The sequence below is a fragment of the Salvelinus alpinus genome, chromosome 37, assembly GCF_045679555.1.
Source record: "Salvelinus alpinus chromosome 37, SLU_Salpinus.1, whole genome shotgun sequence".
Classification (NCBI taxonomy): Eukaryota; Metazoa; Chordata; class Actinopteri; order Salmoniformes; family Salmonidae; genus Salvelinus; species Salvelinus alpinus.
The window spans coordinates 281,030-341,977 of record NC_092122.1 but is presented as its reverse complement, the minus strand read 5'-3'; the positions used below and the strand labels follow the sequence as shown (position 1 = coordinate 341,977).

At 43.1% G+C, this 60,948-nt stretch overlaps 1 long non-coding RNA gene across 2 annotated transcripts; it reads left to right on the top strand.

The window, feature by feature from the left end:
- The first annotated feature begins 11,004 nt into the window (after positions 1 to 11,004).
- LOC139565775 (uncharacterized) lies at positions 11,005 to 56,079 on the top strand. Of its 2 annotated transcripts, none has more exons than XR_011672975.1 (5): positions 11,005 to 11,690; positions 12,685 to 12,783; positions 39,202 to 39,329; positions 43,587 to 49,549; positions 54,954 to 56,079. It is a non-coding gene; the product is annotated as an uncharacterized lncRNA (long non-coding RNA). The 2 variants fall into 2 exon arrangements; XR_011672974.1 differs by having other exon boundaries at positions 11,006 to 11,584.
- The last annotated feature ends 4,869 nt before the right edge of the window (positions 56,080 to 60,948 follow it).

Genomic DNA, 60,948 nt, shown 5'->3' with positions numbered 1-60,948 from the left:
CACGGTCAAACGACCACCCCCCATCACTGTCAAACGCTCCCTAAAACACTTCTGCGAGCAGGCCTTTCTAATCAAACTGGCCCGGGTATCCTGGAAGGATATTGACCTCATCCCGTCAGTCGAGGATGCCTGGTCATTCTTTAAAAGTAATTTCTTCACCATCTTAAATAAGCATGCCCCTTTCAAAAAATGTAGAAAATGTAGAACTAAGAACAGATATAGCCCTTGTTTCACTCCAGACCTGACTGCCCTCGACCAGCACAAAAACATCCTGTGGCAGACTGCAATAGCATCGAATAATCCCCGCGATATGCAACTTTTCAGGGAAGTCAGAAACCAATACACGCAGTCAGTCAGGAAAGCAAAAGCTAGCTTTTTCAAACAGAAATGTTCATCCTGAAACTCTAACTCCAAAAACTTTTGGGACACTGTGAAGTCCATGGAGAAGAAGAGCACCTCCTCCCAGCTGCCCACTGCATTGAGGCTAGGTAAAACTGTCACCACTGATAAATCCACGAAAATCGAGAATTTCGATAAGCATTTCTCTACGGCTGGCCATGCTTTCCTCCTGGCTCCCCCAACCCCGGCCAACAGCTCAGCACCTCCCGCAGCTACTTGCCCAAGAGTCCCCAGTTTCTCCTTCACCCAAATCCAGATAGCAGATTTTCTGAAAGAGCTGCAAAACCTGGACCCGTGCAAATCAGCTGGGTTAGACAATCTGGACCCTCTCTTTCTAAAATGATTTGCCGCCATTGTTGCAACCCCTATTACCAGTCTGTTCAACCTCTCTTTCGTATCGTCCGAGATCCCTAAAGATTGGAAAGCTGCCGCGGTCATCCCCCTCTTCAAAGGGGGTGACACTCTAGACCCAAACTGTTATAGACCTATATCCATCCTGCCCTGCCTTTCTAAAGTCTTTGAAAGCCAAGTTAATAAACAGATCACTGACCATTTCGAATCCCACCGTACCTTCTCCGCTGTGCAATCCGGTTTCCAAGCTGGTCACGGGTGCACCTCAGTCACGCTCAAGGTACTAAATGATATCATAACCGCCATCGATAAAAGATTGTACTGTGCAGCCGTCTTCATCGACCTGGCCAAGGCTTTCGACTCTGTCAATCACCGTATTCTTATCGGCAGACTCAACAGCCTTGGTATCTCAAATGACTGCCTCACCTGGTCCACCAACTACTTCTCAGACAGAGTTCAGTGTGTCAAATCGGAGGGCCTGGTGTCCGGACCTCTGGCAGTCTCTATGGGGGTACCACAGGGTTCAATTCTCAGGCCGACTCTTTTCTCTGTATATATCAACGATGTCGCTCTTGCTGCTGGTGATTCCCTGATCCTCCTCTACGCAGACGACACCCTTCTGTATACATCTGGCCCTTCTTTGGACACTGTGCTAACAAACCTCCAAACGAGCTTCAATGCCATACAACACTCCTTATGTGGCCTCCAACTGCTCTTAAACGCTAGTAAAACTAAATGCATGCTCCTCAACCGTTCGCTGCACGCACCTGCCCGCCCGACTAGCATCACTACTCTGGACGGTTTTGATTTAGAATATGTGGACAACTACAAATACCTAGGTATCTGGCTAGACTGTAAACTCTCCTTCCAGACTCATATTTAACATCTCCAATCCAAAATTAAATCTACAATCGGATTTCTATTTCGCAACAAAGCCTCCTTCACTCACGCTGCCAAACATACCCTAGTAAAACTGACTATCCTACCGATCCTCGACTTTGGCGATGTAATTTACAAAATAGCTTCCAACACTCTACTCAGCAAACTGGATGCAGTATATCACAGTGCCTTCCGTTTTGTTACCAAAGCCCCTTATACCACCCACCACTGCAACCTGTACGCTCTAGTCGGCTGGCCCTCGCTACATATTCGTCGCCAGACCCACTGGCTCAAGGTCATCTATAAGTCTTTGCTAGGTAAAGCCCCGCCTTATCTCAGCTCACTGGTCACCATAGCAGCACCCACCCATAGCACGCGTTCCAGCAGGTATATCTCACTGGTCATCCCCAAAGCCAACACCTCTTTGGCCGCCTTTCCTTCCAGTTCTCTGCTGCCAATGACTGGAACGAATTGCAAAAATCACTGAAGCTGTAGACTTATATTTCCCTCACTAACTTTAAACATCAGCTATCCGAGCAGCTAACCGATCACTGCAGCTGTACATAGCCCATCTGTAAATAGCCCATCCAATCTAACTACCTCATCCCCATATTGTTTCATTTACTTTTCTGCTCTTTTGCACCCCAGTATTTCTACTTGCACATCATCATCTGCACATCTAGTTGTAATTACTTGCTACTATGGCCTATTTATTGACTTACCTCTTCACGCCATTTGGCTACACACTGTATATAGACTTTATTTTTTCTATTGTGTTATTGACTGTATGCTTGTTTATTCCATGTATAACTCTGTTTTGTTGTTTGTGTCACACTGCTTTGCTTTATCTTGGCCAGGTTGCAGTTGTAAATGAGAACTTGTTCTCAACTAGCTTACCTGGTTAAATAAAGGTTAAATAAAAAAAATATTACTTTTTTTTTCAAGTAACAGACACATCTCAACATCAACTGTTCAGTGGAGATTGCATGAATCAGGCCTTCATGGTTGAATTGCTGCAAAGAAACCACTACCAAAGAACACCAATAAGAAGAAGAGACTTGCTTTGGCCAAGAAACACAAGCAATGGACATTAGACCGGTGGAAATCTGTCCTGTGGTCTGATGAGTCCAAATTTGAGATTTTTGGTTCCAAGTGCTGTGTCTTTGTGAGACGCATAGTAGGTGAACGGCTGATCTCCACATCTGTGGTTCTCACCGTGAAGGATGGAGGAGGATGTGTGATGGTGTGGGGGTGCTTTGCTGGTGCCACTGTCTGCGATTTCTTTTAAATTCAATGCGCACTTAACCAGCATGGCTACCACAGCATTCTGCAGTGATACGCCATTCCATCAGCACAGCACAGGCTGTGTAAGGGCTATTTGACTTAGGAGAGTGATGGAGTGCTGCATCAGATGACCTGGCCTCCGCAATCACCTGACCTCAACCCAAATGAGATGGTTTGGTATCACGTTTTAGGGAAGACCCAGATGCAGACAGTGTTGAAGTAAAAAAAGTGTATTACTACAGTAGAACAGGGAGTGGGCAAAATGACAGGTCAAGGCCAGGCAGAGGTTAGTAATCCAGATCAGATTCCAAAGGTACAGAACGACAGGTAGTCTCAGGGTCAGGGCAGGCAGAGGTCAATAATCCAGTGTTGTGGGGCAAGGTACAGTACGGCAGGCAGGCTCAGGGTCAGGGCAGGCCGAATGGAAACAGGAGACAAAGGGCTGTTAGACATGGGTTTGATTTCAGACACACATTTATTTTTTTATTTTTTTATTTTACCTTTATTTAACCAGGTAGGCAAGTTGAGAACAAGTTCTCATTTACAATTGCGACCTGGCCAAGAAAAAGCAAAGCAGTTCGACACATACAACAACACAGAGTTACACATGGAGTAAAACAAGAAAAATAAGTCTATATACAATGTCAGCAAATGAGGTGAGATAAGGGTGGGAAAGGCAAAAAAAAGGCAGTGGTGGCGAAGTAAATACAATATAGCAAGTAAAACACTGGAATGGTAGATTTGCAGTGGAAGAATGTGCAAAGTAGAGATAGAAATAATGGGGTGCAAAGGAGAAAAAATAAATAAATACAGTAGGGGGAGAGGTAGTTGTTTGGGCTAAATTATAGATGGGCTATGTACAGGTGCTGTAATATGTGAGCTGCTCTGACAGCTGGTGCTTAAAGCTAGTGAGGGAGATAAGTGTTTCCAGTTTCAGAGATTTTTGTAGTTCATTCCAGTCATTGGCAGCAGAGACCTGGAAGGAGAGGCGGCCAAAGGAAGAATTGGTTTTGGGGGTGACCAGTGAGATATACCTGCTGGAGCGCGTGCTACAGGTGGGTGCTGCTATGGTGACCAGCGAGATGAGATAAGGGGGACTTTACCTAGCAGGGTCTTGTAGATGACCTGGAGCCAGTGGGTTTGGCGATGAGTATGAAGCGAGGGCCAGCCAACGAGAGCGTACAGGTCGCAGTGGTGGGTAGTATATGGGGCTTTGGTGACAAAACGGATGGCACTGTGATAGACTGCATCCAATTTATTGAGTAGGGTATTGGTGGCTATTTTGTAAATGACATCTCCGAAGTCGAGGACCGGTAGAATGGTCAGTTTTACAAGGGTATGTTTGGCAGCATGAGTGAAGGATGCTTTGTTGCGAAATAGGAAGCCAATTCTAGACTTAACTTTGGATTGGAGATGTTTGATGTGAGTCTGGAAGGAGAGTTTACAGTCTAACCAGACACCTAGGTATTTGTAGTTGTCCACATATTCTAAGTCAGAACCGTCCAGAGTAGTGATGTTGGACGGGCGGGCAGGTGCAGGCCGCGATCGGTTGAAGAGCATGTATTTAGTTTTACTTGTATTTAAGAGCAATTGGAGGCCACAGAAGGAGAGTTGTATGGCATTGAAGCTCATCTGGAGGGTTGTTAACACAGTGTCCAAAGAAGGGCCAGAAGTATACAGTAGGGTGTCGTCTGCGGAGAGGTGGATCAGAGACTCACCAGCAGCAAGAGCGACATCATTGATGTATACAGAGAAGAGAGTCGGTCCAAGAATTGAACCCTGTGGCACCCCCATAGAGACTGCCAGAGGCCCGGACAACAGGCCCTCCGATTTGACACACTGAACTCTATCAGAGAAGTAGTTGGTGAACCAGGCGAGGCAATCATTTGAGAAACCAAGGCTGTCGAGTCTGCCGATGAGGATGTGGTGATTGACAGAGTCAAAAGCCTTGGCCAGGTCAATGAATACGGCTGCACAGTATTGTTTCTTATCGATGGCGGTTAGGATATCGTTTAGGACCTTGAGCGTGGCTGAGGTGCACCCATGACCAGCTCTGAAACCAGATTGCATAGCGGAGAAGGTATGGTGGGATTCTAAATGGTCGGTAATCTGTTTGTTGACTTAGCTTTCGAAGACCTTAGAAAGGCAGGGTAGGATAGATATAGGTCTGTAGCAGTTTGGGTCAAGAGTGTCCCCCCCTTTGAAGAGGGGGATGACCGCAGCTGCTTTCCAATTTTTGGGAATCTCAGACGACACGAAAGAGAGGTTGAAAAGGCTAGTAATAGGGGTTGCAACAATTTCGGCAGATAATTTTAGAAAGAAAGGGTCCAGATTTGCAGCTCTTTCAGAACATTAGCTGACTGGATTTGGGAGAAGGAGAAATGGGGAAGGCTTGGGCGAGTTGCTGTGGGGGGTGCAGTGCTGTTGACCGGGGTAGGGGTAGCCAGGTGGAAAGCATGGCCAGCCGTAGAAAAATGCTTTTGAAATTCTCAATTATAGTGGATTTATCGGTGGTGACAGTGTTTCCTATCCTCAGTGCAGTGGGCAGCTGGGAGGAGGTGTTCTTATTCTCCATGGACTTTACAGTGTCCCAGAACTTTTTTGAGTTTGTGTTGCAGGAAGCAAATTTCTGCTTGAAAAAGCCTAGGCTTTTCTAACTGCCTGTGTATATTGGTTTCTAGCTTCCCTGAAAAGTTGCATATCACGGGGGCTGTTTGATGCTAATGCATAACGCCATAGGATGTTTTTGTGTTGGTTAAGGGCAGTCAGGTCTGGAGAGAACCAAGGGCTATATCTGTTCCTGGTTCTAAATTTCTTGAATGGGGCATGATTATTTAAGATGGTGAGGAAGGCATTTAAAAAAAATATTCAGGCATCCTCTACTGACGGGATGAGATCAATATCCTTCCAGGATACCCCGGCCAGGTTGATTAGAAAGGCCTGCTCGCTGAAGTGTTTCAGGGAGCGTTTGACAGTGATGAGTGGAGGTCGTTTGACCGCTGACCCATTACGGATGCAGGCAATGAGGCAGTGAACGCTGAGATCTTGGTTGAAAACAGCAGAGGTGTATTTAGAGGGCAAGTTGGTTAGGATAATATCTATGAGGGTGCCCGTGTTTACGGCTTTGGGGTGGTACCTGGTAGGTTCATTGATAATTTGTGTGAGATTGAGGGCATCAAGCTTAGATTGTAGGATGGCTGGGGTGTTAATCATGTTCCAGTTTAGGTCGCCTAGCAGCACGAGCTCTGAAGATAGATGGGGGGCAATCAGTTCACATATGGTGTCGAGAGCACATCTGGGGGCAGAGGGTGGTCTATAGCAGGCAGCAATGGTGAGAGACTTGTTTTTAGAGAGGTGGATTTTTAAAAGTAGAAGTTCATATTGCTTGGGTACAGACCTGGATAGTAGGACAGAACTCTGCAGGCTATCTTTGCAGTAGATATGGAGGGTACGGGGCCACAAAAGACTAACAGCAGAGGGGCTAATGATCTTGGAGATGGGGAAAGGGCCGATAAACTGGGGGGGGAAATTGTGGGACTCGACCCAGAGGGGCAGATCCCGGGTGGACAGCCATACCTTCTGCCCGAGACGGTACCGGGGAGCCGGGGTCCGGTGGCGGTCCGCTTGTCGTCGATACCTGGAGGTCTTGAGAAGGGCCGACCGTGCTCTCTTCCAGGTACGACGACAGCGGCGGACAAACATCTGGGCCAAAGGTATGCCGACCTCTTCCTCTTGCTCAGGGAAGAGCGGGAGCTGATAGCCCAGGGAACACTCAAAGGGCGAGAGACACGTGGCAGAGCAAGGAAGGGTGTTGCGGGTGTATTCAACCCACACAAGCTGCTGGCTTCAGGTGGTGGGGTTGGTGGAGACCAGGCAGCGAAAAGTTTTACAAGTCTTGGTTAGCTTGCTCCGACTGGCCGTTGGACTGGGGGTGGAACATCCGGTTATCTGGGCCCCCCCCGGGGTTTGGCTGGGAACGCTGCACCTCACGGACCTGCTTCTCTATTCCCCAGCTGAGTGCCGTCACCAGACACGAAGTGGGAAGGATGGTCTCGGGGTCTTAGGGTGTAGCCACAGGGCTATAGCGGCGTGACAGCGCATCCGGCTTGATGTTCTTGGATCCCGGTCGGTAGGAGAGGGAGAATTTGAACTGGGTGAAGAGCAGGGCCACCTACCTTGCTTGGAATTGAGACGCTTGGCTGTGCAGAGATAATATAGGTTCTTATGGTCGGTCCAGACAATGAATGGATGTTCCGCCCCCTCCAGCCAGTGCCTCCACTCCTCCAACGCCATCTTCATCACGAGAAGCTCCCGATTCCCCACATCATAAGTCCTCTTTGTGGCATTGAGGCAATGGGAGAAGAAGGCTTGTCCCCTTCCCGTATCTGCACCAGGTGGTAGGCGTTCTGTAGGTCCAGCTTGGAGAACACGGTTGCCTCCTGGAGTGGCTCGAAGGCTGAGTAGATGAGTAGTAGTGGGTAGCGGTTCTTCACCGTGATGTCGTTGATGCCCCGGTAGTCAATGCACGGGCAAAGGGTTTTGTCCTTCTTCTCCACAAAGAAGAACCCTGCGCCAGCGGGGAAGGCAGAAGGATGGATGAACCCTGCTGCTAGGGAGTCCTCAATGTAGGTCTCCATAGCCTTGGTCTCCGGACCAGACAGAGTACAGTGGTCCCCGGGGCGGAGTGGTGCCTGGGAGAAGGTCAATCTCGCAGTCATAGGGTCGTGTGGCGGAAGCGAAGTGGCCCAGGCCTTACTGAACACCTCCAGGAGGTCCTGGTACTCTGTGGGAGAGGTCCGGGGCAACTTCTGAGCCCACAGGAAGACGTCCTGGGGCAGGCTGCGTTGACTTCAGACAATAGGCATGGCAGAATGGGCTCCAGCCCATAATGGCACCAGCAGTCCAGTCTATGATGGGATTGTGTCGCTGGAGCCAAGAGAATCCCAATACCACGTGAACCTGAGGAGACTTAATTAGCATAAATTGGATTGCCTCGCTGTGGTTCCCTGACACTCGTAGGTTGATGGGAGTGGTATTGTAAGTGACCCGGCCTATAGAGCACCCGTCCAGCACTCTAACGTCCATGGGAATGGAGAGGGGCTGAGTGGGGATGCCCAGCTCGGATGTCATGGTAGCATCCAAAAAACTCTCATCGGCCCCAGAGTTAATGAGTACCCGAAGAGATTTCGACTGGTTCCCCCACAGCAGGATGGCATGGAAAGGGGTGCAAGTAAGGAGACAGGAAAAGTTCTCCATAAGGCCCACCAGAGTACTCACCACTTCTTGATGAGCCTGGTTTTTTAATGGGCAGGTAGCTACGAAATGTCCCATAGCCCCACAATATAGACAGCTCTAGCTGTAGAGTCAGCATAAGCGCTCAACCGGAGTCAATCTAGACATGCCCAGGTGCCTGGACTCCGAAGGAGGCGAGTCAGCAGCCCTCTGTGATTCCCTAGAGAACTCGGGTGACTTCGGGTTCACTCGGACATGTAGACTTCGGGTGTCTCCGGGATTCTTCAGAGGCGAGGTGGGAATCGAGGGTGAACGAGGGCGACAGGGCACAAATTCTCTCTCCCTCCTACGTTTACAAAGCTGCCCATCGATCCGGATGGTCAAGGCTATGACGGAGTCAAGGTCCATGGGCCGCTCCCGGGCTTTAAGCTCATCTTTGACCACCTCCAATAATCTGTGGATTATAAGGAACATGTCGAACAATGCTTCCGGGTTCTAGGCACTCTCAACCGCCAACATGCAAAAATCCACTGCGTAGTCTGCCACACTATGGGAGTTTTGATGTAGCTGGAGCAACTTATGAGCAGCCTTTCTCCCGGACAACGGAGAATCAAACACCTTCCGAACTTCCGCCATGAACTCCTCTAGACTGAGACAGATGGCGGACTGTTGCTCCCAAACCGCCGTAGCCTAGGCGAGTGCCCTCCCGGACATCAGCGTTATGATGTACACTATCCTCGAGCGGTCCGAGGGGAATGAAGAAGGCTGCAACTCGAAAATGAGGGAGCACTGGGAGAGAAAAGCCCGGCAGGTTCCGGAATCTCCAGCGTAGCGCTCCAGCAAGTCTTGAAATCCTGGTCATTGCGTTCTGCCAGGGTATGGAATCCCTCCATAAGACATTGCAGTAACACCTTATGTCGTCCAATGGTGGCTCCTTGCAGGGAGACAGTATTGTGGAGCTGGTCTAAGTCTGCTGGGTCTGTCAGGGCCAGTTCGTACTATCACGTTTTAGGGAAGACCCAGATGCAGACTGTGTCAAAGTAACAAAAGTTTAATACTAGAACAGGGGCAGGCAAAACGACAGGTCAAGGGCAGGCAGAGGTCAATAATCCAGTGTGGTGGGGCAAGGTACAGGATGGCAGGCAGGCAGAATGGTCAAAACTGGGAAAACTAGAAAACAGGAAATATAGAAAAGACAGGAGCATGGGGAAAAACGCTGGTAGGCTTGGCGAACAAAACGAACTGGCAACAGATAGAGAACACAGGTATAAATACACAGGGGATAATGAGGGGAGATGGGAGACACCTGGTGGGGGGTGGAGACAAGCACAAAGACAGGTGAAACAGATCAGGGTGTGACAGTTTGGGATGAGTTGGACCGCAGAGTAAAGGAAAAGCAGCCAACAACTGCTCAGCATATGTGGGAACTCCTTCAAGACTGTTGGAAAAGCATTCCAGGTGAAGCTGGTTGAGAGAATGTACATCTACTTGAAAATATATGGCAAGACCTGAAAGTGGTTGTATAGCAATGATCAACAACCAATTTTACAGACCTTGAAGAATTTTCAAAAGGATAATGGGAAAATGTTGCACAATCCAGGTGTGGAAAGCTCTTAGAGACTTACTTAGAAAGACTTAGCTGTAATCGCTGCCAACGGTGCTTTTGCAAAGTATTGACTCAGGGGTGTGAATACTTATGTAAATTAGATATTTTTGTATTTCAATTTCAATAAATTTGCAAAAAAATCTAAAAACATGTTTTCACTTCGTCATTATGGGGCACTTTGTGTAGATGGGTGAGAAAAAAATAGTTTTAATCCATTTTGAATTCAGGTTGTACCACAACAAAATGCGGAATAAGTCAAGGGGTATGGATACTTTATGAAGGCAGTGAATCTCATAATAATCACCCACTGTCTCATAAATTGTAGTCAGATTTTTTGAGGGAGTGGCTGGAACTGGCTTCCATAGAATTTGGAATAAGTATGAATGCTAATAAGTATGAATACATAAGTAGGCCCTATCATATATTTTTAGCATTCTAAAACCAAATACATTTATATAAACTTTTTTCCTGAACTGCGGGCCTATGGGAGCCCTGTTATCCAAATTAAATAACGGGAGCACTGTAGCCTATAGCCTGTAAAGTCACCCGAGTGTGTTATAGCCATAGGCTAATTATGGGGAAAAGTGTCTTCTAGTCTTGCACCATGATCCTTTACAATACCTTTAGTATACCACAAATTAGCTACCACTTATCTATAATTCCTATAAACATACAGTATAACAGAATACAATAGCTAAATCATATCTGTTGACATGGAATAATATAGCCAAATCAAATCCAGGCATGATATCACCTGACACTGAATGCATGGAGGAAGAAAAATAACTTTATTCCAGTTGACACAGGTAGGCTAAACAGGTGCATTGGGCCTAGGCCTATAGCCTACTCGTTTTTTGGGTGCCTATTTGGCTAAGCAATTTCGGGAGAATAGGCTAGGCCTACATGCCTGGAAATTATTATGAAATTGTTATGATGGCCTACATTGACAGAATGTGTTTTAGACCTAGACCTATGCCTCTCATTTGCATTGAATTGAAACTGCCTCGGTAAAAGGACCAAATATGCTGACAGTAGGCAAGGCTAGCCTATAAGAACACGAGTCTCAAGTCTATTCTCTTAAGTATACATTGACAGTTCAGGACTCAATTTAACACTTGGATAGGCCGAACGAATTCTGATTGCGTTATTGAAAGGCAATGTTTTCCATGTTTTCTTATGGAACAACTACACGTGTAATAAAAACGAGTGTAATAAATACATTAACAGGAGTAGCCTAAACGTGGTGCCTCGAGTTTTTCATAGCAATATTAATTCGGATGCGTGTGCATTGTTGTTTGTTCGCAGTAGGCTAATGCTCCACACTAACGACTATCTCTTATCTTTTGTAAATATGTAATTGTAGTAGGCCTATGCTAGGTACAGTGTGTTTCATAGCTGAGATAGTGCAGCGAATCACATTTCACCTTAGCTGAACTTCTCAAATCTATTTGAGCTATAGCAGAGGGAACACAGTGAGTCTGTCTGCTCTACTGATAGTCCGGCCCCGCCGCGGATGTGGCGAGCGAGGAAATGCTGGTAGCCTATTCTTTATGAATATTTCTAAAAGAGCCGGGGAACGTAACACAGCTCCTTTTGCTATGGATGCTTCTTTGCCGAAGTTTATATAGGCCTACTTTGCTACACTGTTACAATGTATCGCCTCAAGAGCGCGGATCACTACGTAGCCTAGTCGTCTTTTCTCACACTCGCATCATTGTTGCCGCGGTGCAGCGAGGACACGATAGTTACAGGGGGAGACAGACAAACACAGCGTGACTGCTCGGGACTTGAACTTGAACTTCATTTTGAAATTGGCGTCCATGTGTAATCGAGGTTAGTCTTCTTTTTCCCATAAGCAATACTCATTTTCTGTGATTCAATGACAAACTACGAGGAGAAATTAGGAAAATACAGATGTTTTGAAGACAATAAATTAAACGTAAGTTAATGTGCTCCATAAAAATACTAAATAAACCGCATTTATTGTAGGGAATAGCCGTTCCAAATCGTGTGTTATCTTGCCGGTGGATAGCATGTATTTTCAGTGGGGTGGATGACACGATTCAGAGACTGAGATGTTCTACAGTCGTAGGCAAGAATGAATTAAGTTTTCGCGGGTAGTTATTTCAACCGCAAACTTAAATCGCCCCCAAATTGTTTATGTTGATCATTACAATGACATAAAACAAAACAAACCAAGATCAATGTATAATGTATTTCTATTTTGATTAAAGGAGGATGATAGGCTATAGCCTTAAATTCACAATTGCAGTTAAATAAAGAAAGATGTCAGTTTTAGTGCATGGTTTATATGATACCTTTTCTCTTTGTTGTTCTTAACAGAGAGCTGAAATACAATGCTTATAGCCTTACCATCTCTACTAATCCACCATAAAGACGACACATCATTTTAAAATGTGCATTTGTGTAATTTGAACAAATGTGCATTTAATAAAACAAATGTTATTTCGCCAATTTGAGCTGTTTACTCGTAAATTATCCGACTCTGGGGTATGATTTGATTGTGTCGTTTTGTTTCCATGTGGTTTTCCCTCAAATATGTTTTAAAATGGATTATAGCCTATTATACTGTCATTGAAAAGTGATATTTGGGCATCAAGCCTCTATAGGTCTAAACCTTTTCTTTTATGAAAAAGGGAACTATTGAAAGTTGGGAGACAATTGCCTTCTTTGAGGAGTTGAAATGAGTTGGAGTTTTGGTATGATGTTGATAATAATCTCAGCAATGCTTCCTGTGTGTATGTGGAAGAAAATGGCCTACTATAGCCTAAAATGATTTAGCTGTAAGTCACCCTCAGAATATTTTTACTATTTGCCTTTTTTTGCTGGTGATCATTTGTCATTTTCAGATGCAAAGATACAAGGGTGTTCCTGTTAAAGTGCTAAAATGTGCTGTGATTTCTGTGTTTCAGTGCTGGCTGCTCCACCTCGGACACTGAAGAAGTGGACATTTCAGATCAACAGAAAGTAAAAGAATTGAAGAATGCATATTATAGATGTTGTTATAACAGGTAGGTTTTATTTTTTTATTATGTAACTATTCAGTGACACAATAACAGTTAAATCGTAATGAGAAACCTTCCAAAATATGATTTAAATGTACTGTAGTTGCTGTGTGAAACATATTGTAATATGATTCAGTGCATAATGCATTACATTTTAGATCTGCATTACAAATGAAAAACATTGAGTGAAACTTGTATTTCTTATTTATAATGATTGTCAAGTAATGGTTATTAGTTCTATAGAGAATGAATGAGCTTATCATTTCTAAATCAAATAGGCAGTGGGAAAACTTGTTCATGTGAAAAAGATCACATACTCTGTCTATATGCCCTGACCATTCTTCATCTATCTGAAAAGGCCTATGTTTAGAGACATTGATCCGAAATATCTCCTGTAAACGTGGCAGAAAATGTCGATTACTTCTTCATTTGAGCCTTGAGCCTTGAACCTTGTCAGTCACAGCACTGGGGTCGGTACTCAGCGTAGGCCCTACATGACAGGTTTACTCTCACAGCCAAAGCTGTCACCTGCACAATTCAACTGAGAGAGAGATGATGTATTTATGTATATATTTATATATACTGTATATATATTCTTTAAAGAATTATCAATATTTAGAACTATGCCCCATCTTAATTTACATTAACAGCTTCAAATCAAACATTTTCTAATTGACAGTATTAAGGGAGAGTTTTACTCTCTGACAACTCTTGGGAAATCAATCGGTCGCCCTGAGACTTTATTTCCATTTGTTTAATAGTTGTCTCTCACTGCTCTCCTGCTTCTGCCAAAGATAACATTCAATTTGCTCCTCCTGTCATTCGGTTGGCAAGCTTTTTTTTATTTTACACAATCAAAGTGTCATTATAAGTGTCATGGCCTGGGCCGGGCCGGTTGGGCCTAATAAGACAGTCGTAGGTTTTCTTTCTGCACATCTGGCTATTTTAGTGCTGCGTCTGCCACTGGAAGCTTATTTTGTTGCCTGGCCTAGTGCTCTGGTACTCTGGTGATGCCGAACCCAGCCTGTCAATCGCACTGAAGCGATGTTTCCCAAAATTCTGGGAGCCGCAGCAACGGATGACAGAAACTTGGAATTTGTCGCCGGCCACATTCTCTCCTCTCCTTGCTGCTCTCTGGAAAGAGGGGCAGACAGGGGCCAAGTATGTAACAGATCATCATGACCCTGTGGCCCCTGATGGCTCAGGGTGATAGGCATCTTTAATGTGATATATTAATAACCAGTATATTGTACGTTTATAAAACACACTTGTGGCTATAAACAGGAAAGCCATTGTGCTCTGGGGAAAACGAGGCAACGAGGCAAACACAGGTGGCTGGAGACAATGGACAAGGGCTGGTTTCTCAGATCCTAAGCAGTAAAGAAAGAGAGAGAGCCTGTGGACTTGTGATTGGCATGACTTTGTCAGTGGCATGATTTACCCTCAGTTTACTCTAGAACAGAATAACAAAAAAAGTGCAGAAGTAGTTAGTTTCGACTTGTGACAGGAGTTTTAAATGTTACAAAGCCCTCTGTAGCAGTGTGAAGCTAAAGTAGGGATAATCAAATCAAAATGTATTTGTCACATGCGCCGAATACAACAGGTGTAGACCTTACAGTAAACTGCTTACTTACAGGCTCTGACCAACAGTGCAAAAAAGGTATTAAGTGAACAATTGGTAAGTAAAGAAATAAAAACAACAGTAAAAAAGACAGTGAAAAATACAGTAGCAAGGCTATATACAGTAGCGAGGCTATATACAGGCACTGGTTAGTCGGGCTGATTGAGATAGTATGTACATGTAGATATGGTTAAAGTGACTATGCATATATGATAAACAGAGAGTAGCAGTAGCGTAAAAGAGGGGGTGGTGGGTGGCGGGACACAATGCAGATAGCCCGGTTAGCCAATGAGCGGGGGCACTGGTTGGTCGGGCCAATTGAGGTAGTATGTACATGAATGTATAGTTAAAGTGACTATGCATACAGTGGGGCAAAGAAGTATTTAGTCAGCCACCAATTGTGCAAGTTCTCCCACTTAAAAAGATGAGAGAGGCCTGTAAATTTCATCATAGGTACACTTCAACTATGACAGACAAAATGAGAAAAGAAAATCCAGAAAATCACATTGTAGAATTTTTTATGAATTTATTTGCAAATTATGGTGGAAAATAAGTATTTGGTCACCTACAAACAAGCAAGATTTCTGGCTCTCACAGACCTGTAACTTCTTCTTTAAGAGGCTCCTCTGTCCTCCACTCGTTACCTGTATTAATGGCACCTGTTTGAACTTGTTATCAGTATAAAAGACACCTGTCCACAACCTCAAACAGTCACACTCCAAACTCCACTATGGCCAAGACCAAAGAGCTGTCAAAGGACACCAGAAACAAAATTGTAGACCTGCACCAGGCTGGGAAGACTGAATCTGCAATAGGTAAGCAGCTTGGTTTGAAGAAATCAACTGTGGGAGCAATTATTAGGAAATGGAAGACATACAAGACCACTGATAATCTCCCTCGATCTGGGGCTCCACGCAAGATCTCACCCCGTGGGGTCAAAATGATCACAAGAACGGTGAGCAAAAATCCCAGAATCACACGGGGGGACCTAGTGAATGACCTGCAGAGAGCTGGGACCAAAGTAACAAAGCCTACCATCAGTAACACACTACGCCGCCAGGGACTCAAATCTTGCAGTGCCAGATGTGTCCCCCTGCTTAAGCCAGTACATGTCCAGGCCCGTCTGAAGTTTGCTAGAGAGCATTTGGATGATCCAGAAAAAGATTGGGAGAATGTCATATGGTCAGATGAAACCAAAATAGAACTTTTTGGTAAAAACTCAACTCGTCGTGTTTGGAGGACAAAGAATGCTGAGTTGCATCCAAAGAACACCATACCTACTGTGAAGCATGGGGGTGGAAACATCATGCTTTGGGGCTGTTTTTCTGCAAAGGGACCAGGACGACTGATCCGTGTAAAGGAAAGAATGAATGGGGCCATGTATCGTGAAATTTTGAGTGAAAACCTCCTTCCATCAGCAAGGGTATTGAAGATGAAACGTGGCTGGGTCTTTCAGCATGACAATGATCCCAAACACACCGCCCGGGCAACGAAGGAGTGGCTTCGTAAGAAGCATTTCAAGGTCCTGGAGTGGCCTAGCCAGTCTCCAGATCTCAACCCCATAGAAAATCTTTGGAGGGAGTTGAAAGTCCGTGTTGCCCAGCAACAGCCCCAAAACATCACTGCTCTAGAGGAGATCTGCATGGAGGAATGGGCCAAATACCAGCAACAGTGTGTGAAAACCTTGTGAAGACTTACAGAAAACATTTGACCTCTGTCATTGCCAACAAAGGGTATATAACAAAGTATTGAGATAAACTTTTGTTATTGACCAAATACTTATTTTCCACCATAATTTGCAAATAAATTCATAAAAAATCCTACAATGTGAATTTCTGGATTTTTTTTCTCATTTTGTCTGTCATAGTTGAAGTGTACCTATGATGAAAATTACAGGCCTCTCTCATCTTTTTAAGTGGGAGAACTTGCACAATTGGTGGCTGACTAAATACTTTTTTGCCCCACTGTATATGATAAACAGAGAGTAGCAGCAGCGTAAAAGAGTGGTTGGGGGGGCACACAATGAAAATAGTCTGGGTATCCATTTGATTTCTTGTTCAGGAGTCTTGTGGCTTGGGGGTAAAAACTTTTGAGAATCCTTTTTGTCCAAGACTTGGCACTCCGTACCGCTTGCCATGCGGTAGTAGAGAGAACTGTCTATGACTGGGGTGGCTGGGGTCTTTGACAATTTTTAGGGCCTTCCTCTGACACCGCCTGGTGTAGAGGTCCTGGATGGCAGGCAGCTTAGCCCCAGTGATGTACTGGGCCGTACGCACAACCATCTGTAGTGCCTTGCGGTCGGAGGCCGAGCAATTGCCGTTCAAGGCAGTAATGCAACCAGTCAAGATGCTCTCGATGTTGCAGCTGTATAACCTTTTGAGGATCTGAGGACCCATGCCAAATCTTTTTAGTTTCCTGAGGGGGAATAGGCTTTGTCGGGCCCTCTTCACGACTGTCTTGGTGTGTTTGGACCATTCTAGTTTGTTGGTGATGTGGACACCAAGGAACTTGAAGCTCTCAACCTGCTCCACTACAGCCCTGTCGATGAGAATGGGAGCGTGCTCGATCCTCCTTTTCCTGTAGTTCACAATCATCTCCTTAATCTGACCTGCTCCCTATAGGCTGTCTCGTCGTTGTCGGTGATCAGGCCTACACTGTTGTGTCGTCTGCGAACTTAATGATGGTGTTGGAGTCGTGCCTGGCCATGCAGTCGTGGTTGAACAGGAAGTAAAGGGGGGGACTGAGCACGCACCCCTGAGGGGCTCCAGTGTTGAGGATGAGTGTGGCAGATGTGTTGCAACCTACCCTCACCACATGGGGGCGGCCCGTCAGGAAGAGCAGGATCCAGTTGCAGAGGGAGGTGTTTAGTCCCAGGATCCTTAGCTTAGTGATGAGCTTTGAGGGTACTATAGTGTTGAACGCTGAGCTGTAGTCAATGAATAGCATTCTCACGTAGGTGTTCCTTTTGTCCGGGTGGGAAAGGGCAGTGTGGAGTGCAATAGAGATTCCATCATCTTTGGATCTGTTTGGGCAGTATGCAAATTGGAGTGGGTCTAGGGTTTCTGGGATAATGGTGTTGATATGAGCCATTACCAGCCTTTCAAAGCACTTCATGGCTACAGATGTGAGTGCTACGGGTCTGTAGTCATTTAGGCAGGTTGCCTTCGTGTTCTTGGGCACAGGGACTATGGTGGTCTGCTTGATATTGTTGGTATTACAGATTCAATCAGGGACATGTTGAAAATGTCAATGAAGACACCTGCCAGTTGGTCAGCACATGCCTGGAGCACACGTCCTGGTAATCTGTCTGGCCCCGCAGCCTTGTAAATGTTGACCTGTTTAAAGGTCTTACTCACGTTGGCTACGGAGAGCGTGATCACACAGTCATCCGGAACAGCTGATTCTCTCATGCATGCCTCAGTGTTGCTTACCTCGAAACGAGCACAGAAGTGATTTAGGTCGTATGGTAGGCTCGTGTCACTGGGCAGCTCGCGGCTGTGCTTCCCTTTGTAGTCTGTAATAGTTTGCAAGCCCTGACACACAAGACGAGCGTTGGAGCCGGTGTAGTACGATTCAATCTTAGCCCTGTATTGACTCTTTGCCTGTTTGATGGTTCATCGGAGGGCATAGCAGGATTTCTTATAAGCTTCCAGGTTAGAGTCCCGCACCTAGAAAGCGGCAGCTCTACCCTTTAGCTCAGTGCGAATGTTGCCTGTAATCCATGGCTTTTGGTTGGGGTATGTACGAACAGTCACTGTGGGGACGACGTCCTCGATGCACTTATTGATAAAGCCAGTGACTGATATGGTGTACTCCTCAATGCCATCCGAAGAATCTCGGAACATGTTCCAGTCTGTGATAGCAAAACAGTCCTGTAGTTTAGCATCTGCTTCACCTGACCACTTTTTTATAGACCAAGTCACTGGTGCTTCCTGCTTTAATTTTTGCTTGTAAGCAGGAATCAGGAGGATAGAATTTTGGTTGAATTTACCAAATGGAGGGCAAGGGAGAGCTTTGTACACGTCTCTGTGTGTAGAGTACAGGTGATCTAGAATTGTTTTCCCTCTGGTTGCACATTTAACATGTTGATAGAAATGAGGTAGAACTGATTTAAGTTTCCCTGCCTTAAAGTCTCCGGCCACTAGGAGCGTTGCCTCTGGGTGAGCGGTTTCCTGTTTGCTTATTTCCTTATACAGCTGACTGAGTGCAGTCTTAGTGCCAGCATCTGTCTGTGGTGTTAAATAAACAGCCACGAAAAGTATAGCTGAAAACTCTCTAGGCAAATAGTGTGGTCTGCATTTTATCACAAGATACTCTACTTCAGGCGAGCAAAATCTAGAGACTTCCTTAGATTTCGTGCACCAGCTCTTGTTTACAAATATGCACAGACCGCCCCCCCTCGTCTCGGAGTGTGCTGTTCTATCTTGCCGGTGCAGCGTATATCCCGCTAGCTGAATATCCATGTCATCATTCAGCCACAATTCCATGAAACATAAGATATTACAGTTTTTGATGTCCTGTTGGTAGGATATTCGTGATCGTACCTCGTGTAATTTATTGTCCAAATGATTGCACGTTGACGAGTAATATTGACGGTAACGGCAGCTTTCCCACTCGCCTTCTGCAAATCCTTACGATGCATCCCGCTCTGTGTCCTCTGTACCTGCGTCTCTTCCTCTTGCAAATAACTGGGATGTTGACCTTGTCGGGTGTTCGGAGAATGTCCCATGTGTCCTGCTTGTTGAAGAACAAACCTTTGTCTAATCCGAGGTGAGTGATCGCTGTCCTGATATCCAGAAGCAATTTTTTGCCGTAAGATACGGTTGCAGAAACATTATGTGCAAAATAAGTTACAAATAACGCGAAAAAAACACATAATAGCACAATTGGTTGGGCGCCCGTAAAACTGCTGCCATTTGTTCTGGCGCCATTTTACGCCCAGACGCGGTAAAATATATAATATAGCTAGTGTAGTCTATGGAGATTATATTTCACTGTTCCCCTGGTAATACGATTTCCCTGTGACACGGCTTGTATTTGTAGTTAGCTGCAGTGTGTGTGTGTGTGTGCGCATGTGTGTGTACATGTGCGTGTGCATGCTTGTGTGTGTGCATGTGTAGCACATGGGGATGTGTGAAACTTACTCCTCAGCCTGAAGTGTCCCCACTTGTGCCAGAGAGTAGCTAGCTTTTCGCGTGGTGCCGACTGGTAAGACACTTCAGTAGGGTGGTCACATGTGCTAGCAAGGCAGAGGTCCCGAGTTCGCACCAGGTATGGGCCGAATTGGTAGGAAGTGGTACTCGCAAAGCAAGCACCGTGACGTCATTTTACACATGCTTCTACTCTACAGTATGTGTGCATACTGTCTATAATGTCTTTGCATGGAACACTTAAAGATGGAATCTACAGTAAGGGGAAACAGCGCCACTGGCCGACCCCACAGTTGTTATTATTTTAGTTGCCAAGCTGTGGTTGCCTGGCTACCCCAACGCCACGCCACTCACATTAGTTTCTTCTCCGCAATGAGTCTGGAGCGTTTTGTAGAATATCAAACACATTCTAACTATTCTGATTGGTTCCAGGAACCGATGGGTTGGGCCAGAACCAGAACACCTGTGGGTAAAGCAGCACCCCTCATTTTGACGTCATAACAAACAACTTCAACGATGGCAGTCTCAGACTGAAGTATGTAGCAAACATAGAGCAGCGTGCAATTCTCTTTTATCGCACGTGCAATGCAGTGACTTCTTTGTTGTTGTAATATCGCAAACGGATTCCAGCTTTGACCTAATTTCTCAGGCGTTCGGTGAAGAGTTCAGGAAGTAGCGAGAGAGGGTAGGGAGAGAGAAAGAGATCCTTGGCATGTTAGTTTTCTTCCAGGGAGGGGGCGAGACACAGAAGGCCTGCCTCTGTCAACCAGTGTGACTGAGCTCTCTGCTCTCTCTCCGCTCTGTTCAGCTTTGGGTCGTATTTATAGTGGACACCGTAGCGAAAGGTTTTGCAACAGAAAACAAAAACAAGCGTTTCATTTTGAGTCAGTTTTCTTCTGTTTGGTGGCTAGTGAATATGACCCTGCTCTCTGCCTCTCTCTGCTCTCTCTCTGCTCTGGGTGTTTCCTCCTCCTAGCCTATAACAGGAAGCTCATGTTCAAGTTCATGTGAGGACAGGGAAAAGGGCTTTTCTTTCCACTGTGAATCATTTGGGAGAGAGAGGAGGAAGAAAAAGAAGAAAAACCCAAAGCCCTTGCTGCCTTGCACTGAATCAACCCTCTTGCAATCTGCCATGTTTTTCTCCTCTCCCCTATACTGCTTTATTGTCTATTTTGGCTGAGTTTGCTAAGTTTTTCTCACCCTATTCGTGCCAATATTTTTTTTTTATAGGATAGGACGTAGTGAGTGAGAGCAGAGTTGAGTTCCTGAGTTAAAAGCAGAGTTCATGAATCCTGTAAGCAAATTAAACAAATCTCTGTGGGGAGCTCCACAGGTTCTTCCGGTTTGGTTCTAAATTCCAGAGAGAACTTTGACCCGTAGTTACACACTCTGGAAAAAACAACACGCTCTCTGCATGACTTTATACATGTTTGTGATATCTAGACTGTGTGGTCAATGTTTAGAGAATGTCTTTGTGCATATACAAAGACCTGTAAAATAAGGAATCTGACATGGATGAAAATCTGGCATGTGATAACACTATAGTACATGGAGGCGTACATTAAATACTCTGACATTTTTCGTTTTTCTCTCCAAGCCAGAGGTGGCTCAGCTTTGGAAACAGTGGAGATGAGTGATACAGTGGTAGAAATTTGTATAGTCAATTGCAGTAGGGTTTAGATGTTTTGATATTTTCCCTGTACATGGTATTTCTCAGCACAACATAGGCCTTTTATGGAGACAGACCAGACCACAAGGAAGACATACCCACTCCAGTGCTTTGCAGGTATACCAATATACCACCATGTATGCATTGAAGGTTGGCCACCTTCAACCTTCAATGGACAAGACTGTCCATTCCCCGGTACTGAAGCAACTTTATAGCTTCAACATCAACTTCAGCTTCAGCATTTCACTTTCCCCCCCCTTTACTACTACAGAGTGTACAAAACATTAGGAACAACTGCCTAATATTGAGTTGCACCCCCTTTTGCCCTCAGAACAGCCTCATTTCGTCGGGGCATGGACTCTACAAGGTGCCGAAAGCGTTCCACGGGAAAGCTGGCCCATGTTGACGCCAATGCTTCCCACAGTTGTGCCAAGAGTGGTTTTTGACTTTCTCTGAATGTATCATTGGCATTTTGTACTTGGGAACCAAAGCTTAAGGGATTTCAGTTATGAGCTGCACACTGGAATTATATTAGAGGGAACAAAATGGGGTTTCGGTTGGACCCAGTTGAATGACATCAAGGACAAGTCAGTATATTATAACCTTTATAAATGAAAGTGAGCATGCTCCTCTTGAAGGACAGACGAAAGTCAGTCATGGCATATTTTTTTTTTGGCTTTTGAGTCCCCATGAGTTCCCATCATATCGCTCTCTCTCTCTCTCTCTCTCTCTCTTTCTCTCTCTCTCTCTCTCTCTCTCTCTCTCTCTCTCTCTCTCTCTCTCTCTCTCTCTCTCTCTCTCTCTCTCTCTCTCTCTCTCTCTCTCTCTCTCTCAATTCAATTCAATTCAATGGGGCTTTATTGGTATGGGAAACATATGTTTACATTGCCAAAGCAAGTCAAATAAACAATAAACAAAAGTGAGAAGAAACAAAACAATGTACAGTAAAATTTGCACTCATTAAGGTTTCAAAAGGATAAAGAAGTTTCAAATGTTATATTATCAGCTTTGTACAGTGTTTTTAACAATATGTTAATAGTTGTAGCATGAAAAGTAGGGGAAGATAAGTAAACAGATAAAAATGGGATGTATTTACAATGTTGTTTGTGTTCCACCGGTTGCCCTGTTTTCATGGCAACGGGTCACAAATCTTTCTGCTGTGATTTCACATTGTGTTATTTCGCTAAACACATATGGGAGTTTATCAATGTTTGATTTGTTTTCAAATTATTTTTGGGTCTGTGTGATCTGTGAGAAATACAGTGACAGCCTTATTCTAAAATGGATTAAATACTTTCCCCCCCTCAGCAATCTACACACATTACCCCATAAGGACATAGCAAAAACAGGTTTTTAGAAAAATAAAATACATAAATACCTTATTTACAGAATAAGTATTCAGACCCTTTGCTATGAGATTCAAAATTGAGCTCAGGTGCATCCTGTTTCCATTGATCATCCTTGAGATGTTTCAACAACTAGATTGGAGTCCATCTGTGGTAAATTCAATTGATTGGACATGATTTGGAAAGGCACACACCTGTCTATATAAGGTCCCACAGTTGACAGTGTTGACAGCATGTCAGAGCAAAAATCAAGCCACGAGGTCGAAGGAATTGTTCGTAGAGCTCCGAGACAAGATTGTGTCGAGGTACAAATCTGGGGAAGGGTACCAAAACATTTCTGCAGCATTGAAGAACCCCAAGAACACAGTGGTCTCTATCATTCTTAAATGGAAGAAGTTTGAAACCACCAAGACTTCCTAGAGCTGGCCGCCCGGCCAAACTGAGCAATCGGGGGGAGAAGGGCATTGGTCAGGAAGGTGACCAAGAACCCGATGGTCATTCTGACAGCGCTCTAGAGTTCCTCTGTGGAGATGGGAGAACCTTCCAGAAGGACAATCATCTCTGCAGCACTCTACCAATTAGGCCTTTATGGTAGAGTGGCCAGACAGAAGCCACTCCTCAGTGAAAGGCACATGACAGCCTGCTTGGAGTTTGCCAAAAGGCACCTAAAGACTCTCAGATTATGAGAAACAAGATTATCTGGTCTGATGAAATCAAGATTAAACTCTTTGGCCTGAATGCCAAGCGTCACATCTGGAGGAAACCTGGCACCATCCCCACGGTGAAGCATGGTGGTGGCAGCATCATGCTGTGGAGATGTTTTTCAGCAGCAGGGACTGGGAGACTACTATGAACGGAGCGAAGTACAGAGAGATCCTTGATGAAAACCTGCTCCAGAGCACTCAGGACCTCAGACTGAGGCGACGGTTCACCTCCCAACAGGACAACGACCCTAAGCACAGCCAAGACAACGCAGGAGTGTCTTCGGGACAAGTCTCTGAATGTCCTTGAGTGGCCCAGCCAGAGCCCGGATTTCAACCTGATCGAACATCTCTGGAGAGACCTGAAAATAGCTGTGCAGCAACGCTCCCCATCCAACCTGACAGAGCTTGAGAGGATCTGCAGAGAGGAATGGGAGAAACTCCCCAAATACTGGTGTGCCAAGCTTGTAGCGTCATACCCAAGAAGACTCAAAGCTGTAATCGATGCCAAAGGTGCTTCAACAAAGTACTGAGTAAAGGGTCTGAATACTTAATATAAATGTGATATTTCAGTTTCTTTTTTCTTCATTTGCAAAAAATTATACAAACCTGTTTTTGCTTTGTAATTCTTTTATGTTATTTTAATATTTTTGTAACTAGGTAAGTCAGTTAAGAACAAATTCTTATTTACAATGATGGCCTACGACGCTGGGCCAATTGATGGCCTACGACGCTAGGCCTCCGAACGACGCTGGGCCAATTGTGCGCCGCCCTACGGGACTCTCAATCAAGGCCGGTTGTGATACAGCCTGGAATCAAACCAGGGTCTGTAGTGACACCTCTATCAATGAGATGCAGTGCCTTAGACCGCTGCGCCACTTGGGAGACCATTATGGGGTATTGACGAGGGGAAAAAACAATTTAATACATTTTAGACTAAGGCTGTAAAGTAACAAAATGTGGAAAAAGTCAAGAGGTCTGAATACTTTCCGAATGCACTGTATGTCTCTTTAATATGGTCATACCTTTGGCAGGAGGTAAGGAAGTGCAGCTCAGTTTCCACCTCATTTTGTGGGCAATGGGCGCATAGCCTTTCTTCTCTCGAGAGCCAGGTCTGCCTATGGCGGCCTCTCTCAATAACAAGGCTATGCTCACTGAGTCTCTACATCTTGCTCTCTCGCTCTATCACTCTCTCTCCCCTATTTCTTGTCCCTCTCTTCTTTCTGTCTGAGACTCAGTCCTTATCGCCTCATCATCCTTTTTCTCCTTTCTCCCCTCTCTCGCCCCCCCTCCTTTTCTTTCTCTACTCCTTCCTCTCTCCCCCCTTGATGGTTCTATCAGGGTCATGTGGCTGTTTGTTGCAGGTGTTCTACAGATGTGACTGACTCAGCACTACAGATCCCTGTCCATCATTAAATCCCTACTGCTGGAAATGTACACAAATGTGTTGGAAATGAACATCATTGTATTAACATTGTATTGTATTTTATACACATTTTCATCAAGTTTATGTAGTAAATACATTTTCAGTTTTCAGTTTATTGCAAGTTTTTTGCAACTAGCAGTTTGCAAGTTTATTACAATTATATTGAACATTTATTTGAAGTTGAAAACAGTGGAAGTAAATTAATTACATTTAGAAGAATTATATCAAATTTAAACTCTGTTTGCTAACTAAGAGAGAGTTCCTTAGACAGACTTAGCTGGTCAGATGGGTGTGTGTATATATAAAGTCATGGAGGAGAATTAATGAAAGTGGATGGTCCCTCTGCTCGGTGCCAGACGGCTTGAGCTGGAGGAGTGAACCATGTGACTGTGAACCAGCTCCTGGGAGGCTAGGGGTGCGTCCCAAATAGCACTATATTCCCTATTTAGTGCACTACTTTTGACCAGAGCACTATGGGCCCTGGACAAAAGTAGTGCACTATAGGGAATAGGGTGCCATTTGGGATACAGACTGGGCCTTTGAGTCCCCAGTCTGGAGCTGCACTGCGGGCCGGGCACCAGCGTTGCTGCTGCATTGTTGGCAGGCCCTCGTTTGAATAGGCCTTTAGTGTTTCTGTGTGAGCAAGTCAGCGCCATTTGCATTTGTTCCAGTCACAAAGGTTTACAGGTCAATAGGGACTGCCTGGAAGAAAACTAACATGCCAAGGAACTCGTTGGGACTCTTTATATTCTTTTTTTTTACCCTCTGTGGTGTGTTCAGGCATGGCTCTTCTGCCCTTATTTTGTGTGTGTATTCTTTTTGTGTGTGTGTGAAAAAATTGACATATTTAGTGACATTTGCAATACGGGAATGGGAAGGGGGCCCATGGTAATCCTGAAGCAGTATTTACAAAAGTTAAATTAACATACATTTTACAGTGTTCTGTTTGTATAAGAGACATATGAGCAGAGGGAGGGGCTCTGTGCATGGACATGTATGTGTTGTGTAGATAAGCATCTTAATACGTTTACCTACCACCACCACACCCTCCGTGGTATATGCGGAACTATTGATGCTGTAAACCTCATTTCCTGAGCCTGCGATTATTGTTTTATTACAATTTATAGAATAACAGCAAACAATGGTGGGCAATTTGAGGTAACTCATTCCTCCAAAATGGATTTGCCACAACATGATGAATGTTATTATGCTTATTAAAGACTAGGAGGAACTTATTACAAAACAATTAGCTCAAATATCACCACTGACATTTAGACTTAGTATTTTATAGCAATATCCCAGCAAAGTATGTAGTGAGAACATTAGCCTACTGTTGATTTTGGAAGCACTATCTGTGAAATAGACGTATTTTTGAATATACAACCCTTTTGAGGATATTTTACTAGTATGAATTAGGGTTAGAGTCATTATATTTTAAACCAGGAATACAAAGCTTAATCCATATCCGTAAATTGTTCCTTATGTGTTTTATGTGTGGCCACAGGAAGTGTGTGTGTGTGTGTGTGTGTGTGTGTGTGTGTGTGTGTGTGTGTGTGTGTGTGTGTGTGTGTGTGTGTGTGTGTGTGTGTGTGTGTGTGTGTGTGTCTGTGTCTGTGTCTGTGTCTGTGTGTCTGTTTCTCTGTTTCTCCAGTCAGAGGGGTAGACAGACAGACGCAGACCTGGCATGCATCCCATGGCCGACCTGCGTTATGTGAAACACAGCACACAAAGGAGGCTCCTTTATCTGTATGCACCCAACATAGGGGACCTTTTGTTGCCGGTGGCGCGCACATGACTGTTAGCGTTTTAACTCCTTTGAGCCGCCCCACCTCATTGAAAAGACGGTGTAGACTGGTGTGTATTCATGGATGACAAGGGAAGAAAAGAGAAAACAGCATACTAAATAATTAATCTTTCGTCTCTCTGTTTCATACATTTTCTTCAATTTGCAAGAGGCTGCATGTCTCACCGGAGAAAGCATCGGAGTGATCGAAACAGCGCCCCTCTGTATGTGTAGCGGATCTATCTGATGCTGTCTGGTCAGAAAAAGTAAGACATTGTTGCCGCCCATAGCATTGAATGCAAGGGAAGCCAGCGAGCATTTGGCCTCCCTTGATTAAAAAAAAGTATAAAATATTAGCCAATCAGCTAAACTGAGTGAGCTCAGATGTGAATGGTTCTGGTGCACCAAAAAAAGTGTCAAGGGAAAACAGTTTGGATTTGGCTTCAGACCAATCACATCACAAGCCAAACTTGAATTGTTGCATCTCGTGGTGTTGTTGTCTTCCGGTGGCTAGCTAGCTAGCTAAAATCATCCCTTTCCTAAATTAGCCATCAATGGAGATAGGGATTTGGACTTGTGGTTTTACCTAATTCTCCATACTGGCCAATCATTTTAATGTATATTCTAATCTAACCATAAATTCATACATTGTGCCCCTGGCCTGAGGAAATAGTATGGAAATAGTATGCTAATGTTAACTAATGTTATGCTAAGGTTTACTAGCTGGCCTGGCATATCGTTGCCCATGAAAGGAAGTTAGGCTAGCGAGCAATTATTTTAGCCAGGTAGTATAGAACAACAAAAACTAAAAGCGTGTACTGTATGACATAGTTATAGAACATTTAGGCATGAAAGAGTAGGATGACGTTGGTGTTTCTCTGCAAGTAGGGTGAGTCACGCATGCACGCACACGCACACGCACACGCACACGCACACGCACACACACACACACACACACGCACACACACACACACACACACACACAAATCAGTACCATTGACAGCTACATCATATTTAGCTTACGTTGATAGGACTAAATAGTTTTTGGTATCTTTTAGTGTTCGCTGTATTAGACTAAGGTGATTAGATGATGTTGAAGTTGAAATGGTGCTGGAATAGTGGATCGAGCTCCTGTTTTCTTTGTGACTTGCGGTAACACTCTGTGGTTCTAAATAAATAGTTGTTTAATAGTTTGCTGCATGCAATATGTTTTGTGAACTTCACAGGAAAGATGTTGCTCTCCGGTTTTGTAATGAAACAAATGTGTTGTTGAATTTATTCTGCCACTGTGTCTGTCTTCTTATTGTCTCAGCCTTAGGCCTATATATCACGGTGTCAAGCCATTAACAGGTTATAGAGCAAACAGTGCAATTATCACAACACATAGGTTGTAATATGGCTTTTTCCCCCCTGGATTTTACCAACGCACCGCTAGTGGGTATAGACTACAGTTACATCATCAAAACAAATCATTTATGTAGAAAGTTCATTAGGATACTAATTTAAAGCAAAAACCAAGACCGTTTATATCTTATGTTTGTAAAAACGTGCTGAGCTACAATCAGAATCATGACTCCAACAGTATAGCGTTCTCAAAAACAAAACAAAAATGCTATATCATTATGCACCACTTCAGTAGGAAACATTTACATTTGAACATAATAGCAAGTAAACAACAAAACATACAACTATTAATTGTAGGCTATTGACTGTTTAATTTGGGGTTAAATTGGATCAGTATTAATTACATTTAATCAGAAGAAATTAAACAAAAACATTTAAATATTTGTATATATTTTAAATGCATATGTACGTTTATCCATGTGAATTGTATGTATACATTACACATATACTGTACAATAGATACAGAGGACCAGGTGGAATAAGTGAGATACTACAGAAAATAAAATAAATGAATCCTATCGTTTAATGTTTTAGTCATTCTAATTACAGTGTTAATTTGCCTCAAGCTAAAAGTATAACTATTAGAATTGCTTATTGGCAGAAATGAGATGCTTGATTCCCATAGGGTGATCTCTCACTAAAATACAATTATAGACAAATAACTAATATACTACAGAAAGACTAGATGGTGTCCACAGACACTTTGACCTATTTGCACTCTTTCATTTTTCAATTTTAGGATATGCCCTTGACTAGCTAGGTAAGTCATGAAAATATTACACACTTTTAAAGAAATGGCAATGCTATTATGAGCAACACATGCATTGTGCTTAGCTGTATTTGTCTTGACAAACAAATATCATCAACCCATTATATAGAAAGTGACATTGAATGTACGCTTTGAGTACATCAAATCTATATACTTTTGTTACAACATATTACTCTCTCAAATATGGTTTACCACAATCCCATTTATTTATAATCTATACCCTTGAAGAATACTTAGCTGGGTCTTCAAACCCACTTTAGCAACCACATATACATAGATTGACTATATCATATAATATACATAAAGGAGAGAAAAGTTTCCATTGAAATTTGAATAGGTATATGAATTAGAGCCCTACGCTTCGGATTTGGCTACCCCAGAACGTGGGTGTGGGTCGAGTTTATATCTATTGGCCTATTTGAAAAATGCTTCCTTCCTTCCTTCTTTGAGGTAATCAATGACATAACACAAGTTGGATTAAGTGGGATAAATTCAAGTTAGGATACAGTTACTAGCTTTCACCAATCCAGTCATTGCCTTAGTCATGATGTAAGATCAGTTATTACTTCAAGGAAAAGATGAAGGAAGGAAGGAAGGAAGGAAAGGAAAGGAGGGAAATAAAGATGCATTTTTTAAATTAGTCAATAAGGGCCCATGTCTCTCTCTGAGCTCCCCTGGGTAGTTCTGGTGTGTAGTACTGGTCGGGGGCGTAAGGTGTGGAGGGCTCGACTGGGTCGATTCCTCTCCTCACAGGCCTGTCCTCGCCGGAAGAGCCATGACGTGGCACCTGCCAGAACCAACGGCCGGCATGAGTCTTTAAGAGGGACAACCGAGAGAACTTCTCCCCTAGACCCGCCAGCCTGGCTTGCACACAATGTACTAAAAGAGGAAGAAATCATTGCTGTTTTTCTGGTGCTTTTTTCGAGACTCGAGGTTGACCGAGAGAAGATATAAGCCCAGTAAGAATTGCAGGTAACAAAGATATGGGTTTGTGGGTGTATGTTTTCAGATTGTACAAGACTGATTAGTTCAAATTAGTTCAATTTGATGGAAGTGGGTTAAAACAATTCCCTTGTGTGGAGTTCGTTACTGTTTCTGCTATAATTGACAATGTATTAGCTATCCCTTTCGGTTAATCACAGGTTCCAAATACTATGAGTGACAATATATAACAAATCATGAATCTCTCAAGTGTTTTACCTTGACACAAGTAATTCAGAGGTAGTTCAGATAAATTCTTGTAATTTTTGCTATCTTACAATATTATGCTTGTATCAACATGAAATGTGGACTCATGATAATGAGCAATTTCATCTTAGGTCCTCCATGAAGCATTACTAAAAAATCAAAGCTGCACATCTTTGATGTGATGGGTAAGGTTTTTCTTTTGTTCATGTCCGTGAGATAGACAATTTGCTTTCCTAATTTAAAAGTGAATACGAGTGTAAGTGTTTTGTGCTAATGAAACACTAACTGGAAAATAATGTAAAATGGTAGTCACATGGTTAAATTGAAAGTATTGGCCGAGATCTAAGAGACGATCTGCGAGGAGACCAATAGTAATGTTGTTTGGATCAGTCTGCCTGGTTAAAGTGTGGCAGTCCTGTCCTGGACACTTCCTGTATTTCCAGCTCAGAGCAGTTCAGTTCTGTCCCAGCCTCTACCGTAGCAGCTGAGTGAGCTTTTAAAGGTGAGTTGTTTAATGATTATCAAAGAGAGAGGACTGAATCCCAAAGAAGTTATACATTTCACTTTTTGTACTTACCTTTTTTAGTATGAGGTTTTAGTCTCAAGCTATTGTTTTCTTTCAAGATCATTTATTTCTTATTGCTAAAATCGCCTTTAAGTCATTCACCATAGATTTTTTTTCACCATCGTCCATTGTTTGATCTTCAAAGTACAAAAAATAAATGAAACAACAGACACAACATTATTTATTTTAACTTGTAGTGAACAAAACATAATGCAACTATTTGATATTAGAATTGTGTTGCTTAAAAGTGATAAAATAGTACAAATTATTATAGAATATACGTATATGGTATTCCGGCACCACCAAAACTCTTTTGGTCAGTGTTCACAGATTTTCAATTTACTATAGTAATGTTCAGTAAAAAACGAAGAGCAGAAGTTGACTCATAAGTTTTTGAAAGTGACATAAAAAATAAAACAGCAGTTTAGAAGATTTTGAAACCAAATAATTGAAAAGAATGTAATGAATAACTCTAGCATCTATGTAAGACGCTATATCATTTGAGTTTGAGTTTATTTTGTAAAAACTGTCAAATATACTTTTTTATTTATGTTGTTTATTCTTCTTCACTTTAAATAGTGCTAACAAATTTTATGAATTATACGTTTTATTAAACCCATTTACACACGTATGCCATTTTTTTTTTTGTCTCCACCTACTTACAACTTCTTTATATCCAGTGTGTATATCACATGTTTGTATATACCTTTTAAGTTATAAAATACATGTCTAACCTTGCATAATTAAATACATTCAAATAATAAAGATGTATAATATGGTATACATTTTTGTTCCTAAATGGTAGTTTACGTAAGCTATAGTGTTGAAAATAAGCCATTTAAGGTAATACAGTTATATTTGCCTCAAACATATTTGTATCTTTCTAATATCATGATCAGACTTAGATTTTTTTTTTCTGAAACCAATAAATGTAAGACTTTGTTTTCCCACTTAGGAAAAACAACATTAGTTAATTAAAAGTTAGCACTTCACCCCTGGTATAACACGGGTAGACATCAGATCAATTTCACTTCACATTACAGAATGTGTTAAGGAAAAACTTTTACCATTCACATTTCATGCATCATTTTCTGATCTTAGATTTTTCTATCTAAATTAAACCAAAACATCTTAGGTTGTATCAACCAACATATAGAGTAAATACTACAGCATTTTGGATATTTTTAAGTACAAAAATGCATTATTGCTAAAAGCTTTTGGCAAATGAATATATATATAAATATGATTCATATAATATCGTATTTCTTTATTTTTTATTTTCTAATAACTTGAACAAATAATGTTATTTAATTTGGTAATGTATTTCTGGAGAACAGCATATCCTCTTAGGCTATATTTAATCATATTTTTCTCTCTAATTTACCTCTAGCTTATCAGCCATCTAAATCCATAGGTGCCCATTTACCTGTCCAATCTGAATGAGTTATACAATATGTTTATCCGTGAAATACTCTTATGTTAATCATTATTCGTATTTGATATGATTCACCAACGTTAGGAGTGGAATTCTTTCAAGCCTTCCCTCTTATCACTCTTGAGACATAATAAAATGAATAATTTGACCTTTAAAACAATACATGTCTTCATTCATCCTTAGCCTCTTGAAAAAGCAATACTAAAGGCAACAAATATATATATGTTAAAATTGTCATATTCTAGTTTATTTTCTTTCATATATTGATGTAAAATATTTGCATTCTTCCCCAGACAAATATTTTACATTGATTGCAAATAATATAATTATTAATATGTTAGTTAGAACTATTTGCCTTTTCAATTGGAATGGACAGAGTTAACCTTAACCCTACTCAAACACGAGGAAACTGTAGAAAACTGATGTTCAGAAAATACTTAACTTCGTCTTTGGTATATTTGGTATATTTATAAAAAAAGATATCAGGATATACTTCTTTAGATCTCTTATCTGAATTTGTTTAGGTGAATCAGCAATCTGTATTGCTACTTCACTAGTATCCATGTTGTCTCTGTCCTCCATTTTGATTTTTCAGTTCTGTGTTCCACCTGTTGATAACGAGACTGTTTGTATCGATGCCTGAACACTTCATAATTATAACATTTTGGTTTTTAATTCTGTTTAATCTAATGCATTTACTTTATAACATAACATTTTCAATAAGAATACCATTTAATTGGTTGTATACCTGCCAATATCGAGGCTGTATTCTCTGATGGCTTTCTGTTCTCTGAGGTATAACATTTGGCATCTAATAATTTAAACTGTCAATCTGTTTTTGAACTTCAGAGGTTTTCTATAGAAATACAAATCTTGAATTTGTAAACAGTTCAATCAATCAATCAAATGTGTTTATAAAGCCCTTTTTACATCAGCCAATGTCACAAAGTGCTATACAGAAACAGTTGAAAATATCAGCCATATAGGATCAGCAGTCACACCGGCAAAGCCCTCTCTAGCCTCTTGTAAGTGACCTGTCGCCCCTAAATGGCTGCCGGAGGTCAGGGAGGTTAACAGAGACTGATGTTACTAGTCCCCTGAGTGACATCCCTGAGGAGATGGGCCCCTTACGGCCCCTTAATCCCTATTAGTCCCCTGTGTTAGTGATCTTAACCTTCTCTGAGCCAACACCATGCTACCTTGTCAATGGGGCCTGGCCGGCTCCCGGCTTAACACTTCTGACCTCAGGGGTCTCGCCCTTTGTTCCCGTAGCAACATCGGGTCACCCCAGGGGTCAGGGGTGTAATCGAGAAGTTGTATGGACACGTGTGCTTGAGGGGCCCCACCATAGACCACCAAGTAGAGGTGGTGGTTGGCGGGCAGTACTTCTGTCTGGTCAGTACTTCTGTCTGGGTAGCAGAGAGAAAGTATCTCTACATTGTATGAGGTAAATAGAAAGGGAGAGCACTCCAATAAATACTCTTCAATAATTTCTTTATTCATTCATTGCACTGCATATATGCGATTCACAGCCCATTCTCTTATGGAATACGCCAGGAGATGCCCATTCTCAAGTCCCCCGATTACCTTTGGACCTGGCGAATTGTGGAAGCTATACTGTCCACTAGGTGCAACGTGAGCGCCTATTACATCTAGTAGACTTGCTTCTTGCTAGGGCGCTGTGGATGGGGATGGTGGATGGTGGATGGGCTCCGAGGGTTGTGTGCGGGAATTTATGCATAAACTTATGTTTAACCTTATCCATAACCATTTGGAATGAATGCCTAAACGTACGTTTTAGTTTCACTTTTGAGGCGTTTGAATGACAGTTAAGATACGGCACCAAATGGCGAAATTAAAACGTCAAGCCATGGTGTAATTCTGTTACTGCAGTTACGCCACAGGTTGGCGTTTTATTTGGAGATTGGGTTGGCGATTCAGCCTCAGTCTTCTTCAGCGTGTGGTGTCAATGAGATGAATACATTACATTTGTCATGGACAAGTATACAATAAAGGGTATGGTCTTATTTACCCTACAAATGAATTTGATATATATTATATGTGACACAAAGCAGTGTACTATGTATTTACAGTGTTATTATTACAGGTATTGGGTAGCTTACATACCCTGCAGCATAACTCCCATTCTCCAACTGTTTGTAATTACTTTGCTTCAGTGTATTTATTTAATTGTTAACTAGACACTACAGCTAATAAAAAGACAACATTACCTCTGGGACCCCCCCCCCAAAAAAAAATATTTTTGTACTTTGATGTAATTTAAGCTTTAAAGCTCCGTTTGGCTCTTTGCAAAATAATATGCACATTCTAGCTGTCAAGTACAGTAGGATAAACTAAGCCAGATATATTTGTTCTGGTAAAGTCAGTCCCCAATCACCATAATGCCATAATCTTTGAATTACATTTTTTCTTTATTTGTGTGTTTCAATATCATAGTTATTTTTGTGAACTTTGGATATGGTACCCAAAACTGCTGTATTTGTCACTAAAAGTTTTTGTTTGATATATCAGGTACGTATTACTTACTTGTTACAAAAATTCCCAACAGTCTTTTTACATTAAGTAATTATTATGCTGTGAATCATTTTTGTTTTGTTCTCTTATGAGTGTCTGTGGTGATTGAGGTGATGATTGAAGAAGCAGCCATTTTTTTTGTGATTAAATATTTTCCCTTACGAGTTGCCAAGTCATACTCTCTGGATAGTTGGGCAACAATATGATTTGTAGATGTGTGGGAAAGGATAATATAGCCTTACTTGATTAGTATTTTTTTTAATAAACAAGGAACCTTATTTTGGCATGCTTTGACAGATAGTAAAGCTCATCCGATGACATGTAACTCCATCAGAATGCTGAATTCTGATGGAGTTACATGTCTGGTCACAATTTAACAAAAAAGCATGTACTGTTTAAAGACAACAAATATTCATTGTTTTACTAAATTGCTTTGAAAGTATGTGCATGATGAAACACACAATACAGCTTTGATTTAGAAATCTACAGCTAGATGAAGTGCGTCAATAAAGTGCCGTGCTACAGCTGACGGTTGTACAACTCCTAAAGAAGGTGTCATAAAGAGGTTGTTAATATTGGAGTTTGATCAATGGCAGACGTACACAGGCAACTCAGAGCTCTCTGAGAGGGGTGAGGCCTTAGAGAGGCTCACAGTGTCAGGTCTTGGCAGCCTACCCAAAACCAGAACTGTATCCTCGAATGAACTTTCCACAACAGCCCTGCCAAGTTTTTTGAATTCCTGCTACATGTAAAATTGTAAACAACAGAAGTCTCTCTTCAGACTAGAGTAGTGAAATGGGCCTGATAGTCAGAATGGAACAAAACGAATAAGTGACAAAGAGTATACTTTTGCTTATCTTAGTATTTGATCTATGTACTTTGTGCAATGCGGTTTTTCGTCTTGAGGAGTAGCGATTGGCTAAAGAGGTGGCGAGATGTGACGTAGTAGGTTTAACCTCATGTTTGTACTGTAGATGCCCCATCAGCTTTTTTCATAAGAAAACATGGGAGAAATATAGTTTAATTTAGCATATTCAACTGTACCGACTCCATCGTTAATGTTTCTCGACAACTCCTATGTAAACTGGATTACACGCGTTTCTGAATATGGAAATATTTATATTTTATTATATACTGGGTCATTGCAGAATGGGTAGAGTTAATGCTGAGAGTAGCCCAGATTTTAGTTCTGGGCTGGAGTGTGTTCTGTCTCCGTCCCACCTCCATGGCAGGCGCGCACACACACACACACACACACACACACACACACACACACACACACACACACACACACACACACACACACACACACACACACACACACACACACACACACACACACACACACTGGGATAGAGCCAAAGCAGCCATGTTAGCTCCATCTTCTTTTTTAATCACCATTTAAAAATATATATATACACAAGGAGAAAACCAGGAAAAAATAGATCCCAAACCTTCATTTTAATGCATGCAATCCTTCTTAATCTCATGTAGCTAATGTACCAAAAAGGAGAGAAATTAAATTGCTTAGCGCTCCACTTTTTCTCTCATTTGTGCTCCTGCTACTTCAGGGAGAAGGGAGAGCTTCTGGGAGCTCTTGGTTTTTAGCGAATGCGAGGGGGACGGTAGCCTAAAGAGACAGGAAGTTGTTATAAAATAGCCTATCTGTCACAAACGTCCAAAGACCCTTGCTGTGGTTGCAAGCAGCCAGGCCAGAGAAAGTGTAGTAGTGTGTGTGTGTGCTAGTAGGGTTTGGGGAAACTGGCAATAATGTTTCATATTTAGATGATCTGTTACATGAATGATATGCCACATATTTGCGTGCGGCAACAAGGACTATCTCTTTACAGAGGGATTAAGACATGGTTTGTATGATAGATACTTATGGTTCAGTGAGATGAGATGTGTGGGTATGCGCAAGTGTGTGTAGGATGTGATCATCAGGAGAGTCCATTTTTATCATGCACCCCTAAATCGAAGACACCCGTCCGCCTCTTACCCTCCCTGTGGATCGGATTTACTAGTGCAGCCATCTGCATCGTCACTGTGAATGTGAGGAGGATCTCGCGGTGCACTAAGCTTTGTGTGTGCGTGTGTATGTTGTGTGTGTATATAAATCACAGCCAATGCTTTACTGCTTCTCCAGCCTGCAGCCTCGGTGAAGCAGTCTCACCCTAGAGGCTTATCTGGGTTTCGACTCCTTGTCAAAATACTTGCAGGGGCCGAGCGCTTTTTTAACAAAAAAAAGTGCCCAAGGTGGGGTGGATAGGGAGTCGACACTGCTGCAGTCACACTCTAAGTTGTCTGTAAAGGTGTTAATAAATGTTTTTTCATTGTGATCAGCCTCAAACCTCCCCCCATTTTTATAAGAATGGATTCGTCCGTCTCTGAAAAGGCTCCAAAACGTGCCTTTTGTCAGAGCTGTAGCTGCATGGTTGTGGAACAGATTTAGTATGAAGTTTGTTTTAATCATGCACTAGATGTGTGTAGGGCCCTGGAATTATGATTGGCGACTGTGTGTGTGTGCTATGGGAGTAGTTTGTCATTCTTCCACCCTATTGATCATCTCTCTTGCTCTCACACAAGCGTTGTGTCGAACGTGTGATAAAAATGCGTCTTCTTCACTTACTTCGATGCGTCCCTATTTCATCATCAGCTGAGCTCCATCTCCTCCACTCACAGCTCTTTATTTCTCTCTCTCTCTCTCTCTCTCTCTCTCTCTCTCTCTCTCTCTCTCTCTCTCTCTCTCTCTCTCTCTCTCTCTCTCTCTCTCTCTCTCTCTCTCTCTCTCTCTCTCTCTCTCTCTCTCTCTCTCTCTCTCTCTCTCTCTCTCTCTCTCTCTCTCTCTCTCTCTCTCTCTCTCTCTCTCTCTCTCTCTCTCTCTCTCTCTCTCTCTCTCTCTCTCTCTCTCTCTCTCTCTCTCTCTCTCTCTCTCTCTCTTCATCCGCCTCACTCTCCCAGTCCCGGCCACATGCAAGAGGGAGACTAGCGATATGAAAAAAGGGAAAAGCGTCTGCTGCTATTTCTAAAGCTAGATCCTCCCCTTCAGAGCGACTGTGCCAGGAGGAGGAGGGCTTTTACTACTCTGGGGAGTTTAACCCTCTGCCTCTATCTCTCAGCTCTGCAAGCAAGTCCAGCTACTAAATACCCTGCAACAAGTAGCTTTTGGGCCTCCGCCGTTTGACTTTAGGTTTGGTTTCCCTTTTGAAAACGTTTGTGGACTTTTTTCCTGCAGCAGATTCCATACTTTTGTATATTATTTTGAGTTATTGTACATTGCGCTTGGATAATTGTGTTGGTAGCTACTGCTTTTAACGTACTCCACGGTGTGTTGCATTGCCTGTTCGCCATGTCGTCCCTCTTTGGAAGATCAGGATGTGCTTCTTCATGCTGAAGATGAAGATGTCACGTTCCTGACCTGTTTTCTTTTGTCTTGTATTTATTTAGTTGGTCAGGGCGTGAGTTGGGTGGGTTTGTCTATGTGTGATTTTCTATGTTGGGATTTTGTGTTCGGCCTGGTATGATTCTCAATCAGAGGCAGCTGTCAATCGTTGTCCCTGATTGAGAATCATACTAAGGCAGCCGGGGTTTCACGTGTGTTTTGTGGGTGTTTGTATCTCGTGTCAGTGTTCGTGCCACACGGGACTGTTTTTGGTTTTGTCACGTTTGTTGTTTTTTTGTATTTGTAAGTGTTCAGTTTCGTTTTGATTAAATCAATATGAGCACTAACAACTCTGCGTTTTGGTCCGACCCTTACTCCTTCTCCTCATCCGAGGAGGAGGAATTAGACAGCCGTTACAATGGCTGTGTTTTCGGCGACCGCTGTGCATCTGTGGTGGCAATAGCTCGTTTAGTGTCTTGTCACGTCGCTTTGCCTTTTCTGCCTATTTTGTTTCTCACGAAGAAAAAAATCACACACACACATACTCCTAGACTTTTTCACCCCTCTTACCATTTATTTCCCCCTCTCCCTTTCTCTCCCAATTCCTCTTTCTTTCGTCCTTTCCAACTTTCTCTCTCTAGCTCTCCCAGTCTCTCTCTCTCCCTCTCTTCCTCTCTCCTTCCTGTGAAAGGGGAGTAGGAGGGCGGTGCAGCAGTGGCGGAGGGTTTTTTGGGACAGGTGCCAATTTCAAACAAAAGACATAAAAAGGCAATGAGTGAGAGGCCTCCAACGAAATAAAAAAACACAAGAAGTGATTTGTAGTGATCGTGTACTGTATGCGCGTCTGTGTGTGTGTGTGTGTGTACGTGCATGTGTGTGTGTGTGTGTGTGTGTGTGTGTGTATGTGTGCAAAAACAAACTCTTGCAGGATTTCCTGAGCACCCGATTGAGTGAGCGAGCGGAGATTTAGAATTCTCTCTCTCACTGTCTTGTGGAGGCATTTGAGTTTCGGACTCGGAGGGAGGGGTGGTGGGTGAAAAGGGAAGGGGTCCTCCTTTTTGGTTGCTGCTGCTGAATTATTCACATTCCTGGGCCAACCAACCCAAGGCAGAGACGGGACTGGCTGACTGGCTGTAGCTGCTGCCTTTAGCAATCATCCGACATGCAGCTTGTCTGTTTGCTAACATTCCTCATTCAAATACTTTTTAACTGCCAGACGGGGATGACCATGCGCCTCCCAGGCACGAACATGGCCTCTTGTGGCGCAGCCCGGTGATAGACCGAGACAGACTAAGGGGTGGCAGACAGGAAGACAGCCCAGATATGATTCACTTAGCTGGGGTAAAGGCAGCTCCCTGTCACCCTTCTCTGGTTCTCACCGGGAGTCTGAATCTAACTAACTAACTGGCTGACTGACTGTGGCTGCCCTCTGTCTTGTCCCTCTCTACAGGATAACTACATTATGGTTCTGGATCTACTACCCTGGTGGAAAATAAGGCCTGTCTGGATTTCAACATCCTGGATTTCGCATCCTTAGTTGGTGTGTGCTGCTGACTGTCTACCCATGTCCGATTTGAGGTAAGTGGTACATTTCTAAGTGTGCTTCCTTGCGTGAATGTGTGTAAACTAGTCTGTTTAAACCACACATGGAAGTGCACATTATTTTAATATTGTTTATTTTTAGTTTAAGGATCTCAGACTCATGCAATGCAGAGATTGACTTCTCAATAATACACTATATAGATAAACATCAGTAACAATAACATACCACGTCCCCAAACAATCCAGCATTTTGATGTTGCCAGTTTGTATTTCGATGAAGAAACTGCCAATGTAGTTTCCGATGTAGTTATAGTTCCTGCTTCCCTCATGGCTGTGTTTGCAATGGTCAGTGTTTGGGGTCAAAAGCGGGGGACAGTTTTTGAGGGACCAGAGCTGAGTGTGGTTGCTGTAGTTTTGGGAGACATGCCAAAGCATGGTAGCAGGGCTGTGACTCTCTCCCAGAGTGGCTTTTCAGTTAACTACTGCAGCTAAGAGAAAGCCATCAGAACGTGTAAATCCAAAAGATTGTTGTCTTATTCTTAATTCAAGCGCTTACAGATATTGGTCGATTTTATTTTGTTTTTCATCCGTAAATGCGGAAGATAATCAAAACAGTCACATGATGGTTTAATTGTTTATATCAATGTCTTTTTATACTGTGCAAGTCAGTTTCCATTTTTCAACAAATGTTTAATTTAACTTTAATCGACAAACAATATATTATTTTCTCAAGTGTATTTGCTCAAGTGGTCTGCCATGTGACACATTTAATATAGCAACATTTATATGTATAAAATTCGGTTTATATAATTTCTTAGAAAATATGTCCCTTTCAATGTTTTCTCCTATTAAATGGAAGAACAAATTCTGCTGTATGAGTATAGGCTTGAAAAAATAATAGGCCCAAAAATCCATCGATAGTAGTTGTGGTATGTCCAGTGTTGACGCAGATTCTGATAGACCTTCACCAATAGCAGGAGGGTATTTTGATTTAACCAATAGCAGTTGACTTAGAAGTAGGTGAGTCATCACAGATAAAACACACGAGAACGAACATACATTAGATGTCCAATACTCTATTCTTCACCACATAACACTGGAACACTATAAGACTTACAGAACACCGAAATAGATTATGTTTAGGCCTATAACATTTAGCTTTCTTTAACAAATAGAAATGATCCTTCATACGGTAAGATACTAACTCTTATTTTATTATTGTAATGTAGCCCCTCGTAATAAATTGTTGTTTCAATGCCATTAAAAGCAATCATACATTGTCTCGGAATATACCATATTAAAAACTTTATCATAGGTGTTAACTATGGCAAGATGAGGGACAGTGTGTTGGACTAGAGAAGGGTGATGAAGATATGCACGTGTAGGCACAGGGCGTACCCCCTCTGTCTCAGGCTTTTAGAGGCCTAGTGGGAAGGAACGAGCCGAAATCGCAATGTGTTTCCAGAATGTTCTAGAATTTGGCGAGGTGTTCTAGAAACTGGTGAGGCATTCTAGAAGGTGTTATAGTTGTCATTGTACCTTCACCATGACATATCATCCAACACCTAAATACAGAAAGATGATTTTAGGCACGTGTCTACTGTACCATTTCTTACTTCATTTCATCAGCGGGATGTATAGTTTCAAGGTATAGAAAGGAAAGATCGTAAAAGAGGACACAGTGGATCGGCCCTCCAATGTTAGTAATGGCTGGGTATTTATAGTTGTATTGAAGCGCATGTAAGCATAAGATACATTTCAGACATACTGAGCCCATTCCTGGGGTATGCCAAAGGGACTGCTTGTGTAAGCAGACACACACACACACACACACACACACACACACACACATACTGTCACGTAGAGGCAGCAAACACCCAGACACACTCGATGCCATGTGCTCCACAATGGACCCTGGGTTTAACGATGAATGGAGTTCCCACGCCTCTGTAAAGGAGAGGAGGGCACAAACCCCTCCTTTTAGCATTCACATACACAAAAGCAAAATAAATTACACATTTACACGCAAACATACACACTATTTACACACACACTTATACACTTACATGCGATCACACTCAAACACAAACACACTCCACACACTCAGAATGTGAAAGATGTGTAAGAAGAGACACTTAATTACCATATTATGATTTTAGAACCCTATGTTTGTCAATACTCATAAGCAAAATACAATTTAAACATTGACAGAGAGAAGTGCAACACCACTGCATTCGTGAGAGAATTGGTTGATGAGAAACAGAGAATCGAAAGAAATGTAGGCCAGGCTAAATTGCATTCAGACAATTTTTGAAGATGAGGTTGGGTAAGTGTTTGGGCGCACGTTTGTGTGTGAGAGAGAGAGGGACAGACGGAGGGAGGGAGAGAGAGCCAGAGGGAGGTAGAGAGGGGGAGAGGGAGAAATAAATGGTAATAAAGCTGGTTTTGTGGAGGGAATCTAAATGAAGCATTGAAACAAAAGATCTGTCTGCGCTTGGGTTTATGGGAAAATCGAACAGCTTATTCAAGTCCAAAGACTGTGTGTGTGTGTGTGTGTGTGTGTGTGTGTGTGTGTGTGTGTGTGTGTGTGTGTGTGTGTGTGTGTGTGTGTGTGTGTGTGTGTGTGTGTGTGTGTGTGTGTGTGTGTGTGTGTGTGTGTGTGTGTGTGTGTGTGTGTGTGTGACTGAGCCAATAATAATTGTTAAGTCAATTTTTGCATTATTTACATCAATATTTACATTATTCACAGTTATTTAGTTATGGTGGTTTGCATGATAAAATGTCTTATCAATTGTAATGTTTGGGTCAAAATGACAAAAAGTATTGTACTTACAGTTGTTGCCATTATTACATTGGTATAAACATATCCAGACTTCAATCAGTATTTTAAAACAAATGTACATTTGCATGAAATTCTGGAAGTAAATATATTTTTTAAATTGAACAATAAAAAATTGTATAATATTATATTATAATATTATAATTTTGAAGTGTTAGCCTTTGCACATTTACGTTTACTTACTCACACATAGTTTACAATTGACTTGTTATAAACAAACTGTTTACACTTTACGACATAACTGTGTATTGTATTGGATGGTCAACATTTGATATAGGTGCAACATTTCAGGTGTGTGTGTGTGTCCATATACATTCCAGCTCTATCCTAATGAACTGTTAATTTATTAACATTTAGACGTTCTAATTTGAAGATGCAGAATATAAAAACAACTTTAGTGTGACCATTTTTTTTACATTTATTTGATCTTTATTTAACTAGGCAAGTCAGTTAAGAACAAATTCTGATTTACAATGTCGGCCTACACCGGCCAAACCCAGATGACGCTGGGCCAATTGTGCGCCGCCCTATGGGACCAATCACAGCCGGTTGTGATACAGCCTGGATTTGAACCAGGGTGTCTGTAGTGATGCCTCAAGCACTGAGATGCAGTGCCTTAGACCTCTGCGCCACTCGGGAGTCCGAGTTAAACTCATTATATATAATTAAAACCATGCGTTTCTGGTTTGTTTAAAGACATTATGTTGACTTGTATACATCTATATAGATTTGTTTTATGTTTTCCTGCTATAGTGATCTAATAAAAGTTTTCCCCTGTAATTTTTTCGATTACAAATAACCTCAGTGATGAAGGTCATAGATAAGCAAATGAGGACATAAATCAGGATCCACCCGAAGGAAAGAGAGAATAACAGACATATTTCTATTCAAGTTTGAAATAGACATTTACAGCAATAACCCATACGATCAGTGAACTTCGGCATGTGAGCCAAAATAGCAATGCTCAATACAGAAAGTTATTTTATGGACAGAGACACCAGATAGAGAGTGAGCGTTTACTTTGCGCAACCGCTTGCATTTGATGCCACTCGGGCAAGTAACTGTCCAATACTGTAGTCCATTTTGGTACAGTATTCTGAGTCCTGATCACTTCAGCATATGGGAATTCAGTCTTAATTATATATTTGAGCAGAGGTTCGGGGAAAGCATAGGCCTGGGAGTGCTCCTGTACCAGTCAACGTGAAGTGAACTTGCACTGGGCAGACAAACTATATACAAACTATATGCCAGTTTTTACTAAATCAAACAGTAATAAATGTTCTCTGTATTTGACCTATGTTGCTCTTATTTAGTTGAATTTCTGTGCCAAGTTCTATTTGCTACATTACTGAAGCATTTGTTTCTGTGTTTGTGGTTTGCTTGACGGGCGTTATTGTACTTCCAGACTTTTAGATGAATTTAAGTTGTTTAAATGTGTTGTTTTATTTTTGCAGGCTGATTGGATCTGGGGGTGATGTATAGAGACAGAACAGACCCTGGATTAAAGGTGAAATTAGGTTTAATTTAAATATTCTTGGTTCTTAAGCTTATTAAGGTACAGTTTATATTGGTTTGGTATTCAGTTTGCTTTTCATTGTGTGATTTTCATTGTACATTAAGTAAAATCAATGGCACTATGTAGCTGTTGGGTTTAACCTGAAATGAAAAGCATCTCGCCTCATTTTTCAGTAGCCTGCAGTTACACAAAGTTAGTCAAATGTTTATGATGCAGTTGTTTGCTTTGAATGCACCCTCGCACTCACAGTATAAGAGAAAAAATCTAATCTAGTAGACTGTGGTTACAGTAATGTTAGTGATATGTACAGTACAGTAAAAGCTGCTCATACTCTGAAGCCGCCAAAGAAATCAGTGAAAGAGGGAAAGTAAATCCAATACCTCAAAGGTCAGATGAAGATGAAGAGACAGTGGACTGCGGTTGGCTCCCTGAGAAGTGCAACCCACAGTGGGTTGGCACCCTGAACTACACAAAGTCCCTATTGTCAGTGGGTGCACTGCAAATAGCACTCAATAGACCTATAAGGCCTACGGCTCCAGTCCTGGGGTAAAAGCACCACCTGTTGGCCGTTTGGTAATATACTGCAGATTGACTAGGCAAGTTCTAGAATCATGCTAGTGTGATGAGTAACCTTGCCTGAAACCTGTAGACTTATGCTCCCTTAGTGAATGCTCAGCCTTTAGCTCAGTGGGATAACATAGTCTTTTGGCATGCTGGAGACCCAGGTTCAATTCCCGGCCATTCAATATTAGTGTCACATGTTCAAAACATTTCCACTAAAATGGCCTGCCCTTCAGCACCCCAATGAATGATGTCTGTGAAGGGAAGTTGATGATGTGCCATTAGAAATAGAACAATATTTTGTCTGTGAGTTTTGTGAGAGTGTCCTTTACCCTCAGTGGAGTTGTGAAGTTCAGCCATGGTTCAGCTCCTCTTCTCTACAATGGAGAATGAATCCGCTCCATTCATATAAAGCAAAATGAAAGCCACTGACTGTGCGGGAGGTTTCACAAAGCTAGAGGCAGAGCCAGGGTATTGAAGTGGGACACCTAAAGTTACACTTCCACATGTTATTATAACCCTGTTAGTATAATATAATACGCAGCTTCCTGGACACAGACCAAGCCTACTACTGAACTAAAAAGCATTCTCAATGGAGAATCTCTATTGAAAGATTTTTTGGGGTTCAGGACTGTGCTTAATGTGTCCAGGAAACGGAACCAATGTAACCAAATACAAATACATATTATAACCTATTAATATAATAGTAGAACCCTATTCGTTAATATGGTCTCACCCATCCAGGTTGGAATAGGAGGAGTAGCATTGAACTGACAGTGCATTGCTATGGAGGGATACACTGTGACTGTGCCCAGACAATGTAGAAACAGTGATACAGTCTATTTACTTCAATTGCCATGTGGTTGTGTGTGTCCTAACATTAGATTGGCTAAACATTGCATCTCTGGACACTGGCTGAATGTGACAATGTGATTTCTCTTCTCAGTCAAAGCCCTGTGGTCAGTTACATTGATAACATATACACTGAGTGTGTATATGAAGAACACCTTCCTAATATTGAGTTGAGTTGCACCCCCAACCCCCCTTTTGCCCTTTGAACAGCCTCAATTTGTCGGACATGGACTCTACAAGGTGTCTTAAGCGTTCCACAGGGATGCTGGCCCATGTTGACTCCAATGTTTCCCACAGTTGTCAAGTTTGCTGGATGTCCTTGCTGGATGTCCTTTAAGTGGTGGACCATTCTTGATACACACAGGAAACTGTTGAGTGTGAAAAACCCAGCAGCGTTGCAGTTCTTGACACAAACTGGTGCACCTGGCACCTACTACCATACTCCATTCAAAGACACTTAAATATTTTGTCTTGCCCATTCACCCTCTGAATGGCACATATACACAATCCATGTCTCAATTGTCTCAAGGCTTAAAAATCCTTATTTAACCTGTCTCCTCCCCTTCATCTACACTGATTGAAGTGGATTTAACAGGGGACCTCAATAAGGGATCATAACTTTCACCTGGATTCACCTGCTCAGTCTATGTCATTTAAAGGTGTTCTTAATGTTTTGTATACTCAGTGTACATTGATACAGACTGTTAAGATACATTGACACAAATAATTCAACTACACGCAACAATGTTTCACCCCACTCCTGTGTAAAATGGGCCACGGTTTACATGACAAAGAGACATGGATCCGCGCAATGGGAATTGTTTCAGCAACACATCAGTCACTTATTCAAGTGATTTCGTTTTGATTTAAATAACCTATTCTCAGTGACTGGGAGTACTGGATTTCTGTGGCATTTATGTGATCCCCATCCTTCTATAAAATAGCCACAAGCTGATGTGAGATAATGTTTGTGTGTGTGTGTGTGTGTGTGTGTGTGTGTGTGTGTGTGTGTGTGTGTGTGTGTGTGTGTGTGTGTGTGTGTGTGTGTGTGTGTGTGTTTGTGTGTGTGTGTGTGTGTGTGTGTGTGTGTATGTGTGTGTGTGTAATTCGCGACTGTGCGTCAATCTCACTCCTCCTGAGGCCTGTGACTCACCTTTGTGGTTGTGACTCCCCCGTCTCCCCCATTCTGAGGTAAACCACAGTGCTGCCCACAGCCTATGTTACAGAGAAAACTCCCAGCGTTAACTACAACCTTTCACCTCTTGTCTCACCCCCTCCACAACCCCAACACTAAACCACCAGATGTAAAACCTCCCTACTTGAGTCACTTGATAGTCTCCTAATAGTAACTCTCTAATATGGCCTTGATTTGTCAGTGTTACCTTTATAAACCTTTATAATATAGACAAACTCTTGATTTGAGTCTTGGCTGTAACACACTTGCTTTTCGGCTTCACAGTGAAATCAACAACATAGAAAAAACAGAGATCCTAATGGCTCTAATATGTAATTATATGTAATCCTATGATTGAAAACATCAATAACATGTAATGTTAATTGTATTACATGTGCCAACATGTGAGGCTTGAGTAACTTAGTTGTGTGGAACAAATATATCTGACCCTGGTCTGGTCTGCCTGGCTAAACTATAATCAAGGGTAGTTAATAATGTAGCAAGACAACAACACAGCAGGTTTAATCCTAGCTGTCCACTCAAGTAGCTGTTGTTAACACACTCCTCTTTTGAGTCTTACAGATGGTGTGAACCTGAGATGGGTCAAGGAGGAACAGGATTCAAAATATGAGGTTGACACATTGCATGCTTCTACACCTGCATTGCTTGCTGTTTGGGGTTTTAGGCTGGGTTTCTGTACAGCACTTTGTGACATCAGCTGATGTCAGAAGGGCTTTATAAATAAATGTGATTGATTGATTGCATGCAATTCACCTTTTCATGTCTGAGCTCTCACATGAGGATCACTTTTAAGGACCACTGGGACTGTTCGTCAGAGACAAACCAACTGTCCTTTGGTGTGAGGTAGTAGGTTGTATAGTTTTAGGGTCACACCCAAGCTGTTGGATGACTATACAACATACTGTCTTTCCTGAAGTGGCTGTAATATCATCACAGACCAGACTCTCCACATGAAGAACCCTCGTCAAAAGCTGCAATGAAAATGTACCTTTCGTACCTACGTTATTACCATTATTACAATATTATTACATCATTGTATTATTATTCATTTTATATTTGAACAGGAAATGAGATTTCACATTTTCTGGTTGGACTCCATCTCTAACCAACTAGTCAATCGGATTGTGACCGGTCGATGGTTCATGGTGTTCGCACAGGGTGAGGTAGTAGGTTGTGTGGTTTCAGGGTTGTTATTTTGCCCCATCAGGAGTTAACTGTACAACCTACTGCCTTCCCTGAAGGGCAGCAACACAACACGACGAGCATGGCCACAATGGAGCTCACTGTCTACTGTGCTGTTTTTGAAGTGGAGCGAAAAGTAAAGAAGGTAAGCTATCTCAAATCATTGCCTTGGTACTTTTTATTTATCTTAACTAGGCAAGTCAGTTAAGAACAAATTCTTATTTTCAACGACAGCCTAGGAACAGTGCGTTAACTGCCTTGGTCGGGTGCAGAACAACAGATTTTCACCTTGTCAGCTCAGGGATTCGATCTCACAACCTTTTGGTTACTAGTCCAATGCTCTAACCACCTAGGCTACCTGCCACACAACATGTGCTAAACAGAGTATTTTATGTATTGGAATTTGGAAATAGGCCTATTGTTTATATACCTTCAATTTTGTAATAATGCGTACTGTACTAAAAGTCATAATAAAAAGTGAGTAGTCTTAGTCACATGTGTGTCGACTCCTTTTTGTTGTCAAGAATTAGAAGTATATAGTTATGCATCTTCCTAGAAATACTGTATGTGGCCATTTCTTATCCTGGACATGAAGACTGAAACATCTGCTGGGAGAATGGATCAATCAATACATAAAGAAGAATACATGTCAGGATACAAATAAATGTAAAACAAGATCAACATTTTGTAACGTTGTGTTTGAAATCAACAACGTTTGTGTCCCCACTCTCTTCCCAGCCAGATTCCATGTCATTTATAGCTTGTATGGTAAATAAAATATGCACACAGCCAGCCCGGACAGCCATTAGCCAGTGTATAGGGCAGATGCCCATGTCACTGCTCCAGAATTTATGACTGTCGGCTGGCATAGGCACACACAGTCCCAGACCGACAGAAGGAAACATGGCCGCAGGGGGAAATGAGGGTTTTAAGACTGCATTTTCTATACAAGGAAACGACATCTCAAACAGCATTTTGAGCGATTTGTTCGTTGACAATTGCATAGTTGAAAGGCTATTAATTAGGTAACAACACCAGGTGGCGCCATAGATCATTGTGTTTTCTGCAGCCAGGCAAGTTTTCTTTCCGTAATGATTTTACAGACCGAATGAAAATATATTTGTAGAGATATATAGAAGTAGATTCAGCCTTTGCAGCCCAAAAGAGCCACCATAAAGATATAGTCAGGAAGCAAACTGTGGGTGCATTTTTGGAATGACCAGACTACACCAACAAGCAATGGTTGAGAGAAAGTTAAAACGTGGACAGTCACTTTAGCCTACTGTCTACTCCTGTTCACTTATAGTAGGGTAGACTTGCCATCGTACAAATGATATATTTAGTTTATGTCCACATCTCAGTGGTTTTCTGTATTTTTTTCTTTAAAACTTATTTTAAGATTGACTGCCAGAGATGACAGTGAATGATTTACAGTCTAAAAACATGTTGGCCTATTCATGGAACATTTGTAAATGTCATACAGACACTTCAAATTCATACATACACTGACTCCTCTTTCATTTGCTATCATGTGTTGTATGTGGCTTGATGGCTACTTGGCCTTCATCTGTCATTGTGCTTTTAAATTGAACAAGACAAATTCCCTATTGTAATTATTTTCTATTCAATTGCATTTTGAACAGTGTTTTGCAATGCATTTAGTAGTGGGCGAAGGATTCTTTCTGTCATCTGGGGTTGATGAAACTGTAGGATAAATGAAAAGCTTTGGCATGTGTCTGTGGAGCTGGCCAGTGGGCATTCTCAAATCTCAATTATTACGGTTTAACAACAGGCTTTTAATCAAATGGAAATCTCAACTGTGTGGACCTCTGATTTCACTGAGACCTCTGATTTCCTATTCGCTGAAACCATAGGTTTCGTCAGGAGGTGTGTGCTTCTCCGGAGCTGTATTACTACATCATTTCCGAAAGGGAGTGTGACGGTTTTGACAGAGGGTACAGTAGTTTTGACAGAGTCAGTGGTGAACAGCGCGGGCTTGTTTGTATCAAAGGGACTATATGCACCTGCCCCCTCCGATTTCACCTCTGACAGTCGTATTCAGCACGCTTTGCAACCATATGGTGACTTTGGATTGGACAGTCATTGTTGAGGTATAAACCCTCTCTCTTACTAAACAATGTTGTTATGTAATATTGTGATAACAGCCTATGCATTATATACTGTTTGGATGAAGGAATTAAAAAGGGCATGCTTTTAACCTCATTCTGATTGATTTAGATCAATATTTGCCTTTAGTATTGAGTTGAGTTCAATTGGAAAGTAGAGAAGGCAAAAATGAGAAACTTAATACAAACAATTGACTTTCCCTTTAAAAAGTATTTCTGTGTTCTGTGTTGTATAATTCCCCATCTAATAGGCTACAAAGGATCAGTTCTGCTTAAGATGTACATTTTGTCACATACACCGGAGAGGTGCAGTGAAATGTGTTGTTTTACAGGGTCAACCATAGTAGTATGGCGCCACTGGGGCAAATAAGGGTTAAGTGGATAACTGAGCCGACAAGATTTATAATCTTGTCAGCTCAGTTATTCAAACCAGCGACCTCTTGGGTAATGGCCAAACACTCTAACCGCTAGACTACCTGTCACCCTCTTAGAGTTGGGCATTTGGGTGGATTTCTGGTTACAATAACCTACATACAGTACAGTAGCCTAGGCTAACTATATTCCTATCCAAAGTTGGCCTAATGCAAATGGTATTTACTGTATAAAGCATGCATTCATACATTGTTCTCAGAATGCCAGTAGTGTGACAGGAAACATTCCCAACCACTTCCTTTCGTACACCTGTTTTTCTCATAGTCTGGTAGCAGGCAGCCTTGCAGGCTCAATGTTTATGTTTTGAGTACAAGGCTACACAGACTTCTTTCTTAGGTGGAGCTAAGAGATGAAGGGGGTAAGTACGGTTACCGTATACAAGACTTGACCTAAAAGAAAGGTAATTGGTTTTAGCATACCTGATTCAGTTCATCTCGATCCTGATGACTATGAGCCAACCAAATGAGCTACACATGAACATGGTTCACATTATCCAGAGCAACTTACAGTAGTGAGTGCATATATTAACATATTTTTTTGAGTACTGGTCCCCCATGGGAATTGAACCCACAACCCTGGCATTGCAAGCACCATGCTCTACCAACTGAGCTACACGTGAACATGGTTACCTTCTGTTAAAACAGGAATTCTGTACAGATCCTTGCGACATGGGGCCGTGCATTATCATGCTGAAACATGAGGTGATGGCGGCGGATGAATGGCACGACAATGGTCCTCAGGAACTCGCATTCAAATTGCCATCGATAAAATGCAATTGTCTTATGCCTGCCTATACCATAACCCCACCAACACCATTGGTCACTCTGTTCACAACATTGACATCAGTAAACCGCTCGCACACACCACGCCATCTGCCCACTGAAGTTGGTTACAACACCGAACTGCAGTCAGGTCAAGACTCTGGTATTTGTATTGATTAGGGATCCCCATTAGCTGCTGCCATCACACATAAAACAAAACATAAAACAGTACAGCATATAACATTATTACCCCACTATATATCTACAATACAAAGTGCATAATACCACCATACAACAATATAATAATGTACGTGTGTGTAGAGTGTGGGTATTAGCGTGTGTCTGTACCCGTGTGTGTGTCTCTTCACAGTCCCATAAGGTGTATTTGTATCTGTTATTTAAATCTGATTCTACTGCTTGCATCACTTGTCCACACAAGTGATCCTCTCTAAGCTTTACAAGAATGTGGTTCTGAATATAGACCGCAACACCGCCCCCATTGGCATTTCTGTCTTTTCTATAGATGTTATAACCATGTATTGCTACCACTGTATAAAGGTATTATCTAATTTAGTTTCAGAGATAATCAGAATATAAATGTAATCTGTTACTAGCAAGTTATTGACTTCATGAACCTTGTTTCTTAGGCTAAGGTGGGCTAATTTTAGCACTTTCCTGGGATGTTTGATTGATTAGATTTTTTTACTGGGAAGCGTATCGTAAGTAGACATGCACATGTCATTTTTGTTTGAGCTGATAGTGCAGTTTCTGCTGCACACAGTGGACTTCCTACTAGGACACACCGCTTCAGTGCTAACCGTATATCTCTGGTTCATAGGAACATGATTACTGCATACAATAGCTGTAGGATCAACAGAGGCATTCAGAACAGTTAGATGGACATAAATTAGGTTACTTACATTGTGTCTGCCAACACCCCAGGGATAATGTACATTTCCTGCAGCATTATCATAATTTAGCGACACAATTGTAGGGATTATCTGAGCTGGGCTTGGGTCAAAATAAGTCATTGTCTCAACGCAGCCTTGAAATGTGTGGACAAAGTCCAGGAGCCAAGATGATTTGGATGAACTCCATCAATCCTGTAGAGCATTTTCTGTTTCAAGAAGGTGTCAAAGTTATCTATAAAAGTGATTCCAAAAGAGCGAGGATGACAAGAATGAAAATGAGCTTCCCTTAGATAGTTTCTGACAGTTTGGGCAGAAATTATTCAGTTGTGCAAACCCACAGTTTCATCAGCTGTCCGGGAGGCTGGCCTCAGACGATCCCGCAGGTGAAGATGTGGAGGTCCTGGGCTGGTGTGGGTACACGTGGTCTGCGGTTGTGAGGCCAGTTGGACCTAAAATGACGTTGGAGGCAGCTTATGGTAGAGAAATGAACATTCTCTGGCAACAGCTCTGGGGGACATTCCTGCAGTCAACATGCCAATTGCATGCTCCCTCAAAACTTGAGACATCTGTGGCATTGTGTTGTGTGACAAAACTGCACATTTTAGAGTGACCTTTTATTGTCCCGAGCACAAGGTGCACCTGTGTAATGATCATGCTGTTTAATCAGCTTCTTGATATACCACACCTGTTATATGGATGGATTATCTTGGCAAAGGAGAAATGCTCACCGGCAGGGATGTATACACATTTGTGCACAAAATTTGAGAGAAATAAGCTTTTTTTACATATGGAACATTTCTGGGATCTTTTATTTCAGCTCATGAATCATGGGACCAACACTTCACATGGAGCGTTTATATTTTTGTTCAGTGTAAATACCCTGGTGGGGTTAGGGGTCAGAGTAGACAAGTTTGAATAGCAAAACATAGAATAAGCACAGTAACAGGTCAGAGGTCGGAGAGGTTTTGAGGGCCTCACAACATGCTAACAGCTCCTTAACAGTCACTTGAGGCTGTAAATATCGATTATTAGAGAGATACAGTTGACCTGAAGTAGGACTTCTTGACAATATCTCTGATAGCCAGCTATACTGTATAGTACCATGATATCATCTGTTTGATATCATCAGTCTATGATGTAACTGTAAGAATATTTTGAAGATAAATACACAACACAGAGTTTGAGAGTTTAAGAATTTGAGAGGACTAAAAACTAGAGTACTAATGGTCAATAGTGAATTGTAAATAGGAGTTGGGTTTCAGGTCAACATCTGTTCAGAATCTGTGGAATGTCACTCCTGAACTCAAAGAGGCGTGTTCTACGTGGGCCACGTTTTCATTGGTCTATACATTGAGTCCGGGGTGGGATACTTGTTATTTGGCCATTGTCCAAGTTGTACTGCAAAGACTTCTAATTGGTCAACCCTAGGCCAGGGTGGGGGGTTATCAGTGGCATCCTGTCTTTTGTTCTGGGTGAAAAGCTGAGGACAGGGAGACTGAACATCTGACTCTTGATTTTTCCTCTCTGAATAAACCTATTTTTCTCCCCCTGATTTGCTTTGGAGTTTGTGTTATTGAAGAATAACATAAATTGCTAACATAACTGACCAACTTTTTAATTGACAGGATGTGTTTTGTACCTGACAGTAGAATGTAAAGTCAGGTCCAACATTGGCACCCTTGATAAAGATGCGCAAAAACGACTGTATGAATAAATAATGCAAATACTGAGCTACAGTGCATTCGGAAAGTATTCAGACCCCTTGACTTTTCACACATTTTGTTACGTTACAGCCTTATTCTAAAATGGATTAAAATAGTTTTTTCCCCTCATCAATCAATCTACACAAAGGGGGGAATAGTAGCCCAGACACATGATGAGCCTCATCGAGGCCGGTGGGGGGGTCGAGACTACGGACAACACCGTACGAGGCCGCCAGAGCATAAATCAAATCTAGTTGTAAACTCCCCTATGAGAACAGTGAGGAGCAGACAGGCCCCTAGACGGGGATTATCTTAGAACACAGCTAAGATAGTACTGAGGTGTACCACACTGGTCGTAAAGGAAGTCCAGTGGACTTGTCCACCTCCAAAACAAATGGCAACAATAATCATTCCTTGCCATGTTTAGGTTCAACTACAATACAACTAGTAAAATGCTCCAATCATGTGTTCCGGTTGTATAATATTTCAGAATAAATCGGTAGGATAACTGGTCCCTTTGAGCACCAGTACCAATACCAGCAACAATCAGTCCAGCTCAATCAGTAAGAAGGTTAGAGATCTAACCAATCAAATTACCCTTGACAATAGGGACATAGGAGTCAATCAGAGTGCAACATGTGGAAGGGAATCTCCAGTGCACTCTTCCAATGGTTAACACACATGTCACTAATAAATAGAATCCTCCATTCAGGAGGAAAACTATTAGAAGTCATTAACCATGATCACACCACGTATGACTGGTCCAATACTTAAAGAGTACTTCCGTCGTGAGGTTAGCTCCTCCATGGATAATACTTCATACCTATCACCACTACAATAGTGGAAGACACAGTGACTTGTAGTAAAAACTACTACAGACTCCCTCGACACCAATTCTGACTGACCTCCAGGCATTGACCTGAAAATTACCTGACTGCGTCAGACTCATTCTGAACAAGTTGTAATCTGCCAGGATACTTGGTTTTCTTCCCTTGACATGCGCGCTTGTGTAAGCATAAACGCACACGCACAACGGAACATCCAATTAGGATTTATGCTCGGATCACTTAAGGGTCCAAGCAAAATACCAATCTTAGTAAAGTTGAACATTTACTTCTAAGCCTTTGACTCTACAGCACTCACCAGTTTTCTTCCCAGAAGTCCATAGGTCATCCCTGTAGACTGCCCAAAACTAGTGCCTTACAGCTGTAGACTTATCATATAGTTATCAACTTAGGATAGTGCCTAAGCAACACACCAAGTGGGAAAACCCCAGATATGGCATTAGAGACAATGCCATGATAGTAATTTTTGCCAGAACATTGGACGTATATAGAATACAGTCCAATTAGATGATTTTTGTGTGAGAACTATATTTTGTATATCTTTTGTTTATGCTTCCATTCCTTTTCGGTTCAGTTCCTTTGACACTTAGGAAGTGATAGAGCCATAAACAAAGTCCGCATACAACCATCACTTAGTGCAACAACGCCGCTCATTGGGGAATTAATGTAATTATATATATTTCATGAGTGTGTGTGCATTGTTAACATCTGCCTAAGTTACTGTCCATATCTTCCAGTCTGGACGACGACCAGATGACGGGTCCGGAACGGCGACCCCAAATCCGGACACCCACGGCCCATCCTTGTGGCAGCATACCCCGCTGTCAGAGAGCCTACCAAGGTAAACCACCAGAGGGGGGGACCGCAACGGCGATCACCAACCAGGACATCCCCTGGCCCTTCCTGGGGTACTTTGCAGCTTCCAGGGAACCTACCAAGGTAAACCACTAGAGGGGACCGCAACGGCGATCACCAACCGGACATCAACTGCCCATTCTTGTGGTGGACTGCTCCGCTCTCAGAGAAGCCTACCAAGTTCAACCACCAGAGGGGACTGCAACGATGATCTATAAACAGGACACCATGTGGTCATGATTTTATGTTGATTTGTAACTTGCACGACAAACAAGATCCAAACCACCAGGGGGGGTATGTCATGATGTTGCCCTCTTTGGGTACAGCAAGCCCCATCCTCCTCTCCCTGTCTCCTACACACAGGCTGCTGTGGTCAGAGAGAGGTCGTAAATTACTGGAGGAGATTATCTCCTCATGGCCACAGTATAGAGAGAGTGAGTTTCATAGAGAGAACAAAGGAATTTCTTCCACCTCACAGAACTGGAGAACCGAACGACATTTATGTTCTGGAGAAGGTATAAAAGATCGGTGAAGAATCCAGCTACGAACTGGTCCGTTTGGTACAATTTGGTGAAACTCATGGGAGACAATGTAACGGCGGCCTTCCCTCTCTTCACTAGAAGAGGGGGTGAAACAGGGATCGGACCAACACGCAGCGTAGCCAGTGCTCAACATGTTTAATTAACAAAAACTACAGTGAACACTAAACAAATACAAAATAACAAAAGTGGCAAACCGATACAGACCTATCTGGTGCAGAATACAAACACAGAGACAGGAAACAACCACCCACAATCCCCAACACAAAACAAGCCACCTATATATGATTCTCAATCAGGGACAACGATTGACAGCTGTCTCTGATTGAGAACCATATTAGGCTGAACACAGAAACAGACGAACTAGACACACAACATAGAATTCCCACCCAGCTCACGTCCTGACCAACACTAAACAAGCAAAACACATAAGAACTCTGGTCAGGACGTTACAGTACCCCCCCCCCCCCCCCCCTGAGGTGCGGACTCCGAACGCACCCCTAAAACTCAAGGGGAGGGTCTGGGTGGGCATCTGTCCGCGGTGGCGGCTCCGGCGGTGGACGAGGACACCACTCCAACATTGTCTTTGTCCCCCTCCTTAGCGTCCTTTGAGTGGCGACCCTCGCCCCCGACCTTGACCTAGGAATCTTCACCAAGGTCCCCACATGATTTAAGAGACAGCTCAGGCCAGAGAGGTAGCTCAGGACAGAGAGGTAGCTCAGGACAGAGAGGTAGCTCAGGACAGAGAGGTAGCTCAGGACAGAGAGGTAGCTCAGGACAGAGAGGTAGCTCCGGACAGAGGGGCAACTCCGGACAGAGAGGCAGCTCCGGACAGAGAGGCAGCTCCGGACAGAGAGGCAGCTCCGGACTGTAGGGCAGCTCCGGACTAATGGCAGCTCCGGGCTGAGGGGCAGCTCATGACTGGAGGGCAGCTCATGACTGGAGGGCAGCTCATGACTGGAGGGCAGCTCATGACTGGAGGGCAGCTCATGACTGGAAGGCAGCTCATGACTGGAAGGCAGCTCATGCCTGGAGGGCAGCTCATGACTGGAGGGCAGCTCTGGCAGCTCCTGACTGGCTGGCGGCTCTGGCAGCTCCTGACTGGCTGGCGGCTCTGGCGGCTCCTGACTGGCTGGCGGTTCTGGCGGCTCCTGACTGGCTGGCGGCTCTGGCGGCTCCTGACTGGCTGGCGGCTCTGGCGGCTCCTGACTGGCTGGCGGCTCTGGCGGCTCCTGACTGGCTGGCGGCTCTGGCGGCTCCTGACTGACGGACGGCTCTAGCGGCTCCTGACTGGCGGACGGCTCTAATGGCTCGGGACAGACGGGCGGCTCTGAAGGCTCGTGGGAGACGGATGGCTCAGATGGCGCTGGGCAGACGGATGGCTCAGATGGTGCTGGGCAGACGGATGGCTCGGATGGCGCTGGGCAGACAGATGGCTCAGATGGCGCTGGGCAGACAGATGGCTCAGATGGCGCTGGGCAGACGGATGGCTCAGATGGCGCTGGGCAGACGGATGGCTCAGATGGCGCTGAGCAGACGGATGGCTCAGATGGTGCTGGGCAGGCAGGCAGCTCAGACGGCGCTGGGCAGACGAGCAGTGCAGGCGGCGTTGGGCAGACGGCCGACTCTGACCTGCTGAGGCGCACAGTAGGCCTGGTGCGTGGTGCCGGAACTGGTGGTACCGGACTGGAGACACGCACCTCAAGGCTAGTGCGGGGAGCAGGAACAGGGCACACTGGACTCTCGAGGCGCACTATAGGCCTGGTGGGTGGTACCGGAACTGGAGGTACCAGGCTGAGGGCACGCACCTCAGGGCGAGTGCGTGGAGGAGGAACAGGGCTCTGGAGACGCACTGGAAGCCTGGTGCATGGTGTAGGCACTGATGGTACTGGGCTGGGGTGGGAAGGTGGCGCCGGATATACCGGACCGTGAAGGAGTACACGAGCTCGTGAACACCGAGCCTGCCCAACCTTACCTGGTTTAATGCTCCCCGTAGCCAGGCCAGTGCGGCGAGGTGGAATAGCCCGCACTGGGCTGTGCTGGCGAACCGGGGACACCATACGTAAGGCTGGTGCCATGTACACCGGCCCGAGGAGACGTACTGGAGGCCAGATGTGTTGAGCCGGCTTCATGGCACCTGGCTCGATGCCCACTCTAGCCCGGCCAGTGCGGCGAGGTGGAATAGCCCGCACTGGGCTAAGCACGCGTACTGGGGACACCGTGCGCTCCACCGCATAACACAGTGTCTGACCAGTACGACGCCCTCTCACTCCACGGTAAGCCCGGGAAGTTGGCGCAGGTCTCCTACCTGACTTCGCCACACTCCCCTTTATCCCCCCCCAAGAAATTTTTGGGTGAGCCTCTCGGGCTTCCAGCCGCTCTGCCTTGCTAGCGCCTCATAATGCCGCCTCTCCGCTTTCGCTGCCTCCAGCTCCGTTTTGGGGCGGCGACACTCCTCTGGCTCTGCCCAGGGTCCTTTACCGTCTAGGATTTCCTTCCATGTCCATTCCTCCTGGTACCGCTGCTGCTGTCGCTGCTTCCCGTTTCCACGCTGCTTGGTCCGGGTTAGGTGGGTGGTTCTGTAACGACAGTCTAGCTCTTCCTCCTCCTCGGACGAGGAGAGGCGAGAAGGATCGGAGGACCAATGTGCAGCGTGGTAAGTTTCCATGATTTAATATACACGAAAACAAGACACTATACAAAATAACAAACAAACTAACCGTCACAGTCCCGTGTGGCACAAACACTGACACAGGAAACAACCACCCACAAATCCCCAACACAAAACAAGCCACCTATATATGATTCTCAATCAGGGACAACGATTGACAGCTGCCTCTGATTGAGAACCATATTAGGCTGAACACAGAAACAGACAAACTAGACACACAACATAGAATTCCCACCCAGCTCACGTCCTGACCAACACTAAACAAGCAAAACACATAAGAACTCTGGTCAGGACGTGACAGGATATCAGTTCATGAGGACTCGTGCCACATGGATTGGTAACTGGGAGACCGATGGGAGTACAGGGGAGGCTGTTATTCAAATGTCACAAGTTAGTGATTTTTTCATAAGAGCAGAGTATATGTTGTCAGGAAATGACCCATGTGTTGCAGTGTGTATGTCCTCAGGTGAAAGCTGACATAAACCAAGGGCACGGGCTGAATTCTGGAGATTGAGTGTACATCACGATGCACCAGGCGGGGGTGTTAGAACAGTGTTGGTTTGGTACACACACACACAGTACTCCTTACAGCACCTGCAGCGGTAAAGATCGTCATGTCTCTCCTTGGGGGGGGTGCATAGTTCTCACGTGAAGTGAGGTCCAGCTGCATAATGGGTGAGCTTGAAGACACCATGACAGAGGAAGTGGAGCGAGAGAGAGAGAGAGACTAGATTCCACTGTAAGACATGCAGATGGGTTGGGTCTGGGAGCTACTTTAAACATCATAGTTGGGTTGGGTTAGCTGCTTTATTGGTTAATGCATCAGATGATAGAGGATAGATGTTGGGGTAATTGTACTCTGAACAAAATTTGAAGGCATTGATGCGAAAGCATATACAGTGCTGAGTTACCTCAAGAGGATGTAGCGTTGATTAGGGAGACGCACTTGCATATCAGGTGATGTGCCTATCAGGGAAAATGGAGGAGATGGGGAACAAAGTGAAAACAACATGACTTGGGAACACCTCTCAGAACCTGGGGCCGAAAGGGGAAGACTGGGTGAACGCATGAGGAGGCTTTTTTAGGGCTTTCATTTTTGTGGAATCCAGCAGAAAGTATCCTGGTGGCATAGTGTCAGGTGAAGAGAGAGTGGGGATTGTCATGGTCTCAAACTTTGGTTTTCATGCATATATAATTATGCATACGTTATCACATTGTTAATACTGTTATGTTTTGTGTGTATCATGACAAGGCGAGACCCAGATGCAGACACAGGAGGCAGATGGTTGGAGTCTTACAATGTTTATTAATCCAAAAGGAGTAGGCAAGAGACCCAGATGAGACCCAGATGCAGACACAGGAGGCAGATGGTTGGAGTCTTACAATGTTTATTAATCCAAAAGGAGTAGGCAAGAGAATGGTCATGGACAGGCAAAAGGTCAAAACCAGATCGGTGTCCAGGGGGTACAGAGTGGCAGACAGGCTCGTGGTCAAGGCAGGCAGAAGGGTCAGGCAGGCGGGTACAGAGTCCAGAAACAGACATGGGTCAAAACCAGGAGGACTAGAAAAAGGAGAATAGCAAAAAGTAGGAGAACGGGAAAAACGCTGGTTGACTTGGAAAACATACAAGACGAACTGGCACAGAGGGACAGGAAACACAGGAATAAATACACTGGGGAAAATAAGCGACACCGGGAGGGGGTGGAGACAATCATAGGGACAGGTGAAACAGATCAGGGCGTGACAGTGTGTCTTTTTGATGCTTTCCAAGTCTTATGCTATCACTCTCTTAGGAACCAGAAGGAGAAAGTGAAAAAACAAAAAGCATTCCATCTGACATGGAACAAGACAGCAGATTCAGCTGGAATGGCATTTTGTTGTGTGATGAGAGATGGAAATAAAATTGTGTATGGTGTGATCATAGAACAGAGTCCATAAGTCTGAGTTTGTAAACCTCACAGTCTGTTATCATGTGTTAGTTTTTTTAAATTCATGTTTTATTATCATTGTGTGTCCATTTAGAAGTAATTTCCAAGTTTATATAAATTGAACATTAGGACATTAGGACACTATTAGGACACTATTGTTCAAGAGGGGGGGACTGTTGGATTCAGGGTAAACTTTGAACATTGAGATTTTAATAAAGACATGATAAATCAGACGCATAGTATATTTTTTTTATTTCATATTATTTATTTTTTTCACCTTTATTTAACCAGGTAGGCCAGTTGAGAACAAGTTCTCATTTACAACTGCGACCTGGCCGAGATAAAGCAAAGCAGTGCGACACAAACAACAACACAGAGTTATACATGGAATAAACAAACGTACAGTCAATAACACAATAGAAGAAAATCTACATACAGTGTGTGCAAATGAGGTAAGATTTGGGAGGTAAGGCAATAAATAGGCCGTAGTGGCGAAGTAATTACAATTTAGCAATTAAACACTGGAGTGATAGATGTGCAGAAGATGAATGTGCAAGTAGAGATACTGGGTGTTGCAAAGGAGCAAAAAAATATATATATACTATATGGGGATGAGGTAGTTGGATGGGCTATTAACAGATGGTCTATGTACAGGTGCAATGATCTGTGAGCTGCTCTGACAGCTGATGCTGAAAGTTAGTGAGGGAGATATGAGTCTCCAGCTTCAGTGATTTTTGCA